The sequence below is a fragment of the Papaver somniferum genome, unplaced genomic scaffold, assembly GCF_003573695.1.
Source record: "Papaver somniferum cultivar HN1 unplaced genomic scaffold, ASM357369v1 unplaced-scaffold_21, whole genome shotgun sequence".
NCBI classification, from domain to species: Eukaryota; Viridiplantae; Streptophyta; class Magnoliopsida; order Ranunculales; family Papaveraceae; genus Papaver; species Papaver somniferum.
Window position 1 is genome coordinate 8,796,453 of NW_020631041.1, and position 65,067 is coordinate 8,861,519.

Genomic DNA, 65,067 nt, shown 5'->3' on the forward strand with positions numbered 1-65,067 from the left:
ACATAATTCCTCACTTCGCCTCTCAACGTGTTACACCTTGATTGCAATGACTTTTTTTCCCTATCCTTACCTTGCGGCCATCTTTTAACGAACTCTTGCATAATTCTCTTCCAAAGTTGTGAAACTTTTTGATCTTTTCCTATAATCGGATCGTTACTTGCTATAATCCAAGAGAGAATTAGTGCATCATCTTCTTTTGTTTGAAAGTGTGTCGTATTTTGTATGAACAAAATTATAAAAGAAGAAGAAGAAGAAAATCAATGAAGAAGAGAATCAATTGATTTTGGTGTGAGGGATGAAGGAGAAGTAGTTCTCTATTTATAGGGAAGCCTGAAAATATAGTTGTTGAGGTTTCAAACGGCTATTAAATCTGAGTCGTTGAAAATGTAACGGTCATCTTGATCTGATGGCCGAGAAGAGAAACGTTGAATGATGCAGCGTCAAGCGCAGAATTTTCCAGCGTGTGGCGCTGAACCATCCAGCGTTGTGCCCTATCAGCCGTTACATCTAAAACAAGTCGTTGAGAGAAACGACTAGTTTTTGATCTAACGGCTGATTGGGAACAACGCTGGATGGTTCAGCGCCCAACGATGTATGTGAGGTTGTTGTTGCTTCATCGTCACGGCTAGGATGGTAACATCCTTGAGTTGAAGGCCATTGATTAAATGAACCACCCAATGTGAGATCTTCTTGATTGATTGGTTGTGAGGAATATGCAGATGGTATTGAAGAAGAAGATCTGTCGGATGAGGAACATGAACTTGAGGCATAAATGCGCCTTGACTTCCTCGGTACTACTTGATGATCTCCATTTCAGAATTCATATTGTTGTGACATATAACTGAAGCACTGATCCTACAAGCATAAAGTAGATAGGTTTAGTAGAGTATTCAAGAAAATTAAAATGAAAATGAAAACAAATGTTCATGAACTTACCAATGTCAAACCCATCTGAGAAAAGTTATACGGACAAGGTTGCCTTGGAACTTCTACTCGCTCTTCAACGCCAGCTGCATTGATGAATGGTAAAGTGAAATCTATCTCCGGAAACTATGACAGGGGCTCATTCTGTGTTCCATAAGTATAGGTATGTGACATCAGGTTAGAAGGCGGATGACTAGGTAACAAATGGTTAGGAACAGCTTGGCTACCCACTGCTATCTCATCGACATTATGTGAATGGTATGACTCAGTGAGATAAGGTCCAACACTCTTCATCTTCCGCAACCTGTTATATTGATCCTCACTGACTGCCAAATAGTGTTCGGCGCATACACCTACAATCTCCATGTCCCCAACTCTATCCAAATTTGGAGGATTTCCTGGGACTAGAATCTCACCTTCTATCTGCTTCTGGAATCACTCAGCCAAGTAACAACTAACTCTTTTGTAGTCTTTTTGTAGGTCAAAAAACACAACTCTCACTCTGGATAACTGTAGTGCATATTCATATTGTTCCCCCTCAGAATACACACTATCTAGCCATGGTTACCAAATACATAATGCACCGGTTCTAGTGTCAATTTGTGCTCTTGCAGTGGACACTGAGTGTTTCTTCGTATCCTTTTGGCCTCCTCTTTGGCCTCTCTTCCTTGATTTAATGTTAGTCTTCTTGAAGAGACTAATCTTTGGGAAAACATCATGGTGTTCTCCTGAAGGTGTCTGGCAAAGCAAGGGTTGCATGTTGTGGAAGTAATAATAGTACCAATACTCAAGTACCGTATACATACCAGATAAATCCTTTCCATTCTCTGACCATCCATCAAGAAATTTATAGGTATTACCTAAGGAAGCTAAACCCCAATCATATTCTCAAACTTTATCCAAATTATCCAACAATAAAACCCAACATTTATCTACTCTTCCACTAGAACCCGTAATAAGAAAATGACCAAAACACCAAAGAAAGAATGCTCTTGTCAATACATTTGCACATTCAACATTGTTGGTATTTTCTCTACTTTTAATGTAGGTTCTCAAGATAGACAAAGATATTGTATTTTTCTTAGTGTTCCATTTTTCAAATCCTTTGAAATCTTGAAAATACAAATCATTCAAAGAAGCATATGTTAGCTCACCCAATACCGGCATAACTACTTGATTTTTCGTACGGTCACTAATGGGAATTCCCGTTAACATATACCAATCTAAAGGAAGGAGGCCAAGCTCAAATTCTCTAAAATGGAAGCTCTTGGTTTTTTTTCCGCCATCTCTTAGTTATGGCTTCAACTAAACCTCTGTCCGTATTGGTTAAACTCAAAACTGAAGAAAACCCACAATTATTGCAGTATCTTCTTTCTATCGGATTATCTTTCACTACAATTTGGTATAACCTTTCAACTTCAATAAAACTGCCTCTAAAGTTTATAGTCCGACTATCACTCAAAGCATCTAAATGTTCTTCTATATTCATACTATCTCCCTTTGTCGATACTATTTCCAAAGCATCTAAATGTTCTTCTATATTCATACTACAATCAATAACAAACGAAAAAAAGAATCAACCACATTTTATCATTTTCATCATCATTCATACAAATTCATAATTTTATCAACCACGTTTTATCATTTTCATTATAATCATACAAATTCATACAAATTTATAATTCATGCAAATTTAGCTTCATCAAAAATACTACAAGTATCATTTAATCTCTCATGTAATCTCTGATACAAATAATCTCACTTGTGGACGTAAGTTTAAACAAGTTTTCATCATAATCATGTAATCTCTCATACAAATTATCATTCATCTTCATCACAAATAATCAATTTAATCCCCAAAATCAAATTTCATCAAATTAAATCATACAATACTCGAAATATCATCTAAATCATCTAACTAACAAATATCAATCATCTAAACATATCAATTTCTTCAACAAATCATGATCATCGGAAAAAGAAAAAAAAACCTAAAGTTTCAAAATCTTACCCAAATCAATTTCATTGACGGATTCGCTCCAAACAAATCTCAAAAGATTCCAATCGTGTTGATGTTCAAACCCTTCAAACGATTTGAGACGAAACTCCCTAGAAATCCTGATCTACCACGTGCATTTTCGGAGGGTTTTGGGGTGAGGAAGAAATGAAATGGGAAGAAGAAGAATATCGACCTTATGTTGGGTTAGATCGATTTTTTTAACGCCGAATGGTGCAGCGCTAAGCGCGGAATGATTCAGCGCTTTGACCGAGTTGACTGGTCAAGCATGGGATGGTTCAGCGAAAAGTGAAAACGCTGGATGGTTCAGCGCTTGGCGATTTTCTGTTTCAGGGACTAGCATGCTAGACTAGCACTCCCATAAGATTTAGGTGGTTTTGCTAGCTGGCGTGGATTGCTAATCTAGGTGCTAGACTAGCACCCCATAAGACTAAGTTTAATGAAATGATAATTTACTGATACTTAGACCTTGAAACAATAACATTAAACATTCTGTTGGTGCAGGAACATTTCAAACTATTTACAGCTCTTCTACACGTACCGTTCAGAAACCACACAGAAATCGTGGTTTTCCCAAACTAACTCCCAAAGTACACATGTTGAATCCTTATAAGGTAATGGTGAGTCCGACTGAATACCATGAAACTCATTAAAAAATATCATGTGAGAGTGGGGTTAATATATTATTTTTTTATGCGGTACATCAAGACTTTTTGAATTATTTATTATTTTTTATTCATTTTTCCATCTGGAGGTTCAAGAACCAAGATATACCTCACCAATCAAAATTAAATTTTGGAAATGAAAAGGTAGGTACTTACTTGTAAAAGTGGATTAGTAAAAAAACTCGCAATCGAATTCCCATCATTTCTCCTCTTGAGATTCGAGTGAAAGGGAAAGATATACTCCCTCGATCCCGTTTTAGATAAAGGGGAAGGTGTTTTCACGTGGATTAAGAAAATGGAAAGAAGTTATTTTTCTCTATATATATCCCTTAATAATAATTGTTAAAATATTTAAATCTCCTTAGTTTTTTGTTCCTTGTTTCTAGTGGTTGATTCTAATGCAGGGTCAAATTAGAAAGAAAGTGTAAAAATTATGGAAGCCTACATCTATTTTGGTACTAGAAAAACTCCTTCCCCTTCATCTAAAATAGGACGGAGGGAATACCATCTATTCGATAACCCGATTTTCTATTTTGATCTCTAATTTTATTTTATTTTCCAAATAATTTAATCACCTTAATACAAGAACATTAGCAGTAAGTTACATTAACATGCAACAAATAGGATAGGATATCGTGCATCCTGCCATGCCACAAAATAGGCGTGCCAAAACAAAAACCAAGATTTATAAAAGGGATATCAGTTCTACTAAATACTGTATCGATCCAACGGATAGGATCCGTAAGATCTTTTTGTCCTATATGAAACGATATCAACACTCCTAAAACTGGTATCTCTTTATAAATCATGAAAAAAAAATGAAACGGTTAAAAAGTGTTTATTGCGTTGGGTGGAAATGATAACCGAGTCAGAAGGGGGTGGTGGGACCCAATCAATGATGAAGATGATGGGGTTCGCTCGTTTTTTCCATTATTATTTTGTTTCTTCTCTTTTCTGTTGTCTTTCCTGAGTAAACAAAAACTAAAAGGAAGAACCCCACTGGTCTGCTGTATTTTGTAACAGTAGTTCCTTCTACTTGAACCAAACTAGTCTTCTTGTTGTTCATCTACTACCTCCACCATCATCCATCCATTCCCCACCTCTTCTAGCTGCTTTCCCGTTTGTCTCTTTCCCACTTCACTTAAATCCCTCCCTCCTCCATTCAACATTACTATCCCTTTCCCACTCCTTTTGGGGCCTCTTCTACTCCTCCTTCTGAAGAGGAGGTCTAAATCTTGAATGGGGGTTTCTGTTATTCTTGCAGAAACACAACCAGGTCAGTGAAACAAACCCATTCCTTAGATCATCTTTTCCTTTCATTTGGAATATAATCTTTGAATCTTTCTTTGGGTTTAATCTAACTTGTTTCTTTTCTTTTTTTGAAACCCAGGTTGAGGTTTTTTTGGATTCACAGTCATGGAGACTATGTCTGCCTCATCTTATGGTCTCAATGGACCATCTTCTGCAACCCATTATGATGAGATTTGTATGCAACAATCTTTAATTTTCTCTGATAGTCTCAAGGTAAGAGGAGAAAAAACTGAAGTTATTCAAGTACTTGAAGTGTTTGTTGAATTGTCTCAGTGGGGTTTAGGGATTTTTGATGGATATGTGTGATTTTGGGGTTTTTAATTTTTGTGTGATTTTGGGTTTTTGTAGGAATTAAAGAATTTGAGATCACAGTTGTATTCAGCTGCTGAGTATTTTGAGTTGTCTTATAATAATGATGACCAGAAAGAAATGTAGGTTTCACTAACTCAGTTCTATGTACTTCTGTTCCAATTTCAAATTCAATTGGGAGTTTCAAGGGTTTAATATAGATTCTTTTCTGATGATTTCTCTTTCGTTTTCTCCTTTCGATTTGTTTTAGAGTGGTGGAGACTTTGAGAGATTATGCAGTTAGAGCTCTGGTGAACACGGTGGATCATTTGGGTTCTGTTACGTGTAAGGTTACCGATATGATGGATGAAAGAGTAAATGTAGTCTCAGGAGCAGAGCTTAGGGTCACTTGCATTGAACAGGTAATCTTTCAATTGCTCTTACCATTTAGAAGCTTTGAATTCACTTCCTGCTTATGATTTATCGAACGAGACCTGTAACAGAGACTCCCTTACAAGTAATGTCGGTCTTGCAACTGTTATGCTAAAATCTCAACATGTACAGAACAGAAACCTGGCAAAGTTCTGATCCGCAACTGTGAGTAGTGTTGAATGTAGAAGCAAATATCAAAATTAAGAAAAGCTTGTGAATAACTTTTGTCCAGCCTACCTAGAAGAAGCATAACGCGTTAATGGAGTAACTGGTATCTCAGTATCCAAAAAAAGGAATAACTGGTATCTCGTGAAAACTGAAAATTAAAACTAGAAATACGTAAAAGAATTAAGTTGTCTTTGCAATGTTAAGTCATGGTCTAGGTAATTGAGGGAAACTGGAGTTTTGGAATCTGGGACCTGAGAAATGTCCTGTGTCAATATAAGCAGATGTTGAAACGAAGAAAAGCTTGTGTGCATTGTGATAACTTTTGTCCAGCCTAGCTAGAAGAAGCAATGATGTATTAACGAAGTAGAAATATGTTGAAGCGCTTAGTTGTTTGTTCCATGTTAAGCCATGGTCCTAGGTAATTGAGGGAAACTATGGTTTGGAGTCTGGCATACTTGACAAATGCTCTGTGCCTTCTAACTCGCTGAGATCAAAACTTGCATCCTTTTACTATTTTGTGTCGCCTTTTTCCTTGGTAAATCCATATGAAGAAGATAGTCTCCTTTTGTCAATTTTGTGCACTTGTTTAAGGTTATTAGCCCAAAGATAAGTTGTTGAACATTTCAAGTCACTTGATTTATCTTTTCTTTGTTCTTGGGTGGTTGTTTTCAGAGATTAAAGACATGCCAAAGCTATATTGACCATGAGGGCCTTTCACAACAATCTTTGTCAATAGCTACTCCGAAGCACCACAAGCGGTACATCTTGCCAGGTAAATACGTTTAACCCTGCTCTGCTTTTGTCCTTCTTCCCGAACCATTTTTATTACTACTTCTTAATCTTTTCCTCTTTTAAACTTCTTTTCTGTTCTCGAGGCATGTACCTAATAAGCTTGCGGATCTGTTGTGCAGTCGGGGAGACCATGCGTGCTTGTGGCCCTACTATATCAGCACACCAATGGTGCAGCCTAGATGATGAAGACCAATGGCATCAATTCAAGAATGGTACTTAATATTTTTACTTGTTTCCTCTTTTTATTGATCTATTTTGTAGCATTTCTTAATATGTGACATATTGGTCAGTTCACTATATCAGTCTCATCTGATTATTCGATAACATTGATTTTTCTCTTAAAGCTGTTCGGTCAACAATAATCGACAGTTCAACACCTTCATTAAGGTAATTATCAATCTTCTCTTGTCACTGCTATAAATTAAATTGTCATTGTTAGACATGATTGTAGGAAGTCTTAATATTCTCAATTGGATCTCGTACACAGAAAAGAGCGTTCTCGTTCAGCTTCCCCACAGCGTCCCAGTCGACATGAATCCCCACAGCGACATGAATCCCCACAGCGTCCCAGTCGACATGAATCCCCACAGCGTCCCAGTCGACCTGAATCCCCACACCGTTCCAGCCGATCCGGAACTCCACAGCGTTCCGGCAGATCAGGGACTCCACAGCGTTCTAGCCGGTCAGGGACTCCACAGCGCTCCGGTCGATCAGGGACTCCACAGCGTTCCAGCCGATCTATTACTCCTCAACGTTCAGCCCGACCTGGAATTGGAGTCTTCTGCTTCACAGGTGCTGATTTTGATGTTTTCAATCACCACATTTCTTGGTTTCTGAAGTATCATAATTGTGTGCTAATGATGCATATTTTATATACAGAAGAATCTATCTCAGAGAAAAGAACCATATCACCAGGCCGTCCAAGGTATCCACTTGCACGATCTGGATCTCTTCAAAGTAGGACAACAACTCCTATCTCAAGTAGATCGACAACTCCAGTCTCTAATAGACCAACCACTCCAAGCGATCCAATTACGAAACATCGGGTAAGTACAAAGCTGAAATTCATAAGTTCAGACACTTTGCTAGTGCAATTAAGCAGTATTTGCATTATGGCCTTATGGGTAAGGATCAGATTATTTTGTTGTGCCTCACTGTGGTTCAACGGTCCAAAACTTGATGCAAAAGATTCACAGTGATATTTGCTACTAATTACTGCGAAAGATCACTGGTAGATTTCTTACCCTTCCATTTTTGGTTCCTGTAGAGCTCTTTGGATTCTTGGAAATCAGCTTCTGTGCGTGTCAGTTCTGAAAGGAACATTCCGAAAGAGGTAGAGCGAGTCCCTAGCAAAAGTAAACGCCTCCTCAAAGCATTGCTCAGCAGACGCAAGTCAGCTAAAGACGAAGCACTTTATACTTACTTAGATGAATACTAAAAGAAACAATGATGAAACATCTCGAGCCAGAACCAGTTTGCCTGCTGGAATGATCAGATCTCCCGATTTCCTTCTTAGTTTGTTTATAGCTTTATAGTTTATATTATACTTCTTCCGGAGTTTATATGATCAAAGTCTGTAAATGACTATAGTTGAATCTCAATGAAGCAATGGTTCTCATTAGTCCCTAGTCCATTTTTAAAACAAGCTCTTGGTGTCTCCTCTGGTGTTTTCTGGAAAGATTGTTTATATCGGTTTCACAAAACGCTGCAGAGATGAGTTTCTGGAGAAACTTTCAGAGAAAATTGCTCCAAACTCTCGACATACCAGAGAGACTGATGCACTGTATGCAATTGAGAAACTCAAATTAACCAAACACAATTGAGAAACTCTAGAAGCACTAGTGATATTAAGGAATTCGAGCAAATCTTTTACAAATTTCTTAACTGGCACAAGCATCAGAAAGTTACTGCTATAGAATTACATAGTTCACAAACACAAGTCCTGAAAAATCAGCTTTGCAGCTTTGACAGTTTTACATCACTACTATCACAACTGCATTCCTGGCCCAAATTCTTCGATAGTTTTTGTTGCAAGTGTAAGAACGTCAACAAATGAACTGTATGATGCTCGCAGAAACCTTGCTTCGACTGCCTCAAAATGTCTGAAAAAAAGAAAGGGAATACATCTTAATGATACAAGACTAAGCAGATCACCATAATGTTGATCAGTTTGCGACAATTCTTTTCAATGCGTAAATAGTTTCAGATACGCTACAAAGTCATTTTCTCGAATCTTCTCTATGTTCTCAGCATGTTAGAAATGTGTCCACATGATTTTACTCACCAAGTACAGCTTACAGTGAAAACCAGGTGATTATACTAAAAACGCAGCATTAACGATGCAAAGTCTAATTTGATGCAGAAGATACTCACACTGAAAGCTTTCCATCGTTCACAGTCATCACCCTTCTCACTTTGTCAGGTTGCAACTGTGACCAGAGATCAGATACAAGGGATTTCAGTTTGATGTATAAAATTGTGAATCGGAGATAATAAACAGCAGACAAGTTGAGCATATTCAATATATAATAAGAATTGGGGAATTATACTATAGTGAACCATTACCTCCGCATCAACAGCTATTGCTGCACATACTATTGAAGCATTCTCATCAGACCCATAATTCACTTCCAAATCACTGCAGACAATGTAAAAAGGATACGATAAAATGGCATTAAAACAAGCCACAGATTGCAGTGGTAAGAAACAACCCAAACACAGTGAGTATTATGAATATAATTTACTGAATCTCTCGACGACATAACACGAGGTTGAAAGTCCAAAATCTCTTGTAAATTTCTACTTATTAGCAAGCAATCAAATCATCTTGCATAAATTGTGAAATCCATTTTTATTAGCTACAATGTATGTATCTTCATCTACACGATGTGAGCATCCAATGAAAAGATGGTGTTAGTGAAAAGTTCAGAAGCAAAGGGTTTCCCGGTTAATGGAGTTACAATTGCCGTTTTCAATACCATAAGGAATGTCATAGAAGACACCTGCATAGAAGATGGCAATCCATTGCCAAATGTCCGCAGGGTGGTTTTGGAAAAGGTCATTCAATACTGTGAAAAGTACTATGAACCACAAAATTGGCGTAATACGCCAAGGCCAATGAACCATTACTTTTAGATATTCTTTTCGAAGCAGATTATCCAAATACCAGGAGCTTACCATAGTTGATGTAGCGAGTTAGTTGCAGGAAAGACTCGAGAATAGATCATCCTCATTACCTTGAGCATTAAGAGCAATTTGGACTAAGAAGACGCGGCTCAATTGCAAACAACACTAACCAGATTGGATGACTGGTCTTTGATTTACCATATGTTCAAAGTTTCTTTTGTTAATGTTTAGAAATGTCTGTTACTAGTCGGCATAGACACTAAAGAAACCTAGAATTTGCAGAACCACATGTATATAGATAGTAAAATATTGGCGAACACTTAAAAAGCAACCACAAAACAATGAACGCGACTTAAGAACATATTTAGGTCGAGGCAGGTACTATGGAACCAGGCTCGAGTTAGTTTTCTCAGGCATATCAACTAAGAACAAACCAAAACCAAAAATAAAACTGAATAATTCTAAGACAACAAAGTAACAATGTCAAATCCAGGTGAATATGAAATCCAGAAGAATTTTAAATTCACTGTAATGCTAAGGGTTTCAAAATAAATCACCCACAGAGCTAAACTCAACAACGATTGTATTTCCATGAGGAAAGCAGTAAAATCTATCACGGATTGATAATCAATTGAGAAGCTTGGGGAAAAAAAATACTTATCAGAGGATTACGGGGGCATAAATTTGGGTTTTGAAATTAATAATCAAGCACACCCAACGAGCTAAAATTTGATGGGGAAATCAAAATCAAGTAAGAACCCATTATTCAGAATCAGCAAAAGAGATTGAGAGTGAGTAGACTGACCAGCTGAACTGCCATGGAGAAGGAGGAACCGGAGTTTGCCCGTCGAGTATAGCCGCCGGAGAAGCAGCATAGATAGATGCAGACATCTCTCAAAACAAACCCAGAAAGAAGAAGGAGAAGAAGATGAGGAGGGGGAGTGAGGGTAAGTAACAGAGATTGTTAAGGGTTTTAGGGATTTGGTAAACGAGGGAAGGACTTTTCTGTTGTTAAAGAAGAAAGATTTTGGTTTCGGAGAGCGAATTCTTGTTGTTGTTTTGAGATGGCTTTTAGTTGAAGTACTTAAAAAGGTGGAACGGGGTTTTGACTTTTTAATTTCTAAAAGTTTTTATTTTCTTTTTTTTCTTTTTGTCTCTGATCTAAGTCTAACTGGATTCGAGTCAGAAGTTACACCGTTTGTTTTTAATTTTTTTTTTAAGCATATCTGATTCGCCATCTGATTCATACCTAAATTCTGACTCACACCCATTTGAGTCAAGGTATAAAATGTTCATGACTCATGGGACCAAACCACTAATTCACATACTTTCGAGTCAGATAAGATAGGTCTGACTCAAAAAACAAACATGTTGAGTCAGATCTAGATGAGCCAAGTGATATCACATTCAAACGACACAGTTGAATCATAAAAAAACAAACAAGGAGTTAATCCTTAATTCTTAACCATCAACTTAGGCTTAGGGAAATCTGTATAGCCTAGAGTGATTTTTGCTCCTTAGAATGCATTCTTGAAATTATTTAAGATTTTTATTTATTATAATGGGATGTTGTAAATGAAAAATCTTAATTTCATTTAGTTGGCAACATAGTACAAACTAAATTTGTTTTTATTACTGTCATTAACTTCTTTATCCAGTAAGTGCATCTTAGAAATAAAAAAAAGATCCTTATCACTTATGGGTCGCAAAGAAATAAGTATCATTAATTAATGTTTATATGAAATTCATTGCTTGAAATTATAGTTCAAGATTTGTCAAGTATTTGCTTGAACTTGAAATTTCTTCTTTGCAAATTTCATCATGATACTAGAGTTATACAATATTAATTGTCTAAATAAATAGACTGGTAGAAAATAAGTAAGTGGGATAGTCATTTTTCACATACCTTTATTGATAAATTCCTCGTCAGCCTTTAGCCCTCAAAGCCAATCAACGAATTCTGATACTTGACCATCATGCTTTGTTCCTATTATGAGTCTGACTCTAATAGACTATAAACAAGAATCTGTACTTAAATTTATAGGAAAGGAGTTATGCATATATAGAGTTTGAGCTTGGATTGCTATGGATGAGGAAGTGAATGAGACCCCTATATCTCATCTTATTAGTCTTCTTTTCAAGCTTACTTATATGTAAGTCCAACAAAATCCATGTTAACAAGAAAAAATAATTGAATAGGCATAAGAGACTAATACAAGACACATCATATAAGTTATTTTGTTCGAATGGTTTAAACTAAGTAAGAATCTGTAGACAAGATATTATTTTCATATTTAATAGAGTAAGCAATAAGATCATATCTATACAGACTATACTGTTATAGATAAAATATAATTATATTTTTTCCTATATAAAAACAAATTTAAGAACTATACTAACATTCTGTTGATACCAATCTTAATTTTTTTATATCATCATTTTTCGTAGTTTTTCAAAGATGGATAAAATTTATACATTTATTTTGGCACATGAAGACATTTCATAAAATTAAATTGATATTCTCAAAGCTTATTTGTGTCTGAGTGGCATGCTGAAGGGATGTAGGTCCTGGTGACCATATCATTCACATCGATATACCTGAAAATCTCAAGTAGATCTATATGAATCCTCTAAATCTAAATGTATTTGAATGGATTAAGCAAACTGAAAAACAAAGATCTTAAATTCAGCATAACACTCAAACTTAAATCTTAAAAATCATCTGAACCAGTAAATAAAAGAAAATATATAAATAACTTTTAACAAACAAAATTTCATAAAACTACCTAAAGAGATTTCTTCCCTTACAAACCGGAACTAACAAATCTTGGTCTATTTTTGATTTGACCTATCTATGATCAATAAGATCACGTTTCATGTGATCTAAAGCTATTGTTTTTCTATTGATGGTTCAGTAACAAACACCAATTAACTTAGGCCGTAAAAAAACACAAACCCATAATATTGAAAAAAATGATATTTCTATTGAAAGTTCATTTACACCAAAAACAACACGAACTCATAATATTAAACAATAACATTTGTATTAATGTTACGTACTATGTTAAAAGTTCATATTACATAAATAAAGATAATTACAATATTAATATTATCCAGGAATACAACCTCAATCTAGTCAGTTATTTCTCACGAGATAGTTATATATTCAACTAGAAATCCCTAGTACACCTCAACAAACAGTTTTGAGACCGAACCCAAAATGTTTCTCTGGAAATCAACCAAAAAACCCTAACGACTCTCTTGAACGCTGAATATAAACTAAATAAACAAAGATGATGATTAGCCATAAATCGTTATAGTTATTTTATTTTGGTTTTCATGTGAAGGGAATTCCTAATTGCAGCAATAAAGAAATATGTTCATAATCCTTCATAAATTCCCGTTGAATCCCTGGTGAATAAACCAGTTCTCATCAATATATATATACATGGAAAATTAGTGAGAACCAACACATCATTGTATTACTTCCAGATACAAGCCCTGAAAGAAATATAAAGATTTTCACTGAAATAATAATTTGTCTCGCTCACTCATTCGTCTACTTTACAATATTGAAGGTTATGTTCTTATTCTACTTCAATGACTCTTTTTCTAGTCAGTTATTTGTAATCATAGTAAAGATTTTCTACTTCAGGGATTTTATTACTTCCAAATACAAGCCCTGAAAGAAATATAAAGATTTTCACTGAAATAATAATTTGTCTCGCTCACCCATTCGTCTACTTTACAATATTGAAGGTTATGTTCTTATTCTACTTCAGTGACTCTTTTTCTAGTCAGTTATTTGTAATCATAGTAAATGAATACACATAAGAAAAAAGGAACTTAAACCTTAAATGCCTGTTGTAGCGCGCCTTTAAAGAATCATATATCTTTATATCATGAGGTCCTAATTTAATTTCACATGTTGTACATGCATACCCCAACAATAGAACACAGAGAGAGCATTTATCGTGCTGTTGTTGAGATACTACCAGGCAAAATTAATCAATCATTCCTTAACTGGATGGGGTTTCAATTACAAGGAAGTAAACTCTCCAGAACAAAAAGACATGAGTACCAAGGTTTCACGACATGTCGCCCTGGAGTAGTTGTATTATTAATCATGACCCTCATCTGGTAATTTTAGTTAACTTTGATTACCTAAAGGATTTTATTTAACTTTCAACATCCGATAACATTGATACCTAGGTAAATTCATAATCATCACCCTTTTCTTACTTGATTTTCTATTTACAATTACTCTATCCAGTAAATAAATAAACAAAATCCCAAATCCTTAGGTCCTAGAAATCCTAGAAAACCCATCTTGAAGAAACTCATATTACAATCACACATTATACCAAATCCAACTTTTGTCATTTATAAAAATATTAAATCAAACCCCATAAAGAATACGGGTTTGAGCGACCCACAACCTAATTAAAAGCCGAATTAAAACTACTCTCCTAGGGTTTTCCATTACTATCATGCTCTACCAAGTCCGAGACTGACCTTAGTACAATGTACATTAACATTTAGTTTTGATCAATTAAATTAGACAACAAGCTTGATATACCAAAAATTGTGAGTTTGATTGAGCGATATTCTAACATAAAGTTCATCTCGAGCTACAAGGGACCTGTGTTACCCCTGGAATCACCTTGTTCAATTCCTTGTATTAAACTAGAAATCCGGAAAAAATTGGTTATTCCTATAAAGTAATGGAAAAGTCATGTTCGAAGTTCATACTTTTTCGGTCGTGCAAGACTTTTATGCTCCAACTTCAACTAATACTTTAAATATATATTGACGAGGCATCATTTATGTATTTTATTTTATAAAAAAATAAAATAAAAATACTTACTTACTTACCGAGGTGATGCAGATCGAAAGAATTTTTATTTTTGATGAATTTGCAGCGGAACAGAAATATTGAAGTAACCGAGTTCAAACCTCAAATATTGAAAATAATGATTGCGCCTTAAGAACAGATTTAGGTTGAAGCCGATATTATTTCATTAGGCTTGGCTTAGTTTTCATGCAATATGAAAATCAGAAGAATTTTCGATTCATTGTAATGCTAAGGGTTTCAAAATAAATCACTCCGACACTTAAATTTAACAACAATTGTAAAAGAATACTAGGAAAGAAGTAAACTTTTCAAATCAAATTAGGGAAAATCCATTACTAATAGGTAACCAGTTTAGAATCTTGGAAAAGAATACTAATCAGATAATTAGTAAGTTATAAATTATTTGTTTGTTACTAAAAATCAAGCACCCCCACAAGCTCAAATTTGATGGAAATCAAAATCAAGTAAGAACCCATCATTCAAAAATCAGTAAAAGAAAGTGAGAATGAGTGAGAGACTTACCGGCTGAACTTCCTTGGAGAAGAAAGAGTTTTTCCATCTTATATAGCTGCAGCAGTAGAGATAGATGTAGCCATCTCTCAAAACAAAACCAGAAAGAAGAAGAAGAAGACCGCGAGGGTAATTGAAAAATGTTTTTAGAGGGTTCAGTAGGGTTTTAGGGATTTCGCGAATGGGGGAAGGACTTCTTAATATATTTGGAGAAGAAGGATTTTGGGGAGCTTCTTAATTTTGAAACGACTTTTTCATTAGTTAGAAGAAAAAAATTTTGCTTCACGTAAAGTTAACTTTTCTTACTTCTAAAATCTAGAAGTCAGTTTTAAAATTATGTTGCAAACCTAATTTTGACTTTTTTTTTTCTTTCTAGCTCTAGGAGTTTGAAACTTAACTTTTGATACAGAATCGAAACACCTTATTAGGCTAAGGGAAAGATGCTATGGGGATTTTTGGTCCTTAAAATGCCTGGCGGAAATTATGTTATAGAATTGCTCGGTTGAACCCACCAAGCGTTGGTATGTCAAGTTTTATTGTCATATTTTAATATCAAAACTCAATCAGAGTTGCTTGATTATATGTAATAGAGTCAAATTCGTTTAGGATAAACTAAAATGTATAGGAATGTTGAGACACACAAGTATTACCCTGAAGACCTGAACAACGTGATGACGTATCGAGTAAAATGAAGACAACATCCTTCCACTTGAGTTTAATGATACTGACTTGACTTGTTTTCATTCCTATAATTACTTTCAAGTCGTTTAAGATTGAAAACATATTATGCGAGGTTATATTTAATAATCTACTTGGTCATTTTATTATGATAAAAGTGTCAACGAAGGATATTTAGTTACGAAGTATAAAGTTTATCTGTTGAACTTCGTAAATGCGACATCGACATTATCTTTGTAAATCGTTACTTGATTATGTATTGGATATAAGTGTGATTTCATCCTAGAAAACTACGTTCTATTACATATGTTTAAAGGAAGTACATATACAAAACTTGTTTCGTAATTGAAAAGAAATCAATATGTGTTTTGGTCCGGTTTCTATGAAAATATATTGGATGAACAATTCGAACCTAAGGTGAGAATTTTGATAGAATCGATCTTAACTTATGTTGGGATTTACGATAGAACCGATCCCTATCTATTCTGCTATACATGGTAAAATCGATCTTAACTTATGTTGAGATTTATGGTAGAACCGATCCCTACCTATACTGTGGTACATGGTAGAATCGATCTTAACTTATGTTGAGATTTATGGTAGAACCGATCCCTACCTATACTGGGGTACATGGTAGAACCGATCCTAACTTTTGTTGGGAGTTGTCGTAGAACCGATCCTTACCTATATTTGGAATCTTGGTAGAATCGATCATACCATTTGTTGGGACTCATTGTAGAACCAATCCCTACCTATATTTGGAGACTTGGTAAAACTGATCTTAACCTATGTTAGGATTCATGGTCGAGCCGGTTCTAAGAGCAAAACCTATTTTCAACATTCACATATTACTTACGTTTTTATGTGAGTTTGGAATTAGGGTTTTCTAAATAAGAAATTTCTAGATGTCAACATAATTTGAACATGCACATAATTCTTATCTTTAATTGTATATCTTGAGAACCTTTCGGATTTGGGTTGATCTTACCCGACAGAGGAGTTTACTAGTTTAAAGGGAAATGCCTTTGTCAAAAACTCAACGAAAATTTTCTTAAACGATTATTGAAGTAGTTAGCAAACAACTTTGTTCTTTTACTATTTGGAATACGATCAAAAGGAGTTGAGTGCTTAAGACTTTACATCGCTAAAGCAACTCAAGATAGTGATTTCTATATTGGGATTCACTTGTGTTGACTAGACGGCCGGAGGCGCAAGCATACTAAGGGAACTAAGTAACTAGGGATAGATTACTTGGTCTCAACTACACGAAGTTGACTTTGTTCTTTGTATAGCGTCTTAATTCTAAGAGTATTCAAAATTGTAGGTCTTGGGTTATTTTTTTGCATTTGCGGTTTCCTCGTTAACTAAATTTTGTTGTGTGACTTACTTTTAAATTTCACAATTATTGGTTCGTGAACCGAGTTTGCCAACCCTACTAGACTCTGGAACTCAGTTGACCACAGTTTGTGAACTGGGTTTACCAACCGCCAACCAATTTTAATCCAACCTATAAAATTTAGTTCACTAACCAGGTTAGCGAACTTTTCTCAACTAAGATTATGGTTTGCGAACTGGTTCGCCAACCTTTCCTGTATTTCTGAATCTCAGATATCTATGGTTTGGAAACTGAGTTCGCAAACCTGTCCTGAGTAGAAATTTACTAAGTTCATATATCTCTCCTTTGAAGATTGAAACATTTCCAAATTATATAATCATCTGCATGAGAAATTTTCAATTGATCCACAAATTAATTCATAGAACTAATATTGTTAAGGACCTTTGAACATCCAGTCGCTAAATAATATTTCAAGATTTTTCACAAGAAAAGCTTCACTTGAAACATTTTCTTTGTTAATATATTATAAGTCATACGACAAAGTTTCAATAGATCGAATGATGGTATATTGAGTAAAATAGAGTGGTTCATTCTTTACATACCTGATACATAAGTCCGAAAAATGTCTTCGTCGATCTTCAGTCTTCAAGGGTGATCTATGATACTCAACTACAATTCTTACTCATCCTAAACTTGACTTAGTAGACTAGAAATTAAGATATAGGTTTGATCATGATGAATGCCAAATAATGTATATATTTATCCCTTTTTGTTGGCATTTAACTCATCTTTTGTGCAGTAATTCTACATTTTATCCCATATTCTGTATTTTCATTGTTTTCAAGAATAAATATTTTTCTTACTTAATTTTGCATTTTTAGGTAATAAATAAAGTTTGGATGAATAGCAGAGCGGAAAAGAGCAGAAAAGTAGTGAAAAGCCGGGAGAAATTACACAAGGAAGCCGCGAAGAATGTTGTGCACAAGACCAAAAGGCTAGAAGTGGGCTTGAAGAAGAAGAATTGTCCTTAAAGAAGATATGGGCTTGGCATACCCAAGGCCCAAAACCCTTACTCAAACACATTTCCACTATCCAAGCCCGTCTCGGATTTCAGCCGTCAGATCGAAGCATCTCAGCATCCTACGGTCGCTCCATCATCGCACATCAAACTCCGAAGCCCCCGCTTTACATCGCAACGACCATCTCCATCTTGGGTCGTCCGTTTTGCTACATCCCTTCATCCGACGGTCTCTCCACGCTTACCTCCGTATCGCCGTTGGATCCACCTACCATCTTCACATCCGACGGATCTCCTCGCTGCGCATCCACTTCAGATGATCCCGCTCAACACCTTAGCCATCAAACCCATCGACCCAAACAAACACCCACCTTCTTCTTCCCCAAAACTCACTTCCCCCAAATTTCTCCTCTTCCCCCGACCATGGCAGACACTGCCATGTCTACTCCGCCGTCTCCATCTCAACCACCACCACCATCACCTACATCTTCCCTAGTCGTGTCTGTCTTGTTCTTAGCCTTAATTTTTGATGCTACCAAGAAGACAAACATAGCTAGGGTTTCACAGTGGAGAGAAGAAGGAAATTGGAGCAGCGTTCGAGTAGAGGATTAGCAGAGGAGGAGAAGTACAAGCATGGGTCGAGTCTAATTGCATCAGAGGGTGAGTTAATTTTATTATTTCTCGAAACCCTAATCCTGCTGATTTGGGGATTTTTTTGTGTAGAACCCTAATTGTGCTTGTAACTATAAATAGAGACTGTGGGTGTGAAATTGGCTTATGCTGGAATAGCCAGTGTCCAGAACTATGTTCTGTTAATGTTTTTTTCTCTTCAATTTGTGCTGTTTCATGCACTGCTCCTGTTTAATCATGTATGTGTTCTGTTCAATTTCACTGCATATGTTAAGGTGCTGTCACTGTGATGTTTGTATGTGTTGTTCCTGCTATGAACTCCATTGTGTTATGTTTGTTCTTTACTGTCACTCCCATACCCCTGTTATGTTATGTTTCTGTAAGCTTGTATCATGTTCTGTATATGTTCTACTTTTAATTTCCTATTGATGTTTGTGTTCCTGTTTAATTTTAATGTCATGTTAGTGCCATGTTTAGTTCACTGTTAGGTTTAATTCACTGTCAAGAAGTGGAATGCTAGGTTAGAGCTTTGAAGCATTGATTTGATTGTGCAATGGGAGAAATTAGTGCTCATAGCAAGCTAATTCTCTTTCCATTCCATTTGTATGCTTAACTCTCTTGCATTGTCATCACTGTTAGCTTCACCATCTCCCCTGCCCTTGGCTTAGGCCTTGGTTTACTTCCATTGTTCTTGTAGTTTCATTGTACTTTCATATTTACTTCACTGTTACATTATGTTTACTTTTCCTCATTCCTTCACTGCCACTGTTTTACTTTCACTTGTCCTTCATTTTGTTTGCTATTTGCTCCTGCTACTTCAACTATTTCTTGTTCTGCTGCTGCTACTACTTGCTGTTGTTGTGCTACTACTTGCTGTGCATTGCTTGTGTTGCTGATGTGCACTGCTTTCTTTCCCCTGCTGTGCAGTACTGCTGCTGCACTGCTTTCTTTTCCTTGCTGCTTCTGCTGCAACTGGGCTGCTTTTTTTCTTTTCTGTTTTCATTTCACTGTAAATAGCATTGCATTGTAAATAGCATTGTCTTCTCTAGCTTCCTTTGCCTCATTAGAGCCATTGTCTTGGCTTGTAGTTGCAGTGTTCTGTCACCTTCTCATAATGCTTTTGTGCTGTTTGCTTTTGCCATTGTAAATTTTCATCCTTTTGCCCTGTGTTGCTTTTGCCCTGTGTTGCCCTGTGTCGCTTCCATTGTAAATTTTCTCCATTGTCTTTGACTTAGGCTAAATGCCTCTGTATTATTTCCCCACTGTTTTCTTCCCCTTGGCTTGCTGCCTCCCTTCCACTGCTTATGCTGCTGCTTTCCTTCCACCACTGCTGCTGCTGCAACTGAGCTTGGCTCAGATAAAGACCACAGTTCAGGTTAAGACCTAAAGCCTAGCTAATCTAAAGGCCCAGCCAACTGAGCCCAAGGCTCAGTTCACTCCAAAAAGCTAAGGCCCAGTTCACTGTTACCAAGCCCAGTTCACATCAAAAGACATTGAGCCCAATTCAGTCAACTGTGGGCTTAATCAAAAGCCTAATTTAGAGACCAAAGCCCAAGTTCACAGTTCATCATTCAAAGGCCCAAAGCCTAGTGCATTTTAAGACCAACTGAGCCCAAGCTCAGTTCATTTCATTGTTAAAAACAAACCCATTAAGCCCAATTTACTCAAAGGGTATTCAAAGCCCAACAATAGCAATTTAGAGCCCAAATAGCTAGAAACTCCAAACACACCCAATCTCTGTGGATCGACCCGTACTTGCACGAGCTACAACTGACGACCGTGCACTTGCGGTATTACTGTAGGCCCGCGTTTTCATTTCGCTTTAATTTTCACGCTTCTCCGGGGCCCACCAAGTTTTTGGCGCCGCTGCCGGGGACCATTTTGCATTTAAATATAATATCTTCGGGTCCACCAGATCACCTAACATTAACACTAAGCTTGAGATAGCAAAACTTGTAGGTTCAACCGAGCAACGCTCTAGTAGTATATACTTTCCCCCTACAAATGTAATACCCTGTTATTCGGCGGTGGTTGGCCGAATGGAATATAAGTAATGATTTTTTCTTTCCTAACACCGAGGACTTTTCAGCACAATTGGCTCCAGAATTGGCAGAAAACTCTGCAGTTAAGTGTGGGGTGGGAGTAATCCAGGGATGGGTGACCATCCGGAAAGTTACTGCTGGATTATCGCAGCGATGCCCGTTAAAAAATCCGACACTGCCGGATAACCGCAGTGGTTAAATGGGGACAGTATCTGTGACGGACCAAAGAATCTGGACTTTCAAGGAACCGGGTTTCGGCCCGCTTGGAAAGCTCTTATACGCCACTCAAGAAATCAAACTTTCAAATTTTTGGGAACCAATTCGAATTTTAACCTGCAAAATGTTCATTGATTCATCCTAAGAACAACAAACTTGAGATCCTGCTAAACAGAAATCTCATTGGTTTCAAGGTTGGAATTCTACGAGCATATGTCCCATACTATAATACTCATAAAATTCCATGAGGGTTCCAATTTCTAAGAAAATAAGAGTATGCCAATTGCCAAAAGTAAAATATAGCCAGTTGCCAACCCAATACTTTATACGGCCAGTTGCCAAAAATGAGAGAAGGCCAGTTGCCAACCCCAATACTTTATACGTCCAGTTGCCAAAAATGGGAGAAGGCCAGCTGCCAATTCTATATATGGCAGTTGCCAAAAATGAGAGAAGGCCAGTTGCCAACTCCAGTACTTTATACGGCTAGTTGTCGATTATATATATGGCCAGTTGCCAAAAATGGGAGAAGGCCAGTTGCCAACCCCAGTACTTTATACGGCCAGTTGCCGATTCTATATATGGCCAGTTTCCAAAAATGGGAGAAGGCCAGTTGCCAACCCCAGTACTTTATACAACCAGTTGCCAATTCTATATATGGCCAACCCCAGTAATTCATGCGGCCAGTTGCCGTTGTCAAGGTTGCAATCATCTCCGAATAGATGGTGTGAACTGCGAAGTAGCAACCAACTCTTTTCACATGATATGAACAACCTTGTCGAGTTGTGCTGAACCGCATAGTGGCTGTCTACGTACCCTCTCCGTTGCTCGAACGGATCAAGCACGACCGTAGTTCGTCATCTATCTATTTTAGATAATATGAACTACCCTTGTTAGTAGCAATTATCTCTTAAAATGGATAGTATGAATTGAAGAGCAATAACTATCCCAAATTTACTTCAGGAAAATGGCAGTATCACAGCAACCAATATCACAAAAATAAATATCATCGACATCCCAAGATAATATGCCAAAATAATACAATTAATGTACTGCAACATTTAAATGGCTTCACTGGTACCAAAAACAGTAAAAAAAATATTAAAACATAAAATCATTTAGTGAAGAAACATCTATATCTTTGAAATGTTAAAAACAACGGGAAAATATGCATGCCAAATCTCAAGAAGTCACTGGTACCTCACTTGAGTGGGTGGAGTTTTTAATTTACGGAACAAAATAGCAATTAAGTAGAGCGGAACAAATGAACAAGTTAAGTACAGCTATAGAGGGTATGCTGAAGGAAGCATTTATACAATACATGGGAAAATGAATACGAATACCGACCGACATTTTAGATAATCGACTAAAAATAGTAGAACCCAAACCGTGGATTTTAGCTCATTCATAAGCCTTCCTAATGGACTGGTCTAATACTTAAAGTACTGCAAAATTTATCAACAGAAGTTCATAGCAATTCTAGATGGTTTATAAAATATCACTTCAGTTATTATGAACCATAAAACAAATGAGCACCACCAAGAATGAGGTGCCCCACTAGCTATCTAAGATACATCTTAGTGGAACAATGGGAACAAGAACCGCTAAATATGCATCTCTAAATACAGTCATATCAAAAACAAGTGATAATCAATTATTTAAGGGTGAGGCAATATTAGTACACAGCTATCTGAAGACATTTATACTAACGAGCTAATTCGAAGTCAGTATATAATCCAACGAGTTGATAATAGACAATTAGTCTAATCATCACCGTACAGTAAATCATCTTGTTTTAGCTATGTCCGTACACGCATATAAACATTGAAATATTGCCACTACACTATCCTTACTAACTACTAAGTGAAAGGATGAGTCAATGAAATCAAGCTGCATGAATTGAAATACAAAATGTACCGAAATGTACACTAAAATTTATAATCTCTTGCCAACCTATTGAAAGATATCCTAATACGTACAGAACGTCAACGATCAGAACGCATTGCCACTGAAATTCCACTAGGGAACAGATCTCAAGCAATGAAGTTAACATTTTACTAAATAAGTAACCCCAAAGTATGAAACAAACAAGACTCCAACTCCTCATGCACTACAGCATTTCCTACATTTCAATACACACTGGCTACCCCTGACATTTCCATAGGGTCTTGTACATATCTTAAATGACAAAATCTGTCTATATGATACCACATCAAAATGAATACTAGCTTGAATGGATGAGATAAAACTAGGACTTACAGGGGATGTCCAAAACTAAATTAATCCCCAATCCTAAACTACCAAAATGAAATTTAAGGTTAAATTGCCCATTTTTTTAAATGGCACCATTTAGTAGTGCTAGTAACGACGACAATAATCACAAGAACCACAATTCAAAATCCGAAACCAAAATTATACTAGCAGCAAGTCAAACATCATTTTGCTTGGAACTGCAAGGCCTCAGTCAATACATGTAGCCCAACTAGCTTTTACTCCAAGTATCGGAATACCATAGAATGCTCACTCCAAACACAATAAGTATGTATGGATGCTGATTCTTAACATTTATATCTCAACTAGTCAATAATTACACCTTATCGAACCACCATAGAATTACAAGAGTGAACATCTAGCACCCAAAATAAATGATAAAGATAGTTCATACTGATACGGTACGACAGAACACCAAGTCACCCTAACCATTTATAGCTTATATCAAATCAAGGGTAAAAACCAATTCCTCTCCATGGTCACGGTAAATACTAGCTCATTTTCAAGCAACTATTAGTGACCAAATTATGAAGTTTTACTCATACAACTCATGCACAGTAGAGGTGGAAAAATAACCATTTGGCCACATTCAGCTCTTAAGCTTCCACTTCCATTTCTATGTAAATGCAAAGCATACATCAAAACAAAATCAGGTGAATGGAAGAAATATAATTTGCTAAGAATGGAGTTAAACGATCTTACGAGTAGTTAGCAGCACTACGAGATGGTTAAGAAAATGGCCCTTTGAGCAAAACTCCTAGCCAAACACCCAGAGTAAGCCGGAATTAGAGATTCCTCATCTTCTTCTCTCACCCTCCAGCATCCCAAGCATCAAAACCAGAACCCAAAGGAGTTGGTCATTTGAACCATCAGATCATAAAATGTAAATCAAATGGCAAACGAACATTAGTATAGGCATTAACCCGATGCTAAATTCAAACTTAAATGTCCTTAATATCATCTTTTCATGCACAATTTAAGTATTATGGTTTATAAAGGTCACTGGACCAACCTCATATTATTATTCGAGTCATTTTTATTTAGGTAGACATACCTGACGTACCTTGTTCTATTTTGCTTAGTATAATCTTATTCCAATCACGAGTCATAGGTGAATTTGGAAATCATTATTTACACAAATGATGTTCTCTATTAATTTCAAGAGATTATCATTATCACATAGATACGGTTTTTACGTAGTAAAGCGAGGTACACAAACATTAGCATATGCAAGATAACAATAGAACTAACAATTTAGAGTTTGACTACAAGCCTAACAATTTTAAGCATTCATAAATACTGAAACATTTACAATCTCAACCATTCACTGTCAAAATCAGCGACTAAGTCTAGTGTTCTTCAATTGTTGTCACGCCTAAGACCACCATCAAATTTCATGCAAAACACTTGAGATTGGACTACAGCCACAACCCATCCTTCCCTTGATGTCATCTGAAATCTTACTTGATTTTTCCAATCAAAACCAGATTTCCGTAGCCTGACTGATACAAAGAAAAACACTGGTTTTTCTTTACCTTGTTTTCTCTAACTAAATCAATTTTAGTTTCCCTATACCCAGAGAAGAGATATACCAGAGCTTAAAATTCCATTACTAGAGAAGGGGGAGATGAGAGATGAAAAGAGGAAGGAGGAGATTGGAACCTATGAAAAAGACCCATTCTCCACAGAAATAAAGCTATCTAACCTTGTTTTCTCCTCCGTCAAAACGAAAAATGTTCCACGCGTCCAGCTGCATGAGAGACTATCGAAACACCCAAGACTTAGATTAAGGCAGATCTTTCTATTTAGGGACTAGGAATTATGATTCAAGCACCTTAAAAGAGTAAAAGATACTCAAGTGTTTAAGTTCTATGCATTCTGAGTGCAGAAATTAACTAACGGGTACACTTAAACCTGAGAAAAAGATACGGAGTATGAAAGTATCCGTGGAAGGGACGGGTCATTACAAATGGTATCAGAGCCGACGGATGAGAAGGTACGCTGGACGGGGTTGGTTCACGTGATTTTCAAGAGAGGCAGGGAACGTCGGAGACCTGGGCTAGCGAATATACTCTGGAGTCGAGGACGGCTCCAATGGGTGACCATCCGAGAAGTTATTGCTGGATTACCGCAACGATGCCAGTTGAAAACCTCACACTGTCGGATAACTGCAGTGGTTAAGTGAGGACAATATCGGTGGAAGGACGGGTCATTACAACAAAAATCTACCGACCAGCATTTGGCCGCATAACACGATCTTATTAAGTCTTTCTGTAACGGCCTATCTGGTATTCGAACTTGATCCAATAAAACATGATCGATAGCATAATAAGAAAATATGTTCAAAGATTTTAGTTATACTTAATACTTATTGATAAGATACTACTATTTATATTAGTTGCAAAAAAAAATCCATTTTAAAGAGTGTTCGGTAGAGACACAACAAAAACAAGAGATACTATATAGAAGTTGTTTCTTTAATTGGTTTAAACTAATTAGGGATTTGTAGCAAATATATTATCTTTATTTTTAGGAAAATAAAGAATAAGACCTAATCAATATTATTATATATAAAATTTAATTGTTATTAGTAATATGTGCAAAACTAATTTAAGAACGTAAGCACTAATCATATTTGTCAACACCTTTTCAAAGATAGATCAAACATATATACTGTGTATTAATTGGACACATGAAATGCATTTTTGATAGTATTAGATAGCCTAGATTGGGTATTGCCAAAGCTTGATTGTGTCTGACTGACATGTTAATGGGATTAATGGCTCCCTGGTGAGCGAAATTATAGTTATTGCTACTAATGAAGTTATAAAGCGTAAGAATAACTCAATTGGGATAAAGATATGTATTTTTTTTACAGAGTTCCAACTGTGATAGAGTACACAACACGTTCTCCTTTCATGATTATAACACCTTTTAACCTTTAACACACCATTATCGGCCAATTAAGGATACAAACTTTCTAGAGTGTTTTTTTCATGAAGGAGAATGTGTTTTCACTAAACTAAAGCTATTGGTGTTCTTCTGGTTTTTCAAGACTCATAATGGAGTATGAAGAGCCTATGAATATGGGGAATCATCATTGTTGTTTGTGAAGTTGTTAAAGGAATATTGGTCTCATACTCACTCTTCGGATTATTAATGAAGTATCCACCAGTCTAGGTCATGGAAACTGAATGACTCATATGTAATGTTTGAATGTTTTTTGAATTTAATTTAATTAAATTTTAATTTCCTAGCACAAAAAGAATTATAGGTATTTTAGCACTATCCGAATGTGCCTAAGTTGGAAGCAAAAACTCATAGAAAAGTGTATCTGAAATTGTGTTGGCTAGCTTATTTGTTTAATTTGTTTAGATATTTTGTAAAAGGGTCTTATATATAGAGTCTAATTAGGATTTGGGTCGTAGAAGATGCAGTTGATGCGTAAGGGTCGTTAACTGATTTTAACCGTCTAATATTTTACCAAAATACTCTTATGAAATTATTAAAGGACACTAGAGTAACCCAAGTTTCCTTATTCAAAATACCGTGTGAACATTTGCTGAGCACTTTTCACAAACTCTCAATGAGCGAAAAAAACCCTAAGTTTCCTTATCTATTATATACTCTTAAGCTCATTAATTCATTACCATTAACCACATAAAATCAATGGAAACAACTAAACATCCTTGATTGTATTCTCGGGTCTATAACTTTTCCAAAATATTGCATAAACTCTTTCCATTTTTCTTAAAGTTATTGAACAACTCTCTTCATATTGTACCCATTTCTCACCCTCGGGACAATGGTGAGAGGGTTGAAATTTTTGTTGTTGTTTTGCCTAACCCAAATCGTACGTATAAGTGGACTGCTTTGTTTTGCTTACTCTCACCCTAATATCCTCTTACTTCCATCATTTTACCTCACGAAAGGATCATCCATCTTTTGTATCTCAATTCCACCAAAAACCCCATGTCCATTGCTTTCTTCTTCAAGAACATTGCCTCTTCATTTTACGTTGCCATTCTCATTATCACTATAAATCATTTGTATACTTGAGTTGATTTGAATTCAAAATAAGATGGAAGAAATTGGAATAGGTTTGAGTATTGATAATAGTCAGTCGACTGATGGTCAGGGTAGTGTTGCAAAATTAAAAATTCAGTTAAAAATTTTTTCACGGGCTTTGGTTAGTCAACAACCCTAGTGTATCAAATGCATTTTCTATTACCCGTACCCTAATTAGACTCTAAACATACAACCTTTTCACAAAATACCTCTATTCTGTAACTTTAGAGTGTAGATGAGTACAAAAATTATGATTGAAGAAGAAAAATAAATAAAATAAAACTAACGATTCACACAACTAAATTAATAAAAATAAATACATTTAATAAATATCATAAGATCATAATGTATATTGTGCGCTTAGAAATAAATACAGCCTCTTTACACCTAGCCGGTGTTGTCATCCTCTAATATCTAATCTTTGGTGATCACTGTTTGCAATGTGATATAACAGAGTGATTGCTTGTGCAACACTTCTTCCAAAGTAGAGCCATTGGGATTAAATGACTCATGAGTATTTAAGACCCTTCTTTATTAGAAAAGTTTTTATTATTAAAAAAGAAGGTTTTTGGAGAGGGGAAAATTTGTTGAATAATGTTATTACTTATGCTGGTTGGTGAGATACTACTATATTAAACCTACAAAAGACTCTATGTTAAAATGAGCATGTTTGGAAGAGGCATGAGAAAAACAAGAAACATTATACATTATATTAATTATGAAGGTAATATCCAACATGATTTAATCATATATATTATAAATAAAATATAATAATAATTATTATATACACAAAATAAATGTTGACACTAATCAATTCATATCAGTCTCTTTAACAATTTTTCAAAGATAAATTAGGTTTGTATACTTATTTGATTTTGAGATATGAAACATATATTTTGTTCATGTTTGATTGGGTTTGCATAATTATTTGATTTTGGGCATTCTCAAATCTAGTTTGTGTCGGACAGACAAGTCAATAAGACTAAAGGATCCTTAGTTATTCCTTCCTTGATCAAAGTTATGAAGTAGAAGAATAACTCAACTCGGGAGAAAAATACGTTGCACAATACTTTACATCCCTTGCAAAAACATTGGGATAAGTGAGAAGACAATAAATATTTTATTGTCTTTCTTGTTATTTGTTTTCAAAAGATATCTCCAAAATATCAAAGGAATTATAAAACATTCAACTTAAAAAAACATATAATAGAACCCATATAGTTTTCCATCAAAATCAAGAATCTATCTAATGTTATATTCAAGTAACTGTACATCATAAACATCATCATAAAAATCATAAAAATCATCATTACAAGAGAAGAAAAAAACAATACATGTATCAAAATAAGAAGTAAAATCGCAAGAAAATAAATAAATGTTCAAATTCTGGGAGTAAAAAAGACAGAAGTTAAGGTGGGAGAAACATTTGAAAATGACATCTAGAAGCTAAAATGTTAAATTTTTATAAAACAATATGTGGATTTTTCTATCATCGTTTGAGCAACATTCACTCATTAATTTTGATTCCTTGGTTCCAGAGAGATAACCACATCCCACTGTTCCCGTATAATAATCCGACTTTTCTATTGGTGGAAGCTCTAGCAACTCATTTCTTATTGGGTTACATATAAAATTACACGGCCTCGAGCAAGGCAGATAAGCCATTGCAAGATCCAACAAGAACAAAGTCATATAATGATTCATGAGTTTTCTTAACCTCTTTAACTCTCTCAACGAGTGTTTCCTTACCATCCTGATCATGTTCAAAATAATATTGATTATTATCCTCACAATAAGAAAGAAAACCCAACTTACTTGTGGTGAGATCCTCGTCATGTTGATGATGTAAGTGCATCTCAGAGAAGTTTGACGGATTATGAGAAAGAATATGACACCAATTTCTGCACACCAATCTTCAGTTAGCAAGCTATTGAAGATGTCTAATTTGAAAATTGACCAACAAACTGAAGAATGATGGATACTTTAAATCGTACCTGAAATGAAATTTTTTTTATCTTTTTTCTTACCACTTTGATTAGTGTTCAACAGTATTGTCTTATTTTCTTTCAAATTCTCCTCTATTTTATCGATTTTACAAAACCTGATCTTTGTAAAAATGGGTGACAGCAGTAGTAATGTTACGTAAGGTAGTAGTGGAAAAAAACTTTGATCTAAAAACAGATGGAATACCAAGAGCTTGAGTTAAAGAAACAGCTTGAAGCAACGATCAATATGTTTAATGATTTATCTTTTCAGTTTGATTAGAAAAAATTCAAATATTTCTAAATTAAGAAATTTTTTGATGCTTTAGTTGCTCAAGTAGTAGTGGCAGCTAGCCTAAAGCTATATGTTTGACATTTACAAAACTATTACTAGTAATCTTTCGATTTGTTTTTGGTCAAGTCCAAAAAACTACTACTATAAATCAAATTCAAACTTCTGAGGAAACGTCTACCTCATCGTATATTTTGGTATCCTTGGTGTATGTCAGATCTTATTATTCAAAGCTAATGTTATGATCATTGAAAATCAACTGAATTGAGGAATATTCACGATCATGAATCCATATTCCTTCAACTTACTGATTAACTTTTCATTAGATATCAAACCCTCTGCAACACCCTTTGTTATCTTACCCACCTTATTTTGTTACCATCTTCTTCGATCCTAAGTGACCTCCTTAAGAGACTTACTGGTTGATCGACTCAATAAGAATCTCAATTCTAAGTAAGAGTTTAGTTTTTGTGTTAGAGAAAAGGTAAAAGAACTAGAAAAACTACATTTTACACTATCCTAGCATTTTATAAGTTCTTTGTTTTCGAGTAAAATTGTGGTGATGCATGCTTTATTTACAACAAAGAAGGTTTTCTTTGAAGGGAAGAACGACATTATGGTATTCCGTAAATAAATAGAAAATCCATGTTAATCCGGAAAAAAGAAATCAAACAAACATAAGTTCTAAATGGAGATAAAGCCAATAGAAAGATAAAGTGCATCGTTCATGCTTTACTTTTACTTGTTAACAAACATGAAGGATTTAGAAGGCAATGAAAAACTTGTTACAAGAGAATCTTTTCTGAAATGTATTAAATGTGTTTCTGGAGACTAAGTATGATAAGACAAAATAGAGTATTGATAAAAAAATGTTATAGAATTTCTATTGGGAAAACTTATGAGTATAACAACATATGAAGTTTTGTATAACTTAAGGTAGATAACAGAGTATATAATCTTAAATCAGCACCAGAAGACCTAGCAATAGTCTTTGATATTCGCAGAATACAAGAAGGTTGAATATAAGATACCTTGTTTATAAAAAGTACAATTTATAGGAAAGGAAAATTCTACAAATCTTATTTTACTCTAAAAAAATGAGGATGATATGAATATATAAAATACGGATTTGAAAACAAAGAGAAATCAGGACTTTGTGATGACATGAATATATAAAATAATCTTTAGTACTTATTTTGATGTTATCAATACTTTTAACAAACATGTATATTAGTTGTCTACAATTATTTATTTTAATCATAATTGAAAAAATCCATTATTTCCGTAAACAGGAAATAGTTGTTTTGAAAATTTATTATAATCAATTATTTTTTCCAAGTAACTCAAATTGAATTTTTTCTTCTTATTTTCTCTAAACTATCAAGAGAAAGACAAAATAACAACATAGGATTAAAAAAATATACTAGATCACTGTTCTTTCCTCTCCTTTTTGAGATCATCATTCTAAAATAATCAATTATCTAAAAAAAAATGTTTGAAAAAAATTCATTTTTAAAATGATTATATCAAACTCATTTATCAATTTATGATTTTCTATAATCATAAATTTTACCAAACAAGGCCAATAATTAAGTTGGAACCAAGTTTTAGAATAACTTGTAGAAGCAAAAAAAAAATAACTTTTCGGTGAAGCAAATTTTTTGCTTCTAATTTCTACGAGCTATTCAGATCGCAAAGGAAGAAGTCAATCCCAGAATATGGAAGCAAACACAATTTGTCACAGAAAGTGAATTTTTTTGTTTTCTTAAATAAACTATTCTGATATTGTGTTCCGAACTAGTTTTAAAATTTTTTGTTTCTAAAAGTCGTAAAATAGTTTTTTAAATGACATCCAAATATGCTATAAATAGAATCCTGGTAGCTAAATTTTACAAATGCTTTTCATTACCCTTGAGGGCAAGACATATGCCAAACTCGGCCCATGCGAGGTTCTAAATGGTCTTGGTCTTTAAGTTGCGAATGACTATAATACCCTTTAGAAAAAGAGAATCTGAAGAGAACTCAAAAGATGCGCTTAACCGCAGCAAAAATAGATGTCACCCTCACCATAATATGCGTAATGGTTAGTTAAAGTGAGGAGGAATAAGGAGCATATTCTAGTGGCATATTATGGGAAACCCTCTCTCCCTTTAATTTTCTACAAACAAATCCAAATCCAATAATTCTATTTTATTTCAAAATCACTCATAGCTAGCTTCTCTGGATGAACCTCTCTTCTTCATTTTCTTCTTCTTCTTCTTCTCTGCATCTCCATTTCACAAAACTCCGAATCACTCAGGAACAAAGAACACACCCATGAGGTACATCTCTGTCTCTTTTACTAGTACTAGATTTTTATCATTTGCTTTGAACTTTTTCGAAAACTTATATTAGAACATGAGGAATGGAATTCATAGCATGTTTTCTTTATTATTGTGCAAGCTGATAAGGAAATACATGGTGCTTGTTCTGCAACTGCTTTTGAGAATATATGTCTCTGGGTAGTGAATGAACTCCTGTCATGACATGATTCCGAAATCGAGCAATCCCTCTAGGGGCAATTGCACATGCCAATATACCTGTATGTTCTAAACAACCAAGGGAAGAGAATTTCTCTGAAAGGCCAACTAGACTTAGTACCATGACATTTTATATAACTTCACTGTTCCTTTAATGGCTGTTGTTCATTAAATCTGCATTATATAGATTGGACTGTAAGGTTATCCTTCACATTAGTAAGGTAGTTGTGTTGTGTTTCATATAGTCCATATGAGTGACCATAAATCTCTCCAACTTTTTCATGGTTTTGTGTTTCAGGACTCTATTGAGCTTTTGGTGTCTCTAGCTTACGTATATGATGCATAATTGCGTAGTTTCGTCTCTTGGTCTGGCGCACAACAAATTTCACAGAATAAATTTAGACCAAAAGAGAAGGTAAATTTGTGATGCTTCTTATTTCCAAGGCAGGGAGATGACAGTAGAGACAGTTATACAACATATACAGAAGTTCACAAATGGGGTATACGAAAAACTTGCACCCGATTACAAGCAAAAAACAGACCGAAAAGCTAAATAAACTCTTGGCTGGCAGACCTTTCCATCCTCGACTGTAGTTAGTAATGGATTAGGTTGCCGTCTTGAACCTCTGCTCGTCTTCTGTTGTGTTTGAATATCTCTATATACGGGGTCAATAACTGACTCCTTTATGCATTGTTTTAGCCAAGTCGTTAGGGCTTCTCATGTGGTTACATTCGAATATGAAACGTAATACATGATGACAGCAAGTGCTACCCCTTTTGAGGCCGTAAGTTCAAAATAAGCCTGCATTGCAAACAAAAGGGAAAAATTCAGTCAAAAATTTTCGTTGAACACTTGGGAAGTGATCGATGAGAAATGTTAGCGTAACTTTGTTTTTACCTTATGAAGAGATAGCTCCAACTCTAGCAGGTCTTAGATTTTTAAATATTCTTCGTCCTTGTTCAAACGCCATGATAAATAGACCTATTAAGTATAAAAAGATGAAATTTAGCTTTGCTAGCATTTCATACAAGAATGATATTAAGTTTCCACACTCGGCTCTTCTTCTGCTTAGCATAATCTTCATGCCCATCAATTCCGACCCTGAGAGATAATTGTGTGCATGTTAACACAGGTTTATCAACATCCATGCGCCAGATATAGAAGGCTTGGAGATGCTGACACGGGGAAAGAGAGAAAGAGACAGATAAAAGGGAATTAGAGAGTCTACGTACCGCCTTTCTTTGGCAAATTTGACCAATCATGGGGACTCAACTTCATATCTGACGCTTGTATCAATTCAGTGAGAGCTTGGTTGACCTGCAGTTTAACAGGTGCGATTTATATTAGTTAAACACGTACATCAATTCCTTGCGAGTTGTTGTTGACAATGTCTAACGAAACTAACAAACGTGTGAGGCAAAATTTGAAAAGTCAAACAAATATTCCAGATTGTTTTTCTAAATACGAACAATTTCTTTGTTAAGACCATATCACACTCTTAACCTCTTCAAAGTGGAATCCATCAAAAGAAAAAAAGAGAAGAAAACGAAGTGATCTTTTAAAAACAATATAATTACCTCTTTAGGTCTTTCATGGCTCACTAGATGCCCTCCATGTAGATCAATCATTCGTGCATAAGGCTGCATTTTCTCTGCAAGTTTCCTTCCATGATAAATTTGAGCAATTATGTCATACCTGAAACATGGGAAAACCACACATTAAGTTGATGTTATCTCATGGTTGTCAGAATCGTATGGAAAGGCTGTTTTTAAGCACTAACCTGCCATGAATTACTGAAATAAGAAATCCAGCAGATTTTATTGCTTCAATATCTCTTGATGTCACCCGGTGTGTCCAACAGGCATTTAGTTGACCTTCAAAACCGTAGTTAGACTGCATCCCAGATGATGATATACCTTTCACATATTCCTGAAAAAGTCCTAAAACTATTAAATTTATGCAGTTGAATATTTATCCATTTTTCTAATGGAAGAATTCATCAATAAACTAACAATACTTAAATGCGGTTTTCCTTACCTGATATAGAATTTCTCTTCTTGTTTTGAGTCCAACTAATTCAGCAAGGTATTCCTGCAAATGAAACTCAATGTTAAAACTCGTTTCGAAATTTTGCAACAAACTTCCTGTTCTTGTTAAAACTGTAAACTTAAAGAACCAGTTGTCGGACCTTTGTGTAGTGAGTGTCCAAGTCAACGGCTGCCCTTTGCTCAGGAGTCTTTGCTTTCAGAAAACGTAATGCAATGGATAGCATTTGACTGTCAATCTGCAGAAGCAGAACAAATTCAATATTACTGTTTGATTTGGGAAAATATCACCATCTTCTGCCATGACATCATAGCTAAAAATTCATTCAGCATGATACTGCCAATTAAACCAAACTAAACTAGATGGCTGTCCATCATATCACTATACTTTCTCTGCAGAGAGTAATATTTGTTGAACTATCCCACATATTAACATGTAGCCTCCTTTGCGCAGAGTTGACTGACAAGTTAAAGGACTAGCTGCTTACAAGCTTATTCAGGTCAGGTATGATAACCTAATCAAAACCACAGGTGAAGAAACTACAGTAATACAACAACAACAGCAGCACTACGGATTCCCATGGAACATCCTCGAGTTTTTCCTATTACATTCAGCTTAACGAAGGTCATAACAAAGGTCACATTGCGGTAATTAGATACTAGTTTTATAAATTTTGACAATGTTGGTTCACCAATGTAACAAACCGAGCATCATAATAAAATCTATAACGGTGCAATGTTTCCATCTACGTTCACTCCATTATAATTCGATTGAAAGTGCACATTACCTTTGGGAAACATTCAAAACCACCACCAGTGGCGTTTAGCAATGCCAACGACAGTATCCGTTCAGGCACCATCGCAGCCAGTTTGCACGCTATCATAGACCCTGATTACCACATACAAACACGAAACAAGTTTAACAAACAAATCAATTCAAGCTAGGGTATGGCTGTTGGACTTAGTACTTACCCATGGAATGACCAAAGACATGAGCTTTTCGCCAACCCAAATGATCCATTAACGCCAATGCATCTTTCGCCATATTCGTTGTCCTGCACCAACAATCCCATTACAAAAAATTTCAACAAAATTGCACCCTTTTTTTTTGTGTAAAAATCTAAACTTTTTGGCAAAATCAAATCAAATTGGGGAAGAGATAATAGAGACTACTAACGTGTACTCAGATTTCTTGGTAGGTATAGAACTCTGACCCATTCCCCGATTATCAAATGCACAAACCTCAATCCCATTCCCATCTTCTCCATTGAAATCATCGCCGCCAGATTCTAACACAAATGAATCGTTTCTGAAGATGTTCTTCTTCTCATCATTTGGTATATCCGTCCCTGTAAGACCCTTAATTTGAGGCCCCCATGAATCATGCGTTCCTGCTAACCCTGTAATTTTAATCAATCAATCAATCAAACTAATCAAAACCCACCATTAAAATTCACAATTTAACAAAAATGAATCGACTTTTTTGTTTGGGGTTTCAAGGGATTTTGTAATTACCAATGATGAGAAGGACTTTGTTAGGACCATGTCCATAAGTTCTGTAAAAAATCTTAATCCCATTCTGGATTCCTCTACTCACATCACACAACGGCATCTTCTTCTTCTTCTTCAATTGAAAATCAAATCAGTATCTGAATGATTGAATTCAATTATGAGAAAGAGTGTTTCTAGAAAGAGAAAAACAGAGTAGATTTTTTTATTTTGTGAAGGAAAAAACAGAGTGGAATTGAATTGTTGTTGTCTGAATTCGAAAAATGAAAAAGGGAGAAAAATAAATAGTGCGAACAAGAAGATGAAGAGAGGTTGACTGAAGACACGTGGAGGATAAAGAATGGATTGACGCCAGATCAGGACGATGATGGTCGGCTAAGAAAAGGAAGGTGTGATGATGATGCCATTGATGACCATCAGATCATACCTTCTTCACAAGTACTTTTCACTTTTAATTTTTGCGTCTATGAAAAAGTGCTTAATTTTTAATCGGAGTTACACGTGGAAAACGTGTTTTCGTGGAGCTTATAATCACTATTGAATCGGACGGTTACATGCGTGTTCAGAGTCTTATTTCTTATTCCGATTCTTACGGCAAAATCTGGTTTATATCTAATAGTTGGGTTGGTTAAATGCGTGTTAAGAATCTTATCTCTTGTTCTGAATGATCACGTTTGTGCCTAAGAATTGAACTGGTTGGGCATTTATTTATAAGCGCAGAAATTCCGATTCTGTTTGGATTCGGATTTTGTTTTTTGTTTCCTATTATCTAAGGAATTCTAAACCGAAAAGGATAAGGATATTACTTGTTAAGATCTTAAAGGTTATTTTTGTTGATGTACTTATAAATTCCAAAAGTCTAAATGATAGTAATCAAATCAGTTTGTGTTCTCACAATCCAATGGCATTCGGTTTAAGATTTAAGATTTAACGGACAATTCAAGAAGGACTTGTACGATTATTTTTCCAAAAGATTTAACGGACAATTCAAAAAAGAATCGTATTTTACTTGTTTTTTCTACGACTCATTTTCACATGATCAGATGATTTTTGTTAGGCTTTAAAAATTCGGTTTTGGTAGAGTTTTTTGCTCCAGGTGTTTATCAAGAAGGAATATTCATGATTAGTTAACCATAAAAAACAGTAAGATTGTGTTAGGTAAAAAAAATAGAAGAAAATTGTTGAAATCCAACCAGTAAGAACTAAATTAAGCAGTTAAATGGCTTAATCCAACATAAATCCACCCTTTTTGACCTTTGACTTTTTATTTTAAGTGTGGTGGACTAGTTGTAATTTAAAAAAAATAGTCAACTATCTTGACTGTTTCTTTTCTTCATATCACATTCAATTAATCTCATTTTAGTCTTCCTAAACATGATTAGTCTTAAACATTAGTAGTTGCCTAAAGTAGTTATCCTAGATTTGTTCAAACTTAGAGCATCAAGAACCTAAATATTAACATTTTTTTTTTTTTTTTTTGATTTTAGGTGGATTTGTTGTTCAACTTTTCACAGCCTTATTCCTCCTTTCAAACCCTAAAATGGTGATGTTTTTGGATGCTAATTCATTATCATTTATCATTACATGGATGCTATGGAAATCTCCATTTTTGGGGTATCAAATTCAACACTAACATGTGGTCATATGACTCAATGCTGTGTCTATCTCATTCACTCATTTATTCAACATTTTAAAGCACAACATCCAAAAGAGAAAGAAAGAAAAGAATCGGAAAAAATGTGTGTTTGTTCTTATCAGCTGCTTTGTCACACTCCCTATCCTCCATTTTATGGGTTATCCACACTGACCTGGATGAGTCATTTAACTCTGTAATTATAGTAAAATGATTGCAGTACAGTGGTAAAGTCGTTGGATGATAATGACACTGTCAATATAAAAATAGTAAGCCTGGTACAATCTATGTAAGAATGTGAGTAATTAGTAAGATTGGTAAAAAATTGTTCAAAAGAGGTGGTAGCGGAAGTTCTCATGATTTTATTATATCAAAAACCATAGGCAAGATCAAAATTGCAAGAAAGAATATAACACTTTACAAAGGATTGTATATTTACATATGAAAAGGCATAGCTGAGTTTCATGTCCCGAGAGAATCGACACAGTGCCAGTAAAAATGGGGTCGATTGACTCGGTACACAAGAGTATGACGTTGTCTTCTAAGCAAAAACAAAAACCAAAATTCTCTTCTTTTTACAGAGGGGAGGGGAGTTCATTATGAGTGCATTGAGCTTACATGACCTACTACAATCACTAACATAACACTCTAAAGGGTAAGCATGAAATGCGAATAAAACACAGGAGATCAATTCGAGTTATGACATTGAACTGACTGATCATAGCAGTTGTTGAATGAGCTGGCCGCTGTAAATGATGCATCACTGAAGTCGACCGAGTCTACACAAAAATCATCTGTTTCATTACAGTTCATTTCATTGAACATGAGTTTCGCCACTGTCCTGTCAATGATGTTGGTCTCTAACTCCATGTTGTCACTTCTTCCATACCTGAAAATCCAGGAAAATGTCAGGTAAAGCGTATACTGGTACTTCTAGCTTGACTAAGTTAAAAGGGTTCACAGACACAGAGCGGTGAACGATCAAAGCATGGAGGTGTTAAGTCTATAAGTATTACACATCTAGCATTTTTGATGGGTTAATAAAACCAATACAGACTAAAGTTTAGGTTCATTGCTTACATTGAGTTTTCTTGGTGCTGCGTAGGTACTTGTGGCTTGTAATCTTCTCCACATCTGTTCTGGCTTTGAGCTTGTTGCTGTTGTTTTGAGTTGTTTGCAAGGCGGTACAAGGCATCACGAAAGAATAAACGCGTCTCTGAGGTCAACTGCTCAAATAAAAATTGAATAAACCATTAGAATATGAAGTAACAAGGGTGAAATGTACTTTTCTTGGAGCTTCCAAGGTTTCTTATATTCACCTGTGTCATGACGTCTTCTAGATCTTGCATTGCCTTACATGACACTTCTTCATTGGCATCCTCCTCTTGCTCAGCGGATGATTTTACCGGTGCCTGAAATTTTTGAGCAATAGCATGGTTAGTTAACTCACAAGGTACAGATGTGTACACGCGAAGACGCATAATACAGGTTCCACAAAAATAGCACTGAACGCGTAAAATTAAGAACCCCTCATCCTAAAAAGCCCAAACACAGAAACTATGACCAAATATTCATCCTTGGTTTCCTAATTTCCGGATTCTCCACACTAAACAGCTTACCATATAGTAACTTCTTATGAGAACAGCTTACTGTCTCGCAATGCAAATGAGCTGTAGTGAGCACAGTTTCAAACCGCAAAGCTGCCTAAACGAAAAGTAGGCTATGACGGAGTAATAAAATTTATTATATTCTTTATCAGTTGTTTCAAAAAGCGAAACTCCACTCCAAACATGTATAAAATACGCTTAAATTGTTTACTTCAATCTATTTGGTGAGAGATTTTTCACCTTAGTATACACAGTAGCTTCCGTTTGGTCAGTATTGGATACCATAAAATTCGAAGTTTCATCCAATTTGTTCCAGTACATTGATTGAGGGTAATCATGTTTCATATACTTTGAGCTTCCTAAATCAGACTGGTCTGTGCACTTACTTTGAGAATCCGCAACCATATCGTCGAACATTTTATCCAACCGCGCCGAACTGCAGTCGTGCTCACCACCAAGTGACATTTGTGGAACATCCATGTCATCCTTGAGCATTGAACTTCTGCAACATAAAGAAACACATACGGGTTAAACCCCGAAACCAGAAGACACTGCACTTGACTTACGTAGTAGTATAAAAGGTTAGAATCTAGTAATAGTACATTGAAAATTCATCCTCCCAAGCCATTTTGTTGTTCTGTCCACTATCGTACGTGTACTCGGGCCAATCACCACCAAGATACTGACTCTCATCAATAGCAATCTTTGATTTCATTTCTGAATTCTGTTTGCCGTTCTCAACTACCGGACATATACCATCAGAAGAAGAACTTTGCATCCACTGGTACCGATCATCTGATGTAAGAGGTCTGTCACATTCATCTTGATACTGTCGTTGTTGATTAACCTTGCTTGAATTATAATTTTCCATGTTATACATCTGAAATTTTTCACAACAACATAAAGAAATTCAGTACCAAGGAACCTCAAATTCATCAAACCCAAACCAATTATAACAAAAGAAATCAATCAAGCAGACAAGGATCAAAATCAAGAAACCCCAGTTCTGAGATGTTTTAATTAAACCCAAAATTGAAAGTAATTGAACCTATGAATCAACAAAAATTATGAATTTAACAAACATATTCAGCAAAACAAGATGAGAAATGAAGTCAATTTCAGTAAAATCCAACCATGAAAACTAAAAAAAAAAACCCTCAAAATTTCATGAACAAACCATATGAAATCTCATAAAAAAGCTACTTAGAATCAAAATAAATAAAACCCATTCACTAAAAACCTCTCTAGCATGCTCTAATACACAGATTGATATTGAAATTCATTACATCTAAATCTAACCATCAGAAACACAAACAAAAAACATGCAGACACACATCAAAGAAAAAAGCAATAGATCCATGAACCATAAACTGATAATCAAAACTGACCTTCAGAGTGTAAATCTGTGTGCTTGAGCTGAGACAAGTTTGAAGAAGAAGAAGATTGGATTGAGTAAAAGGAAGAAGATGAACACAAAAAGAAATAAGCAAAGGTAGATAAGAGGTGTATATAAAAGGAAGAAAAGAAAAGAAATAATATATTTGTGGCTCAAAATTCTTGTGTCGAAAGTAGTGGTTGTGAGTCAAGTGGGTATGTGTGATCTATTCCTCTGTTTTCATTGGTTGGTGGGTCCAGATAGACCTGTATAAGAAAAATACAGTGGTTTCCATTTGTGTTTGTGGCGTGAGATTGGCGTGTGGGGTTTGAGTGAACGTCGGTACTACTAGAATTCATACATCTGGCAATCGTGTTTTGTATATTCAATCCAATGTGGATTTTTGCCAATCCAACATGGATTATCATAATAATAATAATAATAATAATAAATAATAGTTGTAAACAACTTTGCAACAGTGCTGCCTGCTAGCTACTACTGCTCACTCCAAAGCTTAAGTGGATGGTATTGGTATCGGGAGTTCTAAGTCGAAGTCCTCTAATCTGGAAGTTAGGGCAACCTGGTAAATTCTGGTAATTCTAATCTAACATATTAGATGCGCCGAATCATTCAGCTAAAATCAGATTTTAGGAAGCTGCGCTGAATCATTCAGCGAAAAGTAGATTTAGGTTGTGTTGAATGGTTCAACGCAACCATCTCAATCATCGGATCAAAAGATAAATCTGGATGCGCTAAACCATCCTGCAAAAAGAGATGATTTTGGTTCAGCGCAACTAGCTCATATGCGAGCAATTGATAGGAGAAAGAAGTAGTTAAATTATCAATGTATTTATTAAGATTTAATCCTTCCCAGCTGACAGTCTCTAGCGTCAAAACAATTCTCAAGTGTTAAAACACATATGTTTTCATGGACTTTGCTTGAACCTGGAAGCAACCATCATCGTTAGTGGCTACCATCTTAAATTTGAAAAGGGCTGAACTAGGAACAATCCAGCTGCACTCATTTCCTGTGGCTGAGGGTTGTCGAAAATTTAAATGAGACTAGTGGTTAACAACATGCAAGGACAACAGTCCTATTCCTGTATCTGAAACTCGCTTCTAATTGGTCCTGGAGAGCACAAAACCTACTTGATGTCTGAGAAAAGTTAAAGTTTGTTCAAACAAATCTCCTCTTTTCTGCGTTTGTGGTGTTAGATCCACTACTGGTATATGATACTACAATACATCTACTGAGAAGATAGAGAACGCCGTCACTTTTCTCCATTATAAGACTGTTATTGTTTTTGGAAAACTGTTAACCGGAGATGAAGATATGATTGTATACTGGATAAACTATAGTGTGGAACGCCGGTGTCTGATATCGGATGTCTCCGAAAGAACGAGTCTGCGGATCACGACCATAATAAGTTCTGTATGGAGTATGTAAAATCTTTAGTCCATCATGGATATGTTATCGCCACATAACACAACGGCATCCTTTGTGAAATGAATCAAGGAGATAAATGAATATATATTAAATCCAATAAAGGATTGTGACCACCACCATATGGATGGATAAACTCAAATATTTTTCGATCTATACAATGAATATGCTAATCCCTTCCAGTTATCCAACTTAGCTAGCATCACACAAAGAGATAACTCTTTTAAATAGCATAACAACGGCCCCCTTATTGCTTGAAGCTAGAAGCAACCATCGTTATCAGTCAAAGGGTCCAACAAACCTAAGAACAATCCTGGTGCACACATTTTCTGTGGCTCTCAAAGTTTTCCAAATGAAAACTAGTGGTTGTAAACCAAATCTATAGCTGGTTTCTAATTGGTCCAACTATCAAAAAAAAAAGTTTGTTTTAGGCTCTCCCTTTATTTGTGTTTGTGGTGTTAGAGCCATTTGTATATGTCGTGTGGGGTATAATGTCATGATGTCCCCATAGATTCAAACAAGAAAAATAAAGGGATTGTGACAAACGTTTTTGGTATTGTTATTGAAATGGAGGATTGAATCAAAATGGTTTTTCCAAATTTGGCAAACAAAATAGAAAGTAGTAATATTTGTGCAACTTGCTTACCAAGTGGTTTTATACTAATCAGTGTGACTCGAGTGTCTTATCTATAGCTCAATAGTGTTGTTAAAGCACAAGACACAAAAGCAAGAGGAAAAATGATCACAATCTGAGACGTGCATCATCACTATTTGCCACTTTGAAAAACAACTACTGAGAACCAACGAATATGATCAAAATTACTAGATTGCGAGGTTCAGAATGTGTTACATTTTGGCAAGAATTTAGAGCCTAATAAATTTACCCTCTGAGAAGGTAGTGTTACAATTGCGAAATAGCAGAAGAATAACCTTTGCATGTCACTGGATCTTTCCTATTCCCCAATTTGGCATATAAAATAGGGACTAATCGTGCCAACTTGCTCAGCAAGTGGTTGTATACCAGTCGATGTCATATGATTCTCAATAGTGATTGAAAGCAGAAAATCCAAAAGATAAGGAACTTGACAAAAGATGTGGGCTAAATGTCTCACACTCACCTTTATGTCCAATTTATGGTAATTTGGATTTTGTTCTTCCCCGCAGAAAAACCTGAATGCGTAATTTATCTGTTTAGTAAAACTGGTAAAATCTATGTCCGGTGATGCTGGAGACTCATCTACGACTGGTTGCTTTGCCTTTGCCTTCCACCTCCACCTAGTTGAGTATTGTTAATAAGGTTTAGTGATGATTTAATTCTAAAAGATATGGACATGAATATTTCAAGACAATACCCAAGGATTTCACTGTCCGCAGAAAAACATTGTACACCTTTCCGGTAACCGGTTTACACCAGTGTAAAGATTTGTGGCATTCAGAGTACAAGTAGTATCTAACAGTGCAAGGAGAATAAGTTTGTATGCCATTCATATGTGTTTGGAGATGCTCTATAGATTAAAACATTGTACAACTTTTATTGAAATGGCAAAATCTATAGATTAAGAATACCATCAAGCCAATTTGAACCGATATCCCATAGCGCAGAGCTACATAGATAGGTTTGACAGTTAGCTAGTAGAATCCATAACAATTTTGACAAAGGTTAGTAAAAGCCATAACAATTTTGTCAGATTTACGTGTGGGGTTTAAATGAACGTCGGTACTACTAGAATTCATACATCTGGCAAGGGAGTTTTGTATTTTCAATCCTGGATTAATTGTTAATCCAATATGGATTATGATGACAATAATATTTGTATACTACGGTGAGCCCAGGCAAGGCAGGCTAGATTTAGAGTAAGCAGTGTGATTAGTCTTAATTAGTCCGCAGGTTTCAGCAAGGAGCTAGGCTCTGGGTGTGGAAGACTATATAAAATTTTGTTATCGGATGTTCCCGGAAGAACCATGACAGTAGTATGCATGTTCTATATAAAATCTTAAATCCATTATGGATATTGTTAAAGATCACACAGCGGCATTCTTTATGAAAGGAATGAAGGAGAGGAATGGATTTGTTTAAATGCGGAGTTTAGACGCGGTTTTAAGAAAAGTATATAGTTTGGAGTACTATGGAGATAAGTTATACGAATATCTTAATTAAATCCAATATGGATGGATAAACTCAATTCCAACATGCACTATGACCAATTTATTGTTTCAACTTAGAAGCAACCATCGTTATCATCATCGTCCCAACCCAGGAACAACCCTAATGCACACATATTTTTTGTGGCTCTCAGAGTTTTTGAAATGAAAACTAGTGGTTGTAATGTAAAATGAACCTATAGCTCATTTCTAACTGGTCCAACTAAGAAAAAGAGTTTGTTCTAAAAGAAAATAAATCTCCCCTTTTTGTTGATGTTTGTGGTGTTAGAGGTATTCATATATGTCGGGTAGGGTGTTGTGAATTGAACCAAAAAATGGCTAATTTGGCAAACAAAATAGGAACTAATGTTTGTGCAACTTGCTCACCAAGTGGTTGTACACTACTCTTGTCTTATGATTCTCAATAGTGATTTAAAGCAAGAAATCCAAATCAAGAAAAGAGATGTGGGGTGGTTATTTCTTATCAAATGTCTCACACTCACCTTTATGTCCATTTTATACTACTTTATAGTAGTGTCTCTCCCGTGCGTTGCACGGGGTTAATATAATGTTTCTCTTTTTCGACGCAAGCAGTTCTTGGTGTCCCAAATCACGATTTAAAAGAAATTCTTTTACATAGCTAAATTGTTAGTAGTAGAGTGTGTGCCACAGGTTAATAATTCGTCATAATAGAGATTGCTTCCTCGTCAACAGCTAAAGAATTTTGAATATTGTTAATTATCGATTATATTCGGCAAAATAATAGTTCTTGTCTATTTATACAACATAAAGTGGCATTTGAATCCATGTCAGAAAGTATGTCGGAACGTTACCAAGAGCAACCTCCGTGATTGTTTGTAAATTATCAAGAAATGAGAAAGCACTAAAAACATATCGAGCTACCTGTTAACAGTTTTAAACTATAGATCAGTTCAATCATTTCATAAACCTCATGTCATCCTTTAAGCTCATACTAATAAATACGTTTTAGGTGAGATTGTTCTTACAAATATCTTAGATTCGTTCTCACCAATATTTTCTCCTAAAATAGTGCGTTGATGGATATGACAAACACATAACATGATAAGTCTCATGAATCGGCAGCTTGGCATACAGTTGGCGTCCGGCATCCAAATAACAAATAACCGGGGACACGCGAGCTTATGTTTACACACTGGAATGTCAAGTCCAGCTTCTCTCCCAGAGACAAAAATGAGAGCCTTGTACTGTTGAGTCCATCCTCCCACTTGTTTATTAGGGAAATTAAATTCATAAGAATATTGTTGACTCAAGCATGAGAGTATACCAAGCTCTGATGCTGCATCTTCAACATCTTCTTCCTTGTAAGATTTGAAACAGATTTTTTTCCGAATATATATCTTCGATATATGATTCTTCCTTTATAAGTGACATCTAAAGCACTCAAAAATTAGGCTTGAAATAATAATTATTGAATGCTAAGAACATCGAAGAAGAGATTAACAAGATGAGGGCGAAGTATGATGCAAACCTTTTTCATTCCTTCACCACCGTCATTCAAGATGCCCCAATTATTTCTGGTGGATAACCAACCATCTGACAACTCAGACACAATCCCTACTGCTCAAACAAGAACATTACCAGTTTACTACATACTATTAAAAAAATTCTATCGCAGTATTATATTGTTATAGTATATGATAAGCGTTACAAAATGAAAAATTAGTTGAAATGACTTTTTAAAAGATTTACATACTAAGTAAGCCAAAAAAGCAAAACCGCACCTTCAAACGTGAATGCTTCTTGCATAACTTTTATAATTCAGTAAATCTGCAATATAAAGATGATTTTTCCTTCGTAGATGTTTCCAGCTGACTTTGAAGAAACAAACTTTTGTTGCACTCAGTCAAGGTTGTTGATTTAGAAGCTTTCAGCTCCGATCTCGTGGAACCCAATGTCTTCCGAAGCTTTGAAGCCTCAGCTAACTTAACCTCCTCGCTTGACAACTGGATCCCAAAATGATCATACACCTTTTGGATTTCATTAATTTTATTTACATGATCAAATCACACATCTAACGTAACTAATTATTGTTTCCTTACCCAATCAAAAAGAGGAAGCACCAGTGGAGTTTCCCAGCTCGCATCAATATATTACATATCTGATGGAGATGAATAACCTTGTCACTTATAAAAACAACGCAAGATGTATGAGAGTGTAGGATCGCAGGCTGCTAATCATTTGTTATAACACGATTGCTAGTGTGCCACATATTCTTATGCGTGATTGCCCGAGTATAGTAATTACCAAAGATATACATCTTACAACCTTTAAGAGGCAACATTCAAGATTAGGTGCTTGAAACTGAAGCATTTTCATGCCTAATCCTTTTTTCATACAAAATGTTTTTCATCAAATCAATCTTTTTTAAATCGATTTTTGTCGAAATTCTCAAATCCAGAAATAACTGAACAACTAAATGAAGAGACTAAGTAAACTACAAAAACAGGGCTTCAAGTCACCAACAAATTAAGGAAAACAATTTAGCAGCACCAGGAATGATTTAACACTACAAAAATGGTACGGAGGGTTAGCTAAAGCTTACAAAAATGGTTCACAGAAAATGGTTGGAGATCAAGTGCATCTATACTAATTCATAAAGAGTGTTCAAAATATATCCCATAAATTTTGGTCTTATTGCTACATGGAAATAAAGTGCATATATGACATGAAAGAAGAGATAAGATAATAACTAACACAAAGAGCTTGAACAAACGTGATCAGCAAAACTAACCTTAATTTGGAGTCTGATTGCATTAAAAGTAGTCTGCCTACACTCTGAAAGCAAAACACAACCTACGGCACAAAAGCAACCCAAACCATCACAATCAAACACAATTCATAGAAATTCAAACACACAAAATTTTATGATCAATGATTGAGTATTACCTTGAGATCTCTAGGAATTTTTAGCAACGGTGAGGGGTGATGTTTATTAGTATCTCTTTCTAAGATGATATTTTTATTTTAAGAACTTATCTATGCCTAATAGCTGGAGTAAGAGGCAGTTCATCATGATAAAGTTTTGAGCTTTCAGAAGAACCCAGTTTATTTCCTAACTGTACTACTCTTTGAATATCTAATCAATATATTTATTAATTAGTTTAAGCTGGCAAATACAAAAAATGTTTCCATCAAAAATAAAGCAAAATAAGTTGACACATCTGTTATGCACAGATTATTGAGTACTAACCATCCGCTCAAGCATTGAACAGCCTCGCATCCAACAAAGTGTAATGTAACTCTTTTGTAACCCTGCATTTTGTTGCGTTAAATTACCATTTCTGGATGATATTATTAAAATTATACCATAGACTCGAACTCTTATATTTTGTAATTTTGGTGCTTGATATGTAATATTACATGCATGAAATAAGAAACCCCTAAACAACACCTGGACAAAGCAAGTTTTAGCAAATTTGAGTTTACTCAACTGACATGCCTGCTCCAATCACCATGACAGATGGAGCAAGACCTCTAGCCCCAGTTTTCGGTAGGTTAATCTTTGTAAGGAGTTTTCAGAGACTCCAACAATTTCTTTAGTAGAATTTCCATAGTTATCATTTTCTATGAATTTGGCCTAAATTTCTCTGTTTCCCTACGAAAAATATAAAACATAAATTTCTTATGGGTTTTGAAAAAGCCACTATGAGACGGGAAAATGAGAAGTATGAGCGTGCTTTTTATATAATCTAAGTAGAATTACCTGAATCCCTTTTTCAATAATCTAGGTAGAAGCATCGTTCTTTAAAAGTGTTCATTCCAAGATATATAAAAAACGACGATTGATGGAAAATGATTACTTTAGAATTAATAATCAAAGGATAAACATAAAAATTACCTCAATCCCTTTTCAACTTGCTCACTGCATATTCAGGGTAAACTTGATCAAGCTTGCCCACACATCTTACACATGCGCCAAAATTGAGGAGTGAATAAATCAGGAAACGATGCAGAAAAAACAATGCACCAAAAAACAAAAAGGGTACTGCCCCAAAAAGAAAGAAGCTTTTCCATGCTCGACATCTATACACCGCGTCTCTTCACCAAGGTACAACTACTTCCGCTGTGATAGGATTTTTTTTCAGATGAGATTTAGGGTTTGTAGTTTATCTTTTAAAATCTACTGGTGACAAAGGGAAAAGAGAATGAGTAATTATCGGAAACGTTTGATTCCTATTGGTCGGGGGCCAGGAGCTCTAGAATTCAAGCTTTTGGCCTAACTTTCATTCTGGAACCGGCATTTTCCACTCAAATTATATATAAAATGGTATTTCGGATTTTGGTTTCACGAAGAATAATCAATATGTGTAGTTTATCTGCTTAGTAAAACTGATACAGTATGTCTGATCATGTTGTATAATTATTAACGACGGATTCAAGACGTAATTCATGCAATATATATACGGAAAAAAAGAAAAAAAATCTTGAAAAAAGTTTAACTTCTCTTTGCATAAGTACCTTATAGTTAAAGCCAGACTGAAGTAACCATATAATTCCGTGCTACAGTTTCCCTTTCAGTACCATGAGAATCCAACAACAGTTTTCTATATGTTTTGTTGGTTGGATCGTATAAAACTATACCCTGGTCCACCTCCCATAAAGTCTCATTGTTCTTGAAACTCCATACTAACTCCAAATACCTGGTGCTAGTTATACTCTCCTGGGTAATGGAGAAAATGTTAGTCCAAGATTCTTGCAATCCATAATCTTGCATAATCCATACATCAACGCGGACATTAAAAACATGAAAAGCCAAACATAGGCACTCTCCCGATACTCCCACATCTATGCCGAGCATATCTTGTTTTCCTTTTGGATATGGTATAAGTGCTTTTGGCACTGCTACCTCCTCGAATCCCTCACTGACAATATTAAAACATACCAGTACAGTAGAGTCTTTCCGAAAGGTATGCGCTGGATAATGAAGAGCTCCCTTAAAGAGCACACCAGGATATGATGCTCCTATGTCACAAAGATGGTAAGGTACGGTTTGAGTGTTTTTCCATGAATTTGAACTTAATGTATAGATATCAACACTAGAACACTCTGATTCCCAGTCCACGACAATCCTTATCAATTTGTAATCGTCAGTCTTGTTATCACAGCCAAATCCATATCCTTTTATGTCACGCCAGTTTACTTCTCGTGCCATGGGTATGTTCTTGTATACTTTGGTTGAAGGATTCCAAATATAATAATCTTCAACCCAACTAGGTGAAATACGACTTATCCAAACCAAGCCATTACATGAAGACAGAAACTGAATTTTACAGTCTTGAAATATAGAAGGATAATTCATCTGATTCATAAATTCACACATTGTTGTTGATGATGCTGACAATGGCAATACAGATAATACTGACTTATAACCAATGGCAATCGTATACAGTTTTTTGCGCTCATGCTCACAAAACATAATACTAGTATTCTTTTGTAAGTTATTAAGCTCATCATGCATAGTACACATGTGATAACTTTAATGAGGTTCTCATTAAGTTGATAATAATCATACTCAAACAAATCAGAAATAAACAGTTTTGTTTGGACGATAAAAAAACATAACAAAGTCAGGCAAAAACTTTGTTAGATATATTCGAACAAAATTTTTAATATTCAATTTAAAATAAAATTATTATTGAACATTAAAATAGATTGCGGAAGCAATTGGATCGAGACCATCGCTGCTCTGATACCATCTTAGATTTTGATATGTAGATCAAATTCAAGATGGATATCATTGATATACAAAGAATAAAATCAAATCAGTGATAAAATAAATAATTAAGAAGAAATAAAATGATCTACATACCGAAATAGTAATGGAGACAATATTTAACGTGGTTCGGTCAACACGACTTACGTCCACAAGCAACCTCGTAGGATGAATAGTAATATTGATCATCAGAACATTCTGAGATGATTTTACAATTACATTGAGACACTCTATTTATAGAGTATGAATAATTAATATAGGATATTATATTATTCTCTAAAATATATATCCTAATTATCTAAAATATGAATAGTAGGAAATTAGCTAGATATTTGACTTATCTAGAAAACTACCTAAATTACACAAGATCTTTTTATTCTTGGAAACTTAACTTATCTCCGTCGATCTTCTGGTAACTTGAGTCTTGATCACTTCATCTTGACTTTGACTTCAGTTTGTATATTGTATGGTCTTCACTTCACGTGCCATGTATATCACAGTCACTTGACTTAACCTTCACTTCACGTGTCTGACTACACGGTTACTTGATTTAGTCTTCACTTCACCATACGGTTGCCTTGGTCCTTTTCTGCACCTCGGATACTTGTTTGTACTTGCTATATATTTTAATACCCCCCTCAAGTTGGACACGTAGAAAAACGTAGTGTGCAACTTGGACAGTTGAAGAAAACTTGTGACAAACAATCTGTACTTCACCTTCGAACATGATACTTGATCTTCGGTAGTTGCGCTTGAAAGTTGAAACAAACTCTATATAACATAGTTTCACTGCAGAATATACGTTTTGACTTGTGTTGAAAATTGACTTGACTTGGCTAAGTTTGGTGAGGGTCCACAATATTCATATGTTTAATTTTTGAGAATCGGCTTGCTTCGCCAACGAATTTGGTTTGTTTAATACAAACCATAGGAAAAACTTCATGTTGCATCAACATTGAGAAATATTGGTAGACGTTTAGGAGTGTTTTCAAATGAAAAAGATTCTCCTAAAGGAAAATATTATGGGAAATCGTAATTATTATTATTACTAGAAAATATGATCGAAAATAGAAAATATTTTCGAAAGTAAAAGATGAAATATTTTACTAAATATCATTTTATGATATAAAGATCTCGCCATAATTGGAAATTAAAGAAATTCACCACTTTTAGCGTCCTTAAATATAAGGAGATACTTTACGTGGTAAAGATATAAAAAGTATTTTTCAAAATAAAGATGGAAAATATTTTGAATTGTTTTTCGAAAATAAAGAAGATATTTTCAAAATAATCCAGAAACATGATATTTTTTCCTTAAATGTAAGGTGATATTTTAATTCCATACAATATTTTTTTATGGAATTATTTTTACTTATTATTTGCAGTAATCATAAAAGTATACCACGAATATGGAAATATTTTTAGTGAAAGAAAAATACTTTTGCATATAATATCCAGACAAAATATTTCGGGGAAGAAATATTATTGGATATATTATAAATGATTATCTTTGGGATACAAACACACTTTGGAAAGTAAATCAATTTCCAAAATAGGATATATGAAAATTAAAACATTTTCGAAATTGACAGTGAGATAATAACGGAAATTACCCTGCCATAAGAATTATTTTATGACGTGAATGAAATATTTTTGAGAATCATTTGCTCATAAAACAGAAAAAGATGTGAATACGAAAATGACAGTATGCACAAAAGGTACGTCCCCAACGAGATATATGCAAAAATTTAACGGTGATAAGTAAGTTTAACTACACCGTTTAGCATCGTTCAGATCTTCTGGTATATATATATTTTTTTTGTTATTGTTGTTGCAGCAACAATAAGTTCAGTTTTAGACCTTTTTGGATGAAACCAAAACTGAAAGGGCATAGACGATCTCTGATGCGAGACGTAATAAATACAACCAACATGTATTTATTGTTGGGTTTGAATGAATTATCGGTCAACTGAATCAATGTTGACGTTGGAACGAAAGTGATGTAAATATATTATTATCTTTCAAAAGAAATTTGAAGAATATATTTACTCATAATAATCACAGCTAAGAATCTTCCTTATAAAGCATAGTTTGGACAATTTAGGAAAGTTAAAGAGTGGTCCAGATTTCACCTAGGGAAAGCTAAATCCATGGTTGTGGTTTGCTCTAATTAAATTTAATCATTATGAGTGTTTTATTAATTAGTATCTCATTAATCTCTAATAATGAATAATTTATTATTTTTTCATCATTTAATGTTCACTTAATTAATCTAATAAATATGTATTTTTACATTAATAAATATTTTTTATAAAAATTATATCAATAGAAATTAGTGGTTAGTAGTAGAAGCAGTAGTGGTTTGTAGAAGCGGTGGTGGTAGAGGCGATAATATCAGTGGTGGTGGAAAAAGTAGTGGTAGTGGGATGGGAAAGGTGTCCTAAGATAGATAAATTACTTCGTTACCCTTGGTTTATTTTTTTATTTGATATTACTTCTTTTTTTTTAAAAATTATAATAATAATTTCGTTAATACAATATTTAATAAATTTATATTATATAGAATCAGTGGACATTAATATTGGTTGTGATGGTGGGCGGGGATAATGGCGGTGGGCGTTGTATGTGAGAATGGTGGAGTGATGATGTTAATGGTGGTGGTGCTGGAAGAAGTAGTGGTAGTGGGATGAGAAATGTGTCCTGAGCAATGTAGTTAATATCGGATATCGGTTCATCTCGGACGGGACCGATACACTGGTACGATTTTATATCGGAGATATTATCGTTGAAATATCGGTATAATATCGGTTCTAGATTTAGAGACTATAATTTTATATTAAACATTTTCTCCACACATTTTCGGATAAGATATAATAGATAACATCAATTTTATCAAAAAAACAAAAGAGTAACTTTAGTAACTTGCTTCGAGAGCTACATGCACCTCCACTACCACCTGGAAGACTTTCTTCGCCAAAATTACCCTTAAACTTTATAGAAAACGACCAATACCGTCTCATATCGGGGAATGTAGGAAAATTTCGTATCGACCGATACGGCCGATATTTGACCGAAACGGCCGATATTCGACCGATAAGGCTGATATTATCGGGAGAATATCGTATCCCCGATATCCTTCTTATCGTATCGTTCTGGGTCGATATCTGAAATATCCCCGATATATCGGCCGATACGGCCGATATTGACTACATTGGTCCTGAGGTAGATACATTACTAAGTTACCTTGGTTTATTTTTTTATTTGATATTAGCTTTTAATTTTTTTTCTTTAATTTTTGAATTTTCTTAAATTTAAAATAATATTTCATTAATATAGTACATGATAAATTTATATTAGATTGAATCAGTGGACATTAATATTTATTTGTGATGGAGGCGGGGATGGTGAATCAGCAGTGGGGATAATGGTGGTGGGGGTTGGACGTGAGAATGGTGGTGGTGGTATAAGAAATGGTGTCCTAAGGTGGACAAATTACTTAGTTACCCTTGGTTATTTTTTTTTATTTGATGTTTGTTTTTAAATTATTTTTCTTTTAATTTTTTAATTTTTTTTAAGTTAAAATAAATATTATGGGCCAGAGTCGGGACAAGAAAGAAAATGAACGGTTGAGAACTATAAGGAACCAAAATCATTCTGAAAGTTAGATACCAAACAAATATAAAGCGCGGTGATAATCAAAAAAATTATTTTGCATAAAAAGATAACTCAGAAGACTTTATTAGAAAACAAAAGAACAAAAGTTTACACTGAGTTGATTGGTAGTCGAGCGACAGGTTGGGTCCCAACCCATTTTGACATCTAAAAAATTATTTACATGTAAACTCTAAATAATGTTTTATTCTGCATCCATACCAAAAAAATTATAAAATATTTTTTTTTCCGTATTAATCTAAATTCTGCATTTGGACAAGTTATGCTGAGATTTGTTTACGGAAAAAATATATCAATGGTTGTGGTTATTTACATCATTATTGTATCATTAATTTCACATAATAAATATTTTACTAATCTCTCATTATAAATGAGATATATTTTCATTAAATAAATAATAAATTTGTTGGTAATCATTACGAATTATCGGGATGGTTTTTGTGAGTGGTGGTGCATGGAGCCAGTGACGATATCATTGGTGGTGGAAAAGGTAGTGGTGATGAGTGGTTCCGGTGATGGTAGTGCAGGTGCTCAGTGTGTTAATGGCAATAATGTTTATTCTAAGTCGTTAAGACATAAGTAACATTTATTATAGAAGTTTTGATTGATTTTCTTAATGTGAAAATAAGATGGTTATTAATACAAAAGAAACAATTCTACAAGCTGACCACAATTTTTTCCGAAAAACAACCCCTGAAAAACCCAACTATGATATGGATAGTAAAGGTTTTCAGTTGGTCTCACTATATGTTTCATCCGGTGATTTTTTCGAGAAAAATATTTAGATCAACCTAGCAATTCTCAGAAAGAAAACATAACAATTAAAAAACATGGCGAATAATTGTCATTGAGCACAAGCGAACCATCCCTAGTTGTGTCCTAATTAACACCGATATTGTTCCCACTTACCCACTGCGGTTATCCAGCAGTGTGAGATTTTTAACGGCACTACTGAGGACATCCAGCAGCAGCTTCCCGAGAGGTCACCCATCTTGTGACTACTCCCATCCGAGAATGCTTATCTGAGAAGTTTTTCCCACAACTCAGTTAAGTGAACCCATCAGGCCTCGGTGATACGAAAGGACGAACCATTACTTATATTCTATTCACCACTGCCGAACATCGGGGTATTACAATACCACCACCTTAAATTGGAGCCGTCTTCGGCTCCGGAATACATACTCAAGCCCATATCTCCGACATTCCCTTCTCCTCATGAAAAACACCTAGAACAACCCCGTCCAGTGTACCTTCTCACCCTCGGCAGGTGACCCGTCGTCGGCTCTGATACCATTTGTAATGACCCGTCCCTTCACCGATAATGTCCCCACTTAGCCACTGCGGTTATCCGGCAGTGTGAGGTTTTCAATGGGCATCGCTGCGGTAGTCCAGCAGAAACTTCTCGGATGGTCACCCATCCCTCGATTACTCTCGTCCGAGCACGCTTAACTGCAGAGTTTTCTGCCAACTCTGGAGGCAATTGTTCTAAAAAGGCCTCGGTATAATGTAGACGTTCCTTGCCTCTTGTGAGACCAATATCTGGCATAACACCTCAGCATACTCTCCCACCCGAGCACAAGCGAACCGTCTAGTGTAGCACAGAACAGGATTTAGCAAACTAGTTGCTAGGGTTGTGAGGATAGTTGAAGTTCCTTCAAGAACTTAGCTAAAATCTGATTCAAGGATCTAGATTCTAAAGTAAAAGATGAATAATCAAACTTGATAATAATATTGATAATAAGATGTGTGTCTAAACAAGAAGGCATGGGATTTAAATAGGTTTTCAATAACCGACTAAACTGGAAGAAAAAGGAAATCTACCTAAACTAGGAAAGCAAGAACTTGTAAAGCAAGAATAGTAATTAGACGGATGGGATCAACTGTAATAGTTGATACGTTAGAAAAAGGATAAACAATTATAGTTGACACAGTAGTAATGGATCAACAAGCATTGTTGATACTGTCAAAGATGTACTACATCATTCCCCCTTCTTGAAAGAAACTCGCCCTCGAGTTAATGAATAGAAAGAACTTCATTCTCTCCATTGAATGTAAAAATTTCTTGCACACTGAAGATGTTAGAGATGCTCCAATTCGATGGTAGATCAACAATATATGCATTATCACTGATTTTCTTCAAAATCTTGAATGGTCCATATTTCTTCATCTTGGTCTTGTTATAAGTACCAGTAGGAAATCTTTCTTTTCTGAGATGAATCATAACCAATTCTCCTTCATCAAAAGTTTTAAGTCTTCTATGATGATTTTGCATCTTCCTTGTATTTTTTATTAGATTCTTCAAGCTTTGACTTTAGTTCTTGATGTATGAGTGAAGCTTTCTCAACAAAGTTATCTGCCTTAGCATTTGATTTACTTAGCTTGGGAAGAATTACCAAATCCAAAATATGATTAGGAACCTTAGAATAAACAATTTGAAAAGGTGTTTTACATGTGGATCGATTGACTGAATTTTTATAGGAAAATTCCATATTTGGAAGTAGATTATCCCATTGTTTCTCTTTTCCTCCAATAACCTTGACTCTAATCAGATTTCCTAAAGATCGATTGACCACTTCAGTTTGTCCATATGTTTGACGATGAGAAGCTTTACTATACTGAAGTTTAGCTCCCAAACGCATCCACAAAGACTTCCAAAAGTAACTCAGAAACTTAGTGTCTCTATCAGAAGTAATTGTCTTGGGAATTCATGTAGATGTACCACTTCTTTGAAAAATAGGTAAGCAACATTGGAGGCATCTGTAGTTTTCTTGCAGGCTATGAAGTGAGTCATTTTTGAGTAACTATCAACAACCACCATAATAGAATCGTTTCTCCTGGCAGGACGTGGTAAACCAAGCACAAAGTGCATGCTGATATCTACCCTAGGTGCATCAGGAATGGGAAGAGGAGTATACAATCGTGTATTTTGAATATTCCCTTTAGATTGTTGGCAAACCATACACTTCTGTATATACTTCTGAACGTATCTTTTAATTGAAGGCCAAAAATAACGTTCTTCAACCAAAATAATGGTTTTATCACGTCCAAAATGTCCACCAAGACCACTTCCATACAGTTCTTGTAATATATGAAGACTTAAAGAACATTGTGGAATACATAATCGATTCCCTTTAAAAAGAAACCCATCTTGAATAAGATAATCATCAACACTTCCTGTTGAAGATCCACACTTTTCCCATAAACTCTTAAAATCTTTGTCTTCACCATAAAGATCTTTCAAGAAATCAAAATCTAAACTCTCATGTTTAAGAGTAACTAGAAGATGAGTTCTCCTACTCAAAGCATCAGCAACTTGATTAAGTTTTCCACTCTGATGTTTAATGGAAAATGTATATTGATTTATAGTTGATAACCACCTATCATGCATTCTATTGACCTTTGCTGAAGTTTTCAAAAATTTGAGACTTGATTATCAGTGTTGACAATGGACTCATTGTGAATAAGATAAGGATGCCAATTATTAAGAGCTTGAACAAGAGAAATTAATTCCAACTCATAAGTTGACTACTTCTTCCTTGTATCTGAATTATTTTCACTATAATATGCAACTGGATGTCCTTCTTGAGATAATATAGCACCAATGCCGATAACAGAACCATCACAATGGATCTCAAAAGGTTTATCAAAATTTGGCATGGCAAGAATAGGTGCACTGCATAATTTTTCTTTAAGAAGATTAAATCTCTTATCTGCCTCTTCAGTCCATTCAAAAGTATCACGCTTCAAACAATATGTTAAACCAGGTGCAATAGTGCTGAAATTTCTCACAAATCTTCTATAGAAAGAAGTTAACCCATGAAAACTGCGTACTTATTTTATAGATGTTGGAGTATGCAAATCCACAATTGCCTTGACCTTAGAATCATCCACAGAAATACCACTATCTGACATAACATATTGATGAGTGCCAAATATTGTATATATTTATCCCTTTTTGTTGGCATTTTAACTCATCTTTTATGCATTAATTCTACATTTTATCCCATATTCTGTATTTTCATTGTTTTCAAGAATAAATATTTTTATTAATTAATTTTGCATTTTTAGGTAGTAAATAAAGTTCGGATGAGTCGCGGAGCGAAAAGAGCAGAAAAGTAGTGAAAAGCCGGGAGAAATTACGCAAGGAAGCCGCGAAGAATGGTGCGCACAACCTCATTTTCTACACACAAAAGCGCCTCCGTTCTCAGCCATCAGATCATTTCTCAGAAGCATCCGACGGTCGCTCCTTCATAGAGCATCAAAATCTGAAGTCTCTGCCGAGCACCACAGCGCTGAAATTCCAAGCCTTCAGATTAGATGGTAGTTGAATCCAACGGTCGCTCCCTTGCTGTGCATCAAAGTTTGATATCTCCGCCTAACACTACAACACCTAACTCCATCTGGCATCGTTGATTTTGTTGTATCATATAATCTGACGGTCGCTACAAGCTTCACTCCGCATCACCGTCTGATTCACCTACCAGCTTCGCATCTCGCGTCCCATCTCACGAAACATCGAACTCGATGAACCTGCCTAACACCCTAGCGACCGAACCCATCTACCTAACCAAACACCCTTCTCTCCCAAACCATCGAACCCTTTCTTCTCCACCAACCCCCTCTGCAGAGCCATCACCCTGCAACTGCCGCACCACCATCATCACCACCAACTCCACTGCCACCACCACTCCTCCACCATCATCACCCCATCACCCAACAACCAATACCATCTACTCCCATCTCCCTAGTCCATCTAATTTCTCAATTTTTGCACGTTCTCTTTCAGAAACCCTAGGCGTGCAAAATTGGTAAATTAGGTCGAGCTAGAGTGAAATTGAAGGCATGGAGTGATACAGGAGAGTCAGAGAAAGGATGGGTCGACGTCAATTTGACGATTAGGTGAGCTAATTTCACTGTTGGAATTTGGGGATTTTTCTATAAACCCTAATTTTATAATTTTGAGAAATTTGGGTCTGTGACTATAAATATCCTTATGTGTGTGTTGTAATAGTTATGCTTGGAGTAGCCAACATCCAGGACTTTCATGTCCTGTTAACTGTTAATTTCTGTTAAATGTTAATTTCAGTTCACAGTTCAGTTTCATGTTCATGTTAGATTTTCATATCTTGTTAAATGTATCCTGTTAATGTTTGTTATTACTGTTAGATGTTTGTGTTCATTGTTGATGTTTATGTTCACTGTTATGTTAAACTTGCTAAACTTGCTGTTAAACTTGCTGTTAGTTAAATGTTCATTGTTAATACTTGTGTCCTGTTAATGCTATTCTTTCCTGTTGATGTTTGTTACATGTTCACTATTGTGTTTAATTTACTGTCACATTTCCTGTTAATGCTAGGCTAGATATCTGTGAAGCATTGATGTAATTGTGCAATGGAAGAAATCAGTGCTCATAGCAAGCTGATTATCTTACCATTCTTGTTGTATGCTTAGGTTGCACTGTTGATTGAGCATTGGGAGAAACTAGTGCTCTTAGCAAGCTAGTTTTCTTCCCATTCTTTTAGTATACCTCCTGTAATCTTGCCTTAGCTTAGCCTTGCTCATTTTAGTTTCATTATCATCCCTGCCCTTGGCCTCAGGCCTTGGTTCATCTTGTTTTGTTTTGTTTTGTTTTGTTTTTGTTCACTGCTTTATTGCTGTTTAGTTTTTAATCTGTTTAGTTTTTGCCTCACTGCCTTGTCTGTTGCTTCTCTGTTTCCTTCTTCTTTGCCACTGTGTTGCTTTCCTTTACATTGCTGCAACTCTGTTGCTTCTCTTATTCCACTGCCTTGTGCTGTTGTGCACTTGCCTCTGCCCTGCAGTACTGCTGCTGCTGGTGCCTGCTGCTGTGTTGCCTCTGCCAAGCTGTTGCTACTGCTTGCATCTGCTCTGCTGTGCACTCAAGCCCATAGCTCAATCCCATTGAGCCCAAAAGCCCAAAACAAAGTTTAAGACCTAAAGCCCATAGTCCACATTTCTGAGCCCAAGCTCAGTTCAGCCCAACAGTTCCAAAGGGTATTCAAAGCCCATTGATATTCAAGACCCCTTTGGTATTCAAAGCCCATTAGCAAATTTAGAACCCAAAATAGCTAGAAACTCCAAAACACACCCAGTCTCTGTGGATCGACCCGTACTTGCACATTTGCCACTTTCGACACCGTGCACTTGCGGTTATAATTTGTAGGACCTTTTAGAAGCCTACCAAGTTTTTGGCGCCGTTGCCGGGGATTGGTGCTGTGTTTTTCTTGTTGTTTTATTAGCTATTTTTGCATTTCACTGCATAGCATTTGCATCTGCATCTGCTTCACTTCATTTGCTGTTGGACCTGCTGTTCTGAACCTGTTTTTCCTCTGCTGGGACGCCACCAAGGAAAAGAACCAAAGCCCAACTGGGCTTTTGCAACAATATCAGAGCAGCTGGGCTGTGCTTAAAAGGTAACCCATTTAAGAGAACCCGAATTGTGGGCTTCCAATTTTTAATTGTGGGCTTGTAATATTAAAGCCAATTTTTGGGCTTTTTATTTTCTGTTGGGTTTGTAATTAATTTTTGTGGGCTTGTTTGTTTAATTTGTGGGCTTGTTTAAATTCTTTCATTGGACTTGTATTTTGGACTCTGGGTTTAAACCCAGCTGAGCTTGTAACCGATTGTGGGCTTGTTTCCACTCAAGAGTGGACCTCGAAACCAAAGTTTTAAAACAAACATCGGGCCTTAACCAACTGGGCCAAATTAAACTTTCAAAATTAAAACTTAGTGTTTCGTGGGCCGCAGCCTTCCTCCCATTCCATTAGAGGACCAACAGTGGGCTTGCTCCCAAATTCAAAAAAAAAAAGAAAAAAAGAAAACAAATTTATTTTCTTAAATAAATATTTTCTCTCCCATTCAAAAATCAAAAATTTCTCCCATAAAAACCAAAGTTTTCCAAATGTTTCCCTAAAAACCAAAATTTTTCTTTTTCCCATCAAAACCAAATGTCTCCCGACAAAACCAAATTTTTCCCAAAAAGTCCAATCCCATTAAAAACCAAATTTTCTTGTAGATAATGTGTTAGTTCAATTTCCTTTTGTATATATTTTGTGCTCATCCATTGTGACTCTGAATATGTTGGAGTTTTGCCTTGGATAACGGAGTTTTAATTCTGCTTTCGCCGAAATCGGGTATTCTCTCTCCTTTTACTCTACTCAGCATGTCCCTTTCCATATGTTGCATTTTAATTCTTTCCATATTTTTAAACATTCAGGACAATGTTTAGTTTAGGTTTGGGGGTATAGAGTAGATACCACGATAATATGCCATAATTGAAAACAAAACTCCATCTTTTTGAAAAAATTGAAAAATTCCAAAAAAAATTGAAAAATCAAAATAAAAAATTTAAAAATTGAAAAAAACAAAACATAAAAATGGAGCTCATTTACCTTGAAATGTTGACTCTTGTGCAAATATGTAATTATTAGGAGTCTTAGTCTAGATATTTAGGCACCCTGATTCTAGCACAATTCACATAGTGATAAGAAATTTGCACGCGCACGATCTACCAATACATGTATAGCCTCGATCTTCAAGGTGTTTGATAGGAAGTCACGATTGCCAATCACTTTAGAATACTGAACGAAACTTGACTAGCTTGTTCTTTGGTTGGTTGGGATAGAAGGTGGAGGTTACATTAAGAAAGACAACCATCGAATTTAACTGGGTGCATCAAAAAGGGCTACCTCTTGCAAAGTGTCATGTAATTTTTTGTTTCTTCTTGTTATGTATCAAAAGTGTTTCCTTGTTCAAAAAAAAAAAAAAAAAAAAAAAAAAAAAAAAAAAAAAAAAAAAAAAAAAAAAAAAAAAAAAAAAAAAAAAAAAAAAAAAAAAAAAAAAAAAAAAAAAAAAAAAAAAAAAAAAAAAAAAAAAAAAAAATCAAGTATTTATCAATTCCATCATCTCTTGTTCCAAAAATAAAAAGAGAATAGTCAATGTAAATAAGAGTCATGTAAAGAGTTATTTTTGTTGTTTCGTTGTAATAAGCAAGGAGGGTGTATGCCATTGATGTACAACGCGAGTAATTGTGAAATACCTCCAACTCATTCACAATTCTCGTAAAGTCCGGACAGCTAGCTAGATTTCGACCTCAGTTCTTAGCCTGAGAAACTATCTCTTGGTGATTAGTAGTCATGACTTCAGATCTTTCTTTACACATGTGTAGATACACTTTACACTCTTATCACATGTCTTTATTTGTTATCAGTGCTAGGATTGTGCCTTCGATAGCTAGATTGACATCTCCATTTTGCTGTGAGCTTAAACTGTTTTGCACATGTCACATTTGATGGAATCTGAGCTTATATTTTGTCCTTAGGTTTTGTAGGCACACCTCTGGTAAACCTTCACGAGACTTCAACTCGTCCACTAGGGACACTTAGTGGTTTAAAAGGCTTAGTGCATACGCTAAATGCATTCGAGAGACCAGCGCAAGTGGTATAGTTAGGATTTCCTTAGTTTTGTTTTACTTGAGGACAAGTAAAATTCAGGTTTGGGGGTATTTGATGAGTGCCAAATATTGTATATATTTATCCCTTTTTGTTGGCATTTTAACTCATCTTTTGTGCATTAATTCTACATTTTATCCCATATTCTGTATTTTCATTGTTTTCAAGAATAAATATTTTTATTAATTAGTTTTGCATTTTTAGGTAGTAAATAAAGTTCGGATGAGTCGCGGAGCGAAAAGAGCAGAAAAGTAGTGAAAAGCCGGGAGAAATTACGCAAGGAAGCCGCGAAGAATGGTGCGCACAACCTCATTTTCGACACACAAAAGCGCCTCCGTTCTCAGCCATCAGATCATTTCTCAGAAGCATCCGACGGTCGCTCCTTCATAGAGCATCAAAATCTGAAGTCTATGCCGAGCACCACAGCGCTGGAATTCCAAGCCTTCAGATTAGATGGTAGTTGAATCCAACGGTCGATCCATTGCTGTTCATCAAAGTTTGATATCTCCGACTAACACTACAACACCTAACTCCATCTGGCATCGTTGATTTTGTTGTATCATATAATCCAACGGTCGCTCATCGCTTGCCTCCGCATCACCGTCCGATCTACCAACCATCTTCGCATCTCGCAGCTCAGAGTCACAGAACATCAAAACTAGATACACCCGCCTCACACCCTAGTGACCGAGCACCATCCACCTAACCAAACAACCCCTTCTCCCAACCAGTCGACCTTCTCCTCCACCCACCCCTCTGCAGAACCATCTCCCTGCAACCATGTCCTGCCACCACCTTCTCCACCTCTGTCACCACCTGCTCCGCCACCCACCTCTGTCACCACGTCAAACAATGATAACCCATCATTGTTCCCATCCCCCTAGTCCATCTAATTCACTTATTTCACACATTTTCAACCGAAACCCTAAAGTGTGAAATAGGTAAATTGGGTTGAGCTAGAGTGAAATTGAAGGCATGGAGAGGTAGAGAAGGACAAGTAGAGTAATGGGTTGCGTTCAATTTGATGTTGCTACATCAAATTAGGTAAGAATTCACCAACCCTAGCTCTGTCAGTTTGGGAATTTTTTTTGTAGAACCCTAATGTGTTGTGGGTATATATAAGACTGTGGGTATGTTGTAATAGTTATGCTTGGAGTAGCCAACATCCAGGACTTTCATGTCCTGTTAACTGTTAATTTCTGTTAAATGTTAATTTCAGTTCACAGTTCAGTTTCATGTTCATGTTAGATTTTCATATCTTGTTAAATGTATCCTGTTAATGTTTGTTATTACTGTTAGATGTTTGTGTTCATTGTTGATGTTTATGTTCACTGTTATGTTAAACTTGCTAAACTTGCTGTTAAACTTGCTGTTAGTTAAATGTTCATTGTTAATACTTGTGTCCTGTTAATGCTATTCTTTCCTGTTGATGTTTGTTACATGTTCACTATTGTGTTTAATTTACTGTCACATTTCCTGTTAATGCTAGGCTAGATATCTGTGAAGCATTGATGTAATTGTGCAATGGAAGAAATCAGTGCTCATAGCAAGCTGATTATCTTACCATTCTTGTTGTATGCTTAGGTTGCACTGTTGATTGATTATTGGGAGAAACTAGTGCTCTTAGCAAGCTAGTTTTCTTCCCATTCTTTTAGTATACCTCCTGTAATCTTGCCTTAGTATTGCTTCATTTTAGTTTTTCCACAACCCTGCCCTTGGCCTTAGGCCTTGGTTCATCTTGCACTGTTTTATGCTTGTAGTTGCTGTGTTCTTTCCCTTTGCTGTTTTGCATTGCTCTCTGCTTGTTTAGTCCTTGTCCTGTAATTGTTCTTCATTGTCATCTTTGCTTGCTGTTATCTTGTTGTTTCCCTACCTTGCTTCTCCACTGCTTGTGCAGCTGTGTACAGTGCTGCAGTCTTCTTTTTTTGCACTGCTGCATTGCATTCCCTGCTGTGCAGCACTTGTGCTGCTGCTACTTCTTCTGCTGTTGTTTTCCTTCCCCTGCAGCTGCTGCTGCTGCCCTTCTGCTGTGCAGTCTTGCTACTGCTGCTGCCTTCCAAAGCTAGCTGAGCCCAATCCAGTTTTTTGAAACCAAAGGTTCAAAGCCCAAGGCCCAGTGCAATTCCAAAACAAAAGCCCAAGGTTTAGTTCACTGAGGCCCATTTCATTAAGGCTCAAAGCCCAGTTTAGGTTAAGTTTAAAAGCCCAATCCAATCAACTGTGGGCTTAATCAAAAGCCTAAGTTTAAGGCCAAAGCCCATTCACACTTCAAATACCAACTGAGCCCAAGCTCAGTTCATTTTATTGTGAACAAACCCATTAGTACTCAAAGCCCAAGCTAAGCCAAAAGGCTTCTTAGGCCAATAGCAACTAGAACCCAAAATAGCTAAACACTCCAAAACACACCCGATCTCTGTGGATCGACCCGTACTTGCACGAGCTACAACCGACGACCGTGCACTTGCGGTATTACTGTAGGCCCCCGTTTTCATTGCACTTAATTTTATACATATCTCCGGGCCCACCAAGTTTTTGGCCGGGGATAATTTTTAGGACCTTTTCAAAGCCTGCCAAGTTTTTGGCGCCGCTGCCGGGGACTACCAAGTTTTTGGCGCCGCTGCCGGGGATTGGTGCTGTGTTTTTCTTGTTGTTTTTTTTAGCTATTTTTGCTTTCACTTCATAGCATTTGCATCTGCATCTGCTTCACTTCATTTGTTGTTGGACCTGCTGTTCTGAACCTGTTTTTTCTCTGCTGGGACGCCACCAAGGAAAAGAACCAAAACCCAACTGGGTTTTTGCAACAATATCAGAGCAGCTGGGCTGTGCTTAAAAGGTAACCCATTTAAGAGAACCCGAATTGTGGGCTTCCAATTTTTAATTGTGGGATTGTAATATTAAAGCCAATTTTTGGGCTTCTTATTTTCTGTTGGGTTTGTAATAATTTATTTGTGGGCTTGTTTGTTTAATTTGTGGGCTTGTGTATTTAATTTTTGTGAGCTTGTTTAATTTGGACTGGTAATTTGTATTCTGGGTTTTTAAACCCAGCTGAGCTTATAACTGATTGTGGACTTGTATTCCACTCAAAAGTGGACCTCGAAACCAAAGTTTTAAAACAAACGTCGGGCCTTAACCAACTGGGCCAAATTAAACTTTCGAAATTAAAACTTAGTGTTTCGTGGGCCGCAGCCTTCCTTCCATTTCATTAGAGGCTTGCACAGTGGGCGTGCTCCCATTTCAAAAAACCAAATTTTATTTTCTTCATTTTATTGTTCTTAAAAA

At 35.6% G+C, this 65,067-nt stretch overlaps 5 protein-coding genes and 2 long non-coding RNA genes across 8 annotated transcripts; 2 read left to right on the plus strand and 5 right to left on the minus strand.

Moving 5' to 3' along the window:
- Nucleotides 1-4,573: 4,573 nt before the first annotated feature.
- On the plus strand, nt 4,574-8,218 carry LOC113339393 (protein ABIL2-like). The gene is made up of 10 exons (XM_026584678.1): nt 4,574-4,882; nt 4,997-5,130; nt 5,266-5,348; nt 5,477-5,627; nt 6,478-6,577; nt 6,717-6,809; nt 6,942-6,984; nt 7,085-7,389; nt 7,477-7,643; nt 7,865-8,218. The coding sequence occupies exons 2-10, from the start codon at nt 5,023-5,025 to the stop codon at nt 8,033-8,035; spliced, it is 1,221 nt and encodes a 406-aa protein (XP_026440463.1). The 5' UTR covers nt 4,574-4,882; nt 4,997-5,022; the 3' UTR covers nt 8,036-8,218.
- Nucleotides 8,219-8,416: 198 nt separating this feature from the next.
- LOC113340236 lies at nt 8,417-10,792 on the minus strand. Its single transcript, XM_026585446.1, has 4 exons — nt 10,529-10,792; nt 9,163-9,235; nt 8,971-9,026; nt 8,417-8,699 (listed from the first exon to the last, which is right to left on the minus strand). Exons 1-4 carry the CDS (start codon nt 10,612-10,614, stop codon nt 8,585-8,587), a joined length of 330 nt encoding a protein of 109 aa, XP_026441231.1. The 5' UTR covers nt 10,615-10,792; the 3' UTR covers nt 8,417-8,584.
- Nucleotides 10,793-31,783: 20,991 nt separating this feature from the next.
- On the plus strand, nt 31,784-34,957 carry LOC113340235. The gene is made up of 4 exons (XR_003355413.1): nt 31,784-31,939; nt 32,436-32,552; nt 33,271-33,469; nt 34,638-34,957. It is a non-coding gene; the product is annotated as an uncharacterized LOC113340235 (long non-coding RNA).
- LOC113340234 (putative aminoacrylate hydrolase RutD) lies at nt 32,548-35,995 on the minus strand. Of its 2 annotated transcripts, none has more exons than XM_026585445.1 (11): nt 35,699-35,995; nt 35,361-35,583; nt 35,156-35,238; nt 34,972-35,072; nt 34,327-34,422; nt 34,176-34,229; nt 33,919-34,067; nt 33,716-33,833; nt 33,371-33,455; nt 33,036-33,119; nt 32,548-32,939 (listed from the first exon to the last, which is right to left on the minus strand). In XM_026585445.1, the coding sequence occupies exons 1-10, from the start codon at nt 35,793-35,795 to the stop codon at nt 33,037-33,039; spliced, it is 1,089 nt and encodes a 362-aa protein (XP_026441230.1). In that variant the 5' UTR covers nt 35,796-35,995; the 3' UTR covers nt 32,548-32,939; nt 33,036. The 2 variants fall into 2 exon arrangements, with proteins under 2 accessions (XP_026441230.1, XP_026441229.1); XM_026585444.1 differs by having other exon boundaries at nt 33,036-33,239.
- Nucleotides 35,996-37,720: 1,725 nt separating this feature from the next.
- Nucleotides 37,721-40,454, minus strand: LOC113339733 (protein LNK3-like). The gene is made up of 6 exons (XM_026584964.1): nt 40,321-40,454; nt 39,535-39,812; nt 39,173-39,434; nt 38,645-38,737; nt 38,406-38,551; nt 37,721-38,214 (listed from the first exon to the last, which is right to left on the minus strand). The coding sequence occupies exons 2-6, from the start codon at nt 39,810-39,812 to the stop codon at nt 38,013-38,015; spliced, it is 981 nt and encodes a 326-aa protein (XP_026440749.1). The 5' UTR covers nt 40,321-40,454; the 3' UTR covers nt 37,721-38,012.
- A 5,318-nt stretch (nt 40,455-45,772) lies between these two features.
- On the minus strand, nt 45,773-46,728 carry LOC113340051. Its single transcript, XR_003355279.1, has 3 exons — nt 46,667-46,728; nt 45,975-46,033; nt 45,773-45,878 (listed from the first exon to the last, which is right to left on the minus strand). It is a non-coding gene; the product is annotated as an uncharacterized LOC113340051 (long non-coding RNA).
- Nucleotides 46,729-48,400: 1,672 nt separating this feature from the next.
- LOC113339553 (F-box/kelch-repeat protein At3g06240-like) lies at nt 48,401-49,393 on the minus strand. The gene has a single exon (XM_026584800.1). It carries the CDS (start codon nt 49,391-49,393, stop codon nt 48,401-48,403), a length of 993 nt encoding a protein of 330 aa, XP_026440585.1.
- Between the last annotated feature and the right edge of the window lie 15,674 nt (nt 49,394-65,067).

Coding starts and splice junctions, on each gene's coding strand:
- LOC113340234 (XM_026585444.1), bottom strand. CDS start 35,795: ATGCCGTTGTGTGATGTGAGTAGAGGAATCCAGAATGGGATTAAGATT. Junction 34,230..34,326: donor TGGACACTCACTACACAAAG/GTCCGACAACTG, acceptor TTTCATTTGCAG/GAATACCTTGCTGAATTAGT. Junction 33,456..33,715: donor GCCATGAAAGACCTAAAGAG/GTAATTATATTG, acceptor GTTAAACTGCAG/GTCAACCAAGCTCTCACTGA.
- LOC113340236 (XM_026585446.1), bottom strand. CDS start 10,614: ATGTCTGCATCTATCTATGCTGCTTCTCCGGCGGCTATACTCGACGGG. Junction 9,236..10,528: donor TCTCCATGGCAGTTCAGCTG/GTCAGTCTACTC, acceptor CATTGTCTGCAG/TGATTTGGAAGTGAATTATG. Junction 9,027..9,162: donor CAATAGCTGTTGATGCGGAG/GTAATGGTTCAC, acceptor CTCTGGTCACAG/TTGCAACCTGACAAAGTGAG.
- LOC113339393 (XM_026584678.1), top strand. CDS start 5,023: ATGGAGACTATGTCTGCCTCATCTTATGGTCTCAATGGACCATCTTCT. Junction 5,628..6,477: donor GGGTCACTTGCATTGAACAG/GTAATCTTTCAA, acceptor GGTTGTTTTCAG/AGATTAAAGACATGCCAAAG. Junction 7,644..7,864: donor ATCCAATTACGAAACATCGG/GTAAGTACAAAG, acceptor TGGTTCCTGTAG/AGCTCTTTGGATTCTTGGAA.
- LOC113339733 (XM_026584964.1), bottom strand. CDS start 39,812: ATGTATAACATGGAAAATTATAATTCAAGCAAGGTTAATCAACAACGA. Junction 38,738..39,172: donor AAGCTACTGTGTATACTAAG/GTGAAAAATCTC, acceptor CAAAAATTTCAG/GCACCGGTAAAATCATCCGC. Junction 38,215..38,405: donor CAGCACCAAGAAAACTCAAT/GTAAGCAATGAA, acceptor CTGGATTTTCAG/GTATGGAAGAAGTGACAACA.
- LOC113339553 (XM_026584800.1), bottom strand. CDS start 49,393: ATGCATGATGAGCTTAATAACTTACAAAAGAATACTAGTATTATGTTT.